At 36.2% G+C, this 72,089-nt stretch overlaps 3 protein-coding genes across 4 annotated transcripts; all 3 read right to left on the bottom strand.

Moving 5' to 3' along the window:
- Positions 1 to 31,491: 31,491 nt before the first annotated feature.
- Positions 31,492 to 32,692, bottom strand: LOC148265783 (uncharacterized). Its single transcript, XM_088220528.1, has one exon. The coding sequence runs from the start codon at positions 32,675 to 32,677 to the stop codon at positions 32,279 to 32,281; it is 399 nt and encodes a 132-aa protein (XP_088076654.1). The 5' UTR covers positions 32,678 to 32,692; the 3' UTR covers positions 31,492 to 32,278.
- A 2,871-nt stretch (positions 32,693 to 35,563) lies between these two features.
- SPL8 (squamosa promoter binding protein-like 8) lies at positions 35,564 to 38,065 on the bottom strand. 2 transcript variants are annotated; one of them, XM_022033639.2, is made up of 4 exons: positions 37,840 to 38,064; positions 36,976 to 37,662; positions 36,094 to 36,257; positions 35,564 to 35,996 (listed from the first exon to the last, which is right to left on the bottom strand). In XM_022033639.2, the coding sequence occupies exons 2-4, from the start codon at positions 37,614 to 37,616 to the stop codon at positions 35,839 to 35,841; spliced, it is 963 nt and encodes a 320-aa protein (XP_021889331.1). In that variant the 5' UTR covers positions 37,617 to 37,662; positions 37,840 to 38,064; the 3' UTR covers positions 35,564 to 35,838. The 2 variants fall into 2 exon arrangements, with proteins under 2 accessions (XP_021889331.1, XP_021889332.1); XM_022033640.2 differs by having other exon boundaries at positions 36,976 to 38,065.
- Positions 38,066 to 41,451: 3,386 nt separating this feature from the next.
- Positions 41,452 to 42,391, bottom strand: LOC148265784 (uncharacterized). The gene is made up of 3 exons (XM_088220529.1): positions 42,246 to 42,391; positions 42,006 to 42,095; positions 41,452 to 41,713 (listed from the first exon to the last, which is right to left on the bottom strand). Exons 1-3 carry the CDS (start codon positions 42,389 to 42,391, stop codon positions 41,452 to 41,454), a joined length of 498 nt encoding a protein of 165 aa, XP_088076655.1.
- Between the last annotated feature and the right edge of the window lie 29,698 nt (positions 42,392 to 72,089).

The raw sequence follows: 72,089 nt of genomic DNA on the forward strand, positions 1-72,089 counted from the left end.
AATCGTCAGTTGGTTCTAACCAAGGATTGCCTCTATTTTGGAGCGATCAATAAAAATACCCACACCAGCGATAATGTACCCTAAAACCACCTTATCTAGCCAAAACTCGCACTTACTGAATTTAGTGAATAGTTTGTTCTGCCATAGAGTGTCTAAGACATGTGTTAGATGTATAGCATGATCAGTCAAGCTCTTGGAATATACTAGTATGTCATTAATAAACACGATTACATACTTGTCAATAACAAGTTTAAGCACCCTGCTCATCAGATTCATAAAGATAGCAGGGGCATTCACCAGTCCAAATGACATGACCAGAAATTCATAGTGTCCATATCGGGATCGAACAGCCATTTTGGAGATGTCCTCAGCTTTGACCTGTACTTGATGATATCTCGATTGCAGGTCAATTTTTAAAAATATTGAGTCACCCTATAGTTGATCGAACTGATCATCAATCCTGAGTAACAAATAGTTGTTCTTAATGGTTACTTAATTCAAATCTTATTAGTTAATGCACATACAGAAAATTTCTTCTTTTTTTCATAAAAAGAATTAGAGCACCCCAAGCTTAAGTACTCAGTCAAATGTATCCTTTATTTTATAGTTATTGTAATTGACTACCTAACTCTTGGAGTTCAATATGACCCATCCAGAGTCTTGAAAATAGGAGCAGTACCTGGCAATAGGTCGATGAAGAATTCAACTTCCTTTTATGGAGGCATGCTTGACAATTCATTAGGAAACATGTACAGGAAAGCCTTCATAATAGGGATGTCGTGAAGCTTTGGGTCAAAATTCATTTTGTCTAAATCCAAAAAGAAAATTCAATTAGGAATTTTAGATTTTATTATGCAAATTTCATTAGTTAATTTGTAAAATTAATTATGATTTAATAAAATACAAAATACACCAAAATATATTATTACTTTCATTAATTACAAAAGGTTCTTTACAAGGAGTAAGCTTCACTATTAGGAGGATGGAAAATAACTATCTTACGTAAGCAATCTAGAGTGGCATGATGGTGGCTAACCAATCCATGGCCAAGATCATGCCGAACCCTTAAAAGCCTAATAGTAGCGGATCTACAGCTAATTCCCTACTTGATACTATAACCTTAAAAAAACTTATATATTAAGTTTGATACTAATTTTTCTTTCCTTGGTGTTTCCACTATTAAAGTCTTACCTAATGTTATAGGTTTAACAACTAAACATTTAGCAAACTGAAGTGAGACAAATTAATAGGTAGCACCAGAATCAATTAAAGGATATGCAAAAAAATTAGAAATAAAAAGTGTACCCTCAATGAAGACTTGTGTAGCCTCAATATCTGAGTCATTCAGCTGATACAAACATCATTTGGTAGCTTGCTTGGGAACACCATGAGGACAATACTCCACATAGTGGCCTTTCTGTCCATAGTTGATGCAACCATTGGTTGCTTTGTAGCATGGTTAATTACCATGTCTATTACCACAAAACTAACATGTAGAACCAGAAAGAGCAACAGTATCGAGTGATGGTGGAACAATAGCAGTAGGAGCAACTCTAGGTCGCTTGTTAATTGGAGCCTAAACAACTAGTAGTTTCTTCTTTTTGTTATCAGGAAAGTGAGAACTACCAACTTGTCTCGACCTGGCAGAAATCAACTCCTCTATAAATTGAGCATTCTCAAGACATGAGGCATAAATGGTCAACTTAAACATGGCCACATGATCATAGATCTCTGGCCTCAATCCCTTGAGAAATCTTTTAGCCCTCTTGGCCTCTCTCGAAATCAACTCTAATAAAAGTCAGGACAACTGTACAAATTTAGCAACATAGTAATTGACAGATAGATTACCCTAATGAAGCTCTTGAAACTCCACCTCTTTCTTTTTCCAGACCTAGACTCAAAAGAAAGTCTGATAAAAAGCCTCTAGAAAGTGATCTCAAGTGGTGGAAATAGGTTGCAAGTCTTTCTTTAGTCTCCACCAATATTTAGCCTCGCCAATAAAACTGAAAGCAATAAGTGGAACCTTTTGCTCCTCAATCACCTCTAACATAGAAAAAATCTTCTCGATATATATAATGTAACTCTCGGCAATCATGGGATCAAGACCGCCCTCAAAGTTGGGAGGATTCAGCTTTTTAAACTTAAAAATGTTACCAGCAACAGTTTTGTTTGATCTTCTATAGGATATGGGTGATCATTATTCTGTAGCATGTGAGCCTGTTGGCCCGCAACCTGAGTAAGGCCTTGAATAGCCCTGAATAACTTAGTAATCCCTACTCGAATAGCAGCATCATTAAGTTTCTTAACAAGTGGCTTCCATGTGGCATATTGCCTGCACAAAGAAAATTAATGTTTAGAGACAATGAGATTAATTCTAAGAGTACTTTAGGCTTCAAGTTAACTAAGAAATGATGTCCTAATCTAATTGAACTTAAATCCTAAGCCTCAATTGCATGGGATATCCTTAGGATCTTATGCTCTGGTACCACATATGACATCCTGATGCTAATTATAGCACCAATTACCCAATCCAGCAGATAAAAGAGAGCTAAATGACAAAATAGCAGAAGAAATATCCCATACATATATACATATATTGTACACTGGGGCAAGTAAGGTTATCACATTTACCTGTATAGTAAAGATAATCTATGCAAAAATACATAAACTAGCCTCATAAAATAAAACACCAAAAGGATCTCCTCTCCTCTCCTACTCGTCTTGGAAATGATCCAGACAAGGCTCTTTAAGGAGGCCTTCCAAGTCATTATCTAAGGGATTTGGATTCGGAGTGAGTTCAAAAAACTCAATAAAAAAAATAATATTAAAGCCTTACAAATAAGTTTAAAAACGGTTAATTAATGCAATTAATTAAAAAAATGATATTGTTTATTTATGTTAACTATAAAAATTTAATCATGATGCCCATGTTCGACTCAATAATTCTAAAGACGCTTAATATCATATTCAATCATAACCTGCATAATTTAATAATGCCAACGGCACTCAATACCATATTCAATCACCTAATGCACGCACACAACTACGTAACAGATGTCCACTGGAGTAAACTCTTCTTTTGAGTTTTATTATAATTTATTAATCTTTAATTTAATTACACTATTTACAATCCCACGCGTGCGACCGTTTATACCTATTTTCCAAGGAGGCAATACGAACATCGACCTAACTCATGAGTAGGGACGATAATCCATCAATAAATACATCAATAGGTGTCAAATAAATACAATCACTCAAGCACTCCGGTCACTATCACACTATTTCACTCGGTCGCTATAACATGAATCCAATAGTTTAGTTTTCCATCACATAAATACTGAACATTGATTTCAAACCTAGAACCCAATGACTAGCACTCTCACAGTAATCGAGTCCTAAAACAATATAATCAGACCCTCCATAGAAAATTGGGCGAAACGAATTTTATCAGACACTGTGTAAACTAAATCTTGAACTCTTAATTTTATTTTTCTTTTGATTTTTTAATTTTGAGCCTAATTTGTAACTTTTAAATTTTAAATCCCTTTTTCTTTCCTAAGTTTTATTTCAAGCGTCAATTTTAATAATTTTATTAATTAATTAATTAAATGTTAGGATTTTATATATTTATTTAATTTTAATATTATTATTATTATTACTATTGTTATTAATTATTTATTTAATTTCCTCTCAATCTCAATAATTCTATAATTTCTCCATTTTATCCAAAATCCCATTTTACATTCCAATTTTATCCAATTTCCCATTTTCCCAACTTTCCCATTTTCTTGCATTCAAGACACTAGTAGAAATTTTTCTTGCATTTTTACCTTTGTGATGCATTAAATTCAAGTAAGCACGTTAATAAACATTGTAATTCATTCCTTAAACATACAAGCACAATTTTAAACACATAAGACATGCATGCGCACACCCACTCTTCTACTTTAATTAAAACAGCAAGCATAACCTCTTTTCATGCACTTTTTACCGTCTACATACATCTATAAAATGAAAAATTTGTATAAACCAGATTTTCGTCTTTCTTAACTTATTGACACACAAACGAAAGATGTCTGCAATAAGAAAAATAGTCAGCAACTCGCCTGTGCAGTAGTGCATAGTCAGTGATGAATTTGGGTCAAAAATGCAGATTCTAAAGTGTTTCTGTAACATCCCGAGCTCGGGAATAATTAATTCCAAAAATAATAATATTAATTCTTTTTTTTCTTTTCTTTTTTCTTATTACTATTAGGTCAAGAATAATAATAATAATAATACTAACTAATAAGAAAGATAGATTGAAATAAAATAAAGTTAAATAATTAATAAAAAAATTTCTAGGGACCTTTTTGAAAAAGCAAAATTTCTGATAGAGTCAATATGTAAAAAAGAAAAGGGCCCTATTTGAATTAAATCCGAGTGACGAAGGGTCATTATCTAAATTTAGGAAAATTAGTCATACGGACGCCCAATTAGCAACGCAACAAATCGCCACATGCCACATGGCAGCCACATCAACAAGGGCTCTATGCGAAAAGCCCACACTGGCAATTCACGTACTAGGAAAATTGGACAGCACAGGGCCACTCCTGCGTGCACGAACAGTCTAGATTGATTTCCTAAATAGGCTCGATCAGACGGTCCTCTTTCGTCCACATCCACCAATTTTGACGACCTAGATCAGATGAAGAGAGATATTTAAATCTTTTTTCAGTCGGTACCCAAAACCCTAGTCGACATCTCTGACCAGAGAATAAGAAAAAGGGATCAACAGAGGAAGCTCAACTGCTAGAGGGACGATGGCGCCGCCGTGCCGGAAACTGAAAAAAGCCAGTAAGCACGATTTTTCTTCTCATTCATCCTATTGTTTCGTCTTAGGTCATTTAGACTAACCCTAATATAAAATAAGCCAAAGAAAGCCACAACCCGAGAGAGTGAGATGGCAGAGCACGACTGTGCCGCCACGCCAGAAGTCGAAACTAGACCAATAAGCCAAAATTTCATTATTTTCTCTGTAAAACACTCCCCTCTCTATGGTTTAAGCTGATTTCCATCATGAAACTGCCAGGTTTGTCTTGGTTGAGAGAAAAGAGTGCCAGAGAAGGAGAACCAGACGATGGAGCTCGATGGCGTTGCTATGCCGGAATGCCAACCTGACCCCGGTGAGTTCCTCTGCTCTTTTTCACCACTCTTTAAGTAATTCCATGCCATTTTGATGTGTGTTTCCTAATTTTACCAGAAAACCCAAGAAATCTGATAGCTGAGAGCTGTCACGAATCTTAGTTGAAAGAGGCGATGTTCTGGTCCCTAACTTAGTGTAAGAATCCCTCAACATTTTTCCTATCACGGTTAAATCAAAGTTTAATTGATAATAAACGAAAAATTCTAAATAGTTTTGTGATTCCTTGATGATTAAATGTAGGTTGCTGATGGAGCTAGTAATCGATTTATTTTTGCTCGTCACTAGTTTATTTGTGTTGCTTATTTATTATTTTTATCTCTATTTTTATTTTATTTTATTTTATTTGTTATTTTTATTTCATTTTATTTTGATTTACTTTATTTTATTCTAGTCTATCGCTTTTCAGTTAGCCTAATTTGTTCCCATTTTTCTTTCATTATGTTAATTTTGAACCAATGTACTAATCACACACCTTGAATCATGGAAATGTACTTCATTACGCTTCATTTTCACATTCTACTTTATTTAGTTCCACCTTGACTATCATTTCATTTTATTATTCATGTTATCGCAACGTGTGATGTTTTTATTCTATTATGGTATTTTATTTCACTTTTATTTATGATTTTATCAGAAATTTAGAAGCATGAATTTTGTTTTCTTGTATTTTTTAAGTATGGATCTTACGTGTTATTGGAGGCCATATAATAATAGAAAATATGCTTGCGTAAACCAATGTTGTTGAATAAAAGGGCTTATCGGGTATTATAAAAAAGAGTGTATAGACTTGGTATATAGAGTAAACCCTACCGTGGACGTTACCATCAGCCGTACTGGGTTAGGAAGTCCCACACTGGACAGGGTTAGAAGTTTATTAATTTTGCTCATAGTGAAAGGAGTATTGAGACGATCTTTAGTTGTGGTGCTCATTACTGGATAGGATATAGGGTCGACCGATTGATTTACAAAGAAGGTATATGTATCCACGCGTAGCGGGGATCCCTATGGGGCCCCAACGATACTGGTAGAGAAAAATAAAATGATAAGGTAGGGATGGATATGGTAAGTAACCCAATGTTCCATGTCTATTGGAATTTATGCTATTTGTTATTAAATCATTGTTCTGATTTTATCTTAACGTATGCCATTTAAGAGATTACTAGTTAGGAAAGAAAATACTAACATTTTCAGTAAAATAGATAAGGAATGCATTAGCATTTGGGTTTTATTAAAAACATACTCTATTGGTTGTTTTATAATTTTTCTACAATCCTTTGATTTTCGTATCAGTGGTAAGGTATTGATATTCTTATCGAGATAGTGTAATCTTTTTTTTATTAATTATTTCATATTAAAACGACCAAGAATCGGATCCCGAACAGTGAAAGACCAACTAGGGCATTGTTTCTCCTCGCTTTGCCAAATTCGGATTGAGGTTTATAATTGTTTAGTATTAGTTTCTCATTTTAAGTCCTAACATTCCTTTAGCCCCTATTTGGGTTTATATGTAAATGTACAAGGAATGTAACTTTTAAATTTTTATTTTTCCTGCGCTAGATTAATTCCAGTACTACTATGTTATCATAATAGAGCTAAATGCCTAAAATCTCTAATAGGGGTTTTGGCTTTTACAATTTCTACCATGGGAAATTAGTTTCTAATCATCCTAAGACATCATATAACTAATATAGAACTTGAAAATAGATAGGAATCGAAGCTACAAGCTGCAATTAAGAAAAACAGACACTCATCCAAGCTACAACTTGTGCAAGTGCAGCAGAGTAAGAATGCTTCTGTTTTGTTGTTGTTGTGTGATTATGGGTATTTAAAATGGTTATAAAAGATGATAAGAAGCTGGAGAAGACAGATACGAATCATTAGAAGGGAAAGAAACTTCTTAGACGCCGAAAGAAGATGGATTATCTCTGCAGAGGTGTACACAACGCATCCTCTATTTTTCTGGTTTTCAGTTTCTCTCTCTAGATTTTTTCCCTTCTGTTTTCTCTCCTAATTCAGCTCTCTTTTCTCTCTCTTGCTGACTAGGATGAAGAAGTGAAAAGGGATTAAAAAACCTTTTAAACTGGAATACCCATTTAGATTTATTTTTCTCCTTGCCCACACGCACACACTGCGTGTCCTTACTGTAACTTGGAGTAGCTGGCTGGAGGAGGAATGGTTGATCGTAACAGCTGGTTGACAAGCTAGTTGCAGCAACACTCTCACCTAGACTCCCCAAGTGGTGGGATCAGCTTCCACCTATTCACTCTTAGGAATGTCTTAATTAATTTTTTTCAATTGCTTTCCTTTCTTTTAATTAATTTAAATATGATTAGTTAAATTAAAATACAATTTAAATTAGAATAAAACAAAATATACAGAATGCCTCATTTTATTAATTTATACAAAATTCATTTACGTAAGCAAATATTACAAACAAGCCACATTAAAAATATAAATAAGTGAAATCTTATTCACATCTATTAAATTAAATCATATATACATGTCTTACATTATATACCATAATGCTTTATGTATTATATTGTATGTGTATGTATGTATACATAAAAAAAACAACTACCAAGTGGATTACTAGAGGCCAGAGGGAGGCTTGCATGCTGCATGGTTAGCAACTTGCTGGATGTGTAGCTGACAACTACCTCGTTATGTGGGGACTTCGTATGTTGTGTTGTATGAATGCATGAGAGTTGAGAGGTGAGAGAAATGTTATGACTTGCATGCATGGTGCTGGAGTGAAGAAGTGAGGAGCGACCACCACTAGAGGTGTAGGAAAGAAAAGAAGTGGGATTAGGAAGAATTACCACTAATGGAGCTCAAGGAAAGAGGTTGTTCATTATTAAGTCCTAAAGTGAAAAACGAAAAAGAAAGAAAAAAAAGTGAGGACTTTTAGGTTCACCTGTCTTGTTTAGTATTTTATTTTTACTATACTTTTTATTTTTTACTCCTCTAATCCAGACTGAGACCAGATTGCATCTAGAACAATATGGATTGGAAATTTGGTTCTAGATTGAGGATCGAAGTAGTGTTAGTCTAGTTCGATCATGTCCAAACCAAAGTACCAATTTTAGTTTTGTCTTATGATCCAGACTGACTGTTACCCCTAACAACAAGTGGATAAAATTGAAAACCCTCATAAAGTTTTACAATATTAAGTCAAAGAACTTCTACCTAAGAATGATTTTAAAGATGAAGCACAAATAGAATCAAGTTGGTGCTCAAGAAAAGATGAAAAGCTTTCGCTTTTTATTTTTAATTTTTCCCCCTAGAATTTATTTAAATGAAGGAAAAGGAATGCTTTTAAAGCCAAAAGAAGAAAAAAGTCGCTAAGCTCTAGTAGATTTAGAATACCTCCTTTTTTGGTTAAGAAAACATGTCTTTAAAGTTCCAGCCCTTTTCTTTTGATGTGATGGATCACATTGCATGGCACATCTATTTAAAATGTTATGCCAATGGTCCATATTGTTATAATCACGTTTATTGGGACATCCATTTTTTTAGGTACTTCTTTATGCGCATAAGAGCATGATGTATAGGTTTACATCTTATAACACATCCACTCCTTTAAGTATCTCTTTATCTGCTAAACAATGTAATATGCATGACCATATCTTATGACACATTACTATAGGAAAAATAACTATTTTACAAAGAAAAAAAAACTTCATTGACGTGGGAAGGTATGGGGAGCATCGAATTAACTCCTACAACCCACTCAACATTATGCAACACTGAAACTTTAACCAGCTGGATAAATTCCTTCCTCTAATTGAATTTATAATCCTAAAAGGAATACAAAATTAAAGACTAGAAAAAATAAATAAGGAAATGAAAAATGTCATAAACTTACTGATAAGTTGATCCCCGCTCCTTGGCTCAACAAGACTTCTGAAAACTCCTGCTCCTCAAATAACTTGAAAAACCTAAATTAGCAAAAATACTAATAGAAGAAAAGTCTAAAATTTTAAGAATTCTCTCAAATTGATTGTAATTAGTGTGTTTATAACCTATGGGAAAAGACCTATTTATAGCTTTTTCTCTATATGAGTAACAACTCTTGAAATAAAATAATAAAATAAAATAAAATCTTAGATAAAATTCTATTTAATTCTAAAATAATTACATAATAAAATATTTATTCTATCCCATCTAAATACAAAAAAATTAATTAAATAATTCTAAAGGACAGACTTATAATAAAATAATATTAAGACTTATCCCATGTGATTTCCATATAAAAACACATAGGAAAATTAATTTAGGCATGTGGGATTTAATTTTAAAAATATGAAAAATTAAAAAGTGGGTCCCAAAGCCTTTTTAAAAAATAAAATATTAAAAAATAAAAAATAATAAAATAACTTAATTAATTAAAAGGTGGAGAACGATACGCAGACAACAGACCTGTAGGTTGGGCTACGGGTCATGCACTGGGCAAGCTAGGGTCGGTTCTAGGCCTGTCTGCATGAGGCGCGCGCGCAACTATTTCTACGTGCGGGCCTAATGGGCTGCGAGCATTAACATTGTCATGCGCTTGTACACGCGATCCATGCGGGCACATGTGGGCATGTGCGTGCATGGGGCGTGCAAGTTATTTTACACGCTCAGTGCATGTACGTGTCACCTCGTTCGTGTGTGGACCTCTAAGTCCATACGCCAAAGAAAGTGTTTGCCTCCGGTTTTCCTACGGGGTATAAGGTCGCTTTGATTGATTTCTCACAGGATCTTGGAACACGAGTGGACATGGGGGCCAAGTGTCCTAGATGTGCATTGCGACACATGTGCACCCTACGAGTACCCATACCCGGACTACATTCGAGCTTTTTTCTTAGGTCAGAATTTTTGAGCTAAGCTGTTCCTTATCAGTAAGGTCCATTACCCTTCATATTCCTGGCACCTTCTAGTGTCATTTCTTCCTAGTTCGGGATTTTTATTTGGTAGATTCAACCTCGTTGTTTGAGCTTGGAGTATTATTAGCTCACAATTGTTTTCTCTCGTTTCCTGTAAGCTCATTAATACTAGCCCACTTTTTGCCTTCCACTGGTTTAGGCTTATCTTCAGTGGGTATTGCATTATCCCTCCCCCCTTCTTTGAGAGGATTCATCCTCGAATCTACAGAGATTATAAACTTTTCATTTGGCCTGGACTATTGCCTTTCTCTGCCTATTTTTTAACGAGCTCGTCATATGACCTTTTAATTTTTAGTTAGTCTTCGTAAGTGTCTCTCCTTGATAAAGGTGTTAAAACATGAGTAAAGTTTACCCATTCGGATAGAGTACTAATTCCTTTCACTGACACGGCGAACATCTCGATCACATTGCCATGGCTTGCCTAGCAGCAGGTGTCTTGCTTACATGGGAACTACATCGCACAATATCTTATCTTTAAAGTCACCAAAAGAGAATGGAACACATACCTGCTAGGTAATATTGATCTCTTCCCTGTCATCCAACTAGTGTGATTTATAGGGGTTAGGATGTTATTTGCAAGTCAACCCTACCTGGTTGACTAGGAAGATGCTAGCAACGTTAACACAGTTGCCTCCACAATTATCACACTACAGAACTTTTTGTTGACCAGACATCTAGAGTGGAAAATAATTTCTCTCTGACAGTTGCCTTCAGGCTTAACTTGTATGTTTAGTGCTCGTTGAACCACAAACACATCTCCCTGTACTGGTTGAGCTACACTTTCTTGTCCTGCGTCGACTAACAATAGATCTTCTTGCTCATTACTACTTTCTGGTCACTGATGATATCCCCAATATCTTGGATGATCATGGCTTGTTGATTGAGACATTGGGATACAATATGCCCCACTTTTAAGTACTTGAAATAGTCAACAATGCTTTGGCGAATGGCCAACGCCTTATGATTAACTGTTGAATTGCCAGCATATTGTTTTTCTTTACTTTCATCCACGTTCTTACCTTCAACCCTTTGAGCCATCTTTGATTTCTTTGGGGAGCGTTTCTGACATACCCAGTTAGTTCCTCTACTCTTCAATTGCCTTTCAATCTTAGTTGCCTTATGCACCATCTCGTCAAGGTCGACATAGTTTTGGATTTCAAAGATGTTGGTGATATCTTTGTTTAGGACCTTGAAGAACCGAGTCGCTTTTGACCGTTCGTCAACTCGAGCCCTACTCTAGTTATCTCCATTTCCTTATAATACTTTTCCATGAACTTAAAACCCTGGGTCGGGTACTATAATTCAAGTTCATATCCCTGTCAAAATGAGCCAGCACAAGCCACTTTCTCATTATGGGTCTTAATTATCTTCATGGTGGTAATTAGCAGGTCCCAATCTCATTCTTGGAGAAGGGTTAATTGATCCCACCATATTAAGGCATGATCGGTAAACTCAAGGGTAGCCAACTTGAGCTTTTTCTCTTCACTATAGTCGCGGTAGGTAAAAATGCGATCGACCTTTCGCTCTCACTCAAGTCACTCAAGATAGGCTTTAAGGTCATTCTTCCCTTAAAAGGCTGGTATCTGGAACTTGAAATCATAGAGGTCCTCATCCGCCTCTTCACAATGGCCTCCCTATTTGTCACCAACATCATCGCCACAAGATCCTATTTCGTCTTACAATATTTGGTGTCAGGCACAACTACAGTGTTCGTCGCGTTCTTGATGGTCCATGCAGGCAGCCATATTTCCTAATTGGACATTTAACTAGGTGAACATGTCCAGGACCCTTTTTTCCATGGTGGCTGGTCGGTTGTTGGTGCTTTAATGAGATATTTTAAAGTTCCTATAAAGACAAAAGTTAGTGAAAACAATATCTCTCCCTTACCTTCACTCGTGCTTACCTTACCATTTCTTAATTGACAATTTTGTCTATCGAGTTAAGCATCCGATATTAGAATTACTTGAATCAGATCTGCATGTTAGTCCTTACAACACAACAAGGTACCCTAAAAGGATCTAATTTTTGTAGAAACTCAGAAACAAGCACACAAAAAGAGGAATAATGTGCCTCTTGTGTGTTAAGCAACTAGTATTGATTAGTCACTTAATTTTGTAAAGGAACAACTATAAAATAAAAGAAAGAAACATAGATCACAAAGATTGACAAGACAAACTGATGCATAGGGATCTGATCAATCTTAATGGATATAATCAGAAGGTGTATTTACCTACTACCCCTAATTTATCGACTACACTCTATGATCGGTCAAGTTTCTTTATCCAACATTAATGTAAGATTATAGAAATGCAATTCGAAAATTAAACGTGGATAATATGCGAAATGAAAACAAAAATTTTCGCTCGCACCCATTAGGTGAGGTGTTTTGCCTTCGATTGCTCAAATTTCTAGTCACCAATCAAAAGGGTATTCTGTTTTTGTTAAGCAAATGCAAACAATGTGTCAATTACCTTATCGGGTGCAATTGGGGTATTTTTATATTTTTGATATATAAAATTTTTTTAAATAATAAACACGAACCACTTGAATTGAACGAATAGATATGAATTTAAGCGGGATGCAATACAAATTAACAAATCAAAAATTAATTTTAATTGTTAATTAAAGAACAAAAATGCTAAAAGCAATAAAGATAGATTTGGGTTCTATGAGTTTAAGCTCTGATACTAGATAATGCAGGAAGGTATGGGGAGGATCGAATCATCTCCTATAACTCACTCAATATTATGCAATACCAAAACTTTAACTACCTAGATAAACCACTTCATCTAATTGAATTTACAATCCTAAAAGAAATGCAAAAATAAAGACTAGAAAAATAAACAAGGAACGGAAAAACGCCACAAGGACTTACCAATAAGTTGATCCCTACTCCTTAGCTCAATAAGACTTCTAAATACTCCGGCTCTTCAAAGAACTTGAAGAAGCTAAATTACCAAAAATTCTAATAGAAGAAAAGCATAAGATTTCACGTGCGGACAGGCGCCGCACACTATGGGCGAGCAACATGCAATGCTTGCATGGGCGGGTCCCTTCCCATGGGCATTTTCTCGAGGGATTTCTGCCTTTCCTCCATCTTTTTCTTTTGAATTGTTTCAAATAAAAAATGAAAAAAATAAAATTTTTCTACGATGAAATAATAAAAATATAAATTTTAAGAATTATTTTAAATAAATTAAAAATAAAATATTTAACTAAAATTAAAACTATGAAATAATTAAAGAGTTTAAGTGGTCTTAGGTCCCGAATAAATAGGGGTTCATAATTACAAATTAAGTGTGAAAGTTTGTGGGGTGTTACAATAAAGTGGTCGTCAATTCAACAACTAGAATTTTATGGTTAAGATCATTGTCAATGAACTTTGGGCTCTCCATTTCATTATCCCTAATAATTTGGTATGACAATGTTGGAGTTGTATGCCTCACTTCTAATCATGTGTTTCCTACACACACAAAAAGCATTCAAACTTATTAGCACATTATCTGGAATTAAGTCGTTCATAATTAACTTTAAGTTCGTATCATCTCCTCTAAGGATCAAATTAACAATATAATGTGAACTTAGACATAAGAGACATAATGAAGGATGCTTACCTGGAAGACCACGAAGACAGTTAGGGAGAAGCGGGAAGAAAGATTCAAGTCCCAGAGGGACCTATTATCTAAGCCCGTGCCATAAGCTTCCAAAAAGCTTTCAATCTTCTTGTTCAAGGCTGGATCACCCAAGAAATCAACTTTGAAGCCCAAGAAGCTACAAGAGAAGGTCCAAGAAAATAAGAAAAACACAAGCCATATTTGGTACTAACTTGGGAAGAGAATGGAGGTGCAAACCTCGCTCGTCTGAGATGAAAAAACAAAGGGAAAACAGATTTCTACTATAGGAATACATCAACCCCAAGAAATATTCTTATTGTCACAAGTCACCCTCAAATTTTCTAGGTCTATTCTAGGTCTACATTAAAGAAAGAAAGGTTTTGCATGGCTGTAGAGTAAGAAGAAGAATAAGAAGAATGTTAGAGTAGTGTAGAAGAAGAAAATTAAAAAGAGAGAAAATGAGGGAGGCCACATAGCATAGGAGAGTGTGTATTAGTCAAGAGGAATTCTACAAGGAACATATGTCTAGTTGCCACCTACAAAATAAAAAGAAAAAAATTAGAGTTCAAGACCAAAAAGGGATCCAACGGAAGAGTCCAAGTGAGAGTCATAGCCACCCAAAGAGAAAACAATTATTTAATTAAGAGTTTTTGTATTATTTTTAATTAAATTCTATTTTTTAATTATAATTAGGATTAAGAATTCTATTAAGATTCTTGTTTTCTTATTTAAGTCAAATAAGGATAGCCAACTATATAAATAGAGGCACCACCCCTTCTTGTATTCACAATTCAGATTATTAATAAAATTCAAGTATTCTCGCTTTAAGCTTCCAAACTTTTAAAAGTGAGTGAGTGGATATTCGACCAGCTTGCTGCGTTAGGAATTGGAATCACTTATCAAGAAAAGTCTCATGGCATCTTTTCAATTCTAGTTTTTTGTTGCTTTCCTTATAGCATTGGTTTTGTATTAGGGTTTTTAGTTCGTACTTGATGATGTATATGCATGGTTTTAGATTGTGGTGTTGATCTCGAGTTCCGCATCAGCTAGTATCAGAGCTTAGGTTGACCATTTCATGCAAGTCATATCTTACTTGGATGACCAAGATAGTATGATAGATAAGTATATCACGACAGGTTCAAAAATCAATAATTTTTATATCTAGATGGCTTAAAGCATATTTTGACACCTTTATCCCGATAAGAGGTATATTCTGATCAAATCAAAATCAAGACATTTTTTGAAGAATATTCAAAAAAAAAAGAAAAAGAAAGAAAAGAGGCCAAAAAGAAAAAAAAATGGCCCACTAAGAGAAAAAGAGGGTAAAAAAAAAGAAAGCCCAATAAGTGTAAAATAGGCCCCAAAAGAAAATTAAAAAAGGTCTAATGTGAGAAAGTGACAGAGAGAAAAGAAAAGAGTGTTTATATGTGAGGGAGAGAGAAGTGAGTAGAACAATCTGTGAGAAGAAAAACTTAATTGTACTTTGGTACAATTTTTCTGATCTTGACACTTCTTTGCCTAGTTCTATTTTATCTTTTTTATAGGAATATAAAGATGTGTTCCTGGAAGAGATTCCAGATGGTCTATTACCACTATGAGGGATCGAACATTAGATTGGCTTTATTCTTGGAGCTTCAATTCTTAATCGTCCAACCAATCAAAGTAATCCTAAGGAGACAAAGGAACGTTAGCAGTAAGTGAAGGAGTTGTTAGGTAAGGGACATGTGAGAAAGACTTTGAGCCTTTGTGTTGTCACAATGTTACTTGTGCCAAAGAATGATGCTTCTTGGAGGATGTATGTAGATTGTCGAGCCGTTAACAAGATTACAATAAAGTATAGACACCCTATCCCTGGGTTAAATGATATGTTGGATGAGTTAAATGGATCTACTATTTTCACTAAGATAGATCTAAAGAGTGGATACCACTAGATTAGGATGAAACTTGGAGATGAGTGGAAAACTGCCTTTAAAACTAAGTATGAGTTGTGTGAGTAATTAATAATGTCTTTTGGGTTATTAAACGCCCCTAGCACTTTCATGAGATTTATGAACCATGTCTTAGGACCTTTTCTAGGTAAATTTAAGGTAGTTTACTTTATTGACATCCTAATTTATAGAAGTCTTTAGAGAATCACCTTCAACATATTGGTCTGTCCTTGAGGTCTTTAGGAAAGAGTAGTTGTATGCCAATGTTAAAAAATTGACCTTTTGCAATGAAAGATTTATATTTTTAGGGTTTGTAGTTAGTGCATAGGGGATTGAGGTAGATGAGGATAAGGTAAAAGCAATCAGAGATTGGCCTACCTTGACATCAACTAGTGAGATAAGGAGTTTCTATAATTTGGCAAGCTTCTACCGCAAGTTTGTTAGGGATTTTAGTTCCATTGCAGCACCACTAAATGAAATCGTAAAGAAAAATGTAAAATTTGTATGGAATAAAAAAACAAAGCATATTTTTACTTTATTGAAAGATAAATTATGTTCTGCACTTATTTTGGATTTACTTGACTTTAAAAAAACTTTTGAGCTTGAATGTAACGCTTCAAGTATAGGTATAGGAGCAGTTCTAATGCAGGAAGGGCGCCCCGTGGCTTATTTTAGTGAGAAACTTAGTGGTGTACTGTTAAATTAGTCAACCTACGACAAGGAGTTATATGTCTTGGTGAGAGAATTAGAGATATGACAACATTACTTACTGACAAAAGAGTTCATAACCCACACTGACAATGAATTCCTGAAACATTTAAGGGGTTAAGGTAAACTCAACCATCGTCATGGTAAGTGGGTCGAGTTCATTGAGTCTTTTTCCTATGTAATCAGGTATAAACAAAGTAAGGATAATATTGTTGCTAATGCATTATCTCACAAGTATGTTTTAATTTCTACACTTAATTTTAAGTTATTAGGATTTAAACATATTAAGGAGATGTATGCCAATGATAGTGATTTTTTCACCATTTATCATGCATGTGAGCATTGTGTATTCCAGAAACTCTATAGTCATGATGGTTTTCTCTTTAGGGATGGTATGTTATGTGTGCCTAACTATCTGCTTAGGGAATTATTGTTGCATAAGGCTCATAGTGGGGGATTGATTGGGCACTTTGGGGTAGCTAAAACTCTAGACATATTATATGAACAATTTTACTAGCCCAACATGAGGAAAGATGTTGAGCACATTTTTTGTAGGTGCTTTGCATATAAGCATGCCAAATCTAGAGTTCTAACTCATAAATTATACACATTTTTGCCTGTACCTACAGCACCCTAGATAGATATATCTATAGATTTTGTATTAGGATTGCCTAGCACCAAGAGAAGCATATATGTCGTCATGGATAAATTTAGTAAGATTAATCTCTTCATTGCATGTCATAAAACTAATGATGTGACAAATATTGCAAACTTATTTTTCAAGGATGTTGTGAGACTTCATGGCATTCTTAAGACTATTATGCGTGATAGGGATGTAAAATTCCTTAGTCACTTTTAGAGAGTCCTATGGGTTAAATTAGGAATTAAGTTGTTATTCTCTACTGCATATCACTCCCAAATTGATGGTCATACAAAAGTCAATAATAAGACCTTAGGATCCTTTTTTAGGGCTGTAGTTGGCTGAAATTTGAAAACATGGGAGGATAATTTACCTATGGTAGAATTTGCATATAATAAGAGCATTCATACCTCTATAGGGATTTCATCTTTTGAGATTGTTTATGGTTCCAATCCTTTAACTCTGTTAGATCTCATGCATTTACCTTTGTAGGAAATTCTGGACACCTGATGGGTGTCGAATCCACTAAAGATAAAAATCCTATTTTCTAATAACACTAGATTGTAATAGTGGTAAATATGGTCATATCCATAAGGAACTGAAGATTTTCTACTCTCTTTATGACCAGTTTGAATAGAATTAAACATGGGATTTTATTTTTTTAATGGAAAAGATGATAAAAGTATTTAAATTAAATAATTTTAGAATTAAAAAAATAAAATCGTCGGAAGAACTTGTAGATTAATCAATTATGTAAGCATTCCTAGTCAATGAATTAGCTACACTCCAATCGTGTAATTGATCACTGATGTAAAAAATAATATTAATAAAGTGTAGAAAATAAGTTCTAGCTGTCGAAAACATTGTAACAACCAATACTTCCTTAATTTTAAACCAGTTAGAAAGCATTCACTAGCTGATTCTCATCGATCAAACAACTCCTGGAACGTCCCTAGAATTTAATACATCAACGGCTTTGGAAACTAGAAGGACCTGACCCTGATTGCCAGATTCATCTGTGTGAACCGGTCATCCAAATTATTTGTTCCCTTAGTCTGAGACTAATCGCCATTGATACCTCCTTAGCTCAAACAATTACATATTTGAGCTGCCTTGGATGGTTGTATGCTGATGCGTCACGCATTCAAAAGACCCTATTTAAATGGTTAGCAACAACAAATATGTATATGCGTAGAGAATTAAATAAATACTTGCATTTAAACAAAATTAAAATTAATTCAATTCGATCTCACAATACACATTAGAGTTTCACTAAAAATATTAAATGGGAAAACAAAAAATGTCTAACCACTCATGATGAATTACAGCCCAAGATTTCTTTTCTTGATTAAGTGGAAATAAGAAGAAGAAAAGTGCAGAAAAGTTACAAATCCTGCAGTGTGCAGTGCGAGGGAGAAGAAGATCACCGTTTGATGTTGGTCGCTTCCTTTTATAGCGAAAGGATTAAGGCTTCCTTTTGAGTTTCTTCCCAATGATTTCAGCACTTAGCTTGTTTTCTAAAATCATATTCCCCTTGATTTTTTGTTGGCAATCTCGGTTGCGATGAGATTGTATCTTTTGAATCTCAAGAACGTGCCTTTTTCAAATCAGTAATTATACATGTTCTAAGCCTTGGTCAAGGCTTAGTCGAGTGTGATTGAGTTTGCCTCCTACTACCTTGGTGTTAGTTGTGCCCAAGGGTAACTTATGCTTCCTCCTTTTATGGAAACACAAGCCTTGGCCGGGACTTATTTGAAGGGGTCCACAATTTGTAATTTTGCGTATGTCTTAGCTTTACCTAAGGGACAAGTGAAAGGGAACTCAGGTTTGCTGCTTCTTACTGGTCCTGAGCCTTGGGCAAGACTTATTCTTGCTATGATAGTTTTCCATTAATGATACCCCTCTTCATGTTGTTTTTCCTGATTTTGCTCCCATCTTGTATCTTGCATCAAAATGAATGGAATAACTCAAATCAAACAGTAATTATTTCAATTAAGCACCTAAAAATGGACAATGAAAGTGATGTTTTTACGCACTATCAGCGTCGATGGTTAGTAGAGAGCTGAACTTGTTAAAGCCATACATGAAAAGGCCGAGAATGATATAAAAAAAATGAATTATATGAAAACACCAATAAAGGAAGGAAATAAGTGATTTTCCAACCCGATAATTAGGTATGGGTTCATTTACGAAAGGAAAGATTTTCCAATCAACAAAAATATAAGTTGGACCCTCGAGGAGATGGACCTTTTCAAGTCCTTGAGTGTATCAATGACAACACCTACAAAATTGATCTCTCAGGTGAGTACAGAGTGTCTTCTACATTTAATGTTTATGATCTTTCTTTTTTTTATTGTAGGTGACAATTTGAAAACAAATCCTATCGAAGAAGAGGGGATAATGTGAACTTAGACACAAGAGACATAATGAAGTGCACTTACCCAAAAGACCAAGAAGAGAATTGGGGAGAAGCAATACGAAAGATTTAAGTCCCTGAGGGACCTATTACCCGAGCCTGTGCCAAAAGCTTTCAAAACGCTTTTGATCTTCTTGTCCAAGGTTGGATCACCTAAAAAATCCATTTTGAAGCCTGAAAAGATGTAAGAACAAGTCCAAGAAAATAAGAAGAACACATGCCATATCTAGTACTGACTTGGGAAAAGCATGGAGGTGCAGACTTGCTCATCTACTCAAGAACTACACCAAATTAAGAAACCCGAGCTGTGTTTTCTCTTGAGGAAGGCTTAAGTGCTCTCGATTAGATTCTGGATACCTGTAAAATAGAGGCAAAACAAATAAGAAAAATCAGTCCTAGTAATTGACAAGGAAATTGAGATGAAAAAGCAAAGGGAAAAAAGATTTCTACTATAGGAATACATCAACCCCAAGAAGGATTCTTCTTACTGCAAGTCACCCTCAAATTTTCTAGGTCTATTCTAGGTTTACATTAAAGAAAGAAGGGTTCTACATGGCTACAAAATAAGAAGAAGAATAAGAAAAGAAGAATGTCAAAGTAGAGTAGAAGAAAGAAACTAAAAAAAGAGAAGAGGAAGGAGGCCGCAAAGCATGGGAGAGTTTGTGTCAGTCAATGGGAATTCTACATGGAACATTTTTCCAGCTGCCACCTGCAAAATAAAAAGAAAAGGAATTAGAGTTTAAGACCAAAAAGGGATCTAAAGGAAGAGTGTAAGTGAGAGTCTTAGCCACCTAAGGAGAAAACAATTATTTAATTGAGAGTTTGTGTTTTGTTTTTAATAAAATTCTATTTTTTTAATTCAAATTAGGATTAAGAGTTTTATTAGGATTCTTGTTTTCTTATTTAACTCAAATAAGAATGGTTAACTCTATAAATAGAGGCCACCACCCCTTCTTTTATTCACAATTCAAATTATTAATATAATTCAGGTATGCTTGCTTATAGTGCCTAAAAATGACATCATTATCACCCACTTTTGAGTTGTTAAACTTGGTGATATACAATCTAATCCGAGGTATTTTCTATATTTTGTTACAGGGCAAGAGATAAGAACGAAACAAGGAAAAACAACATGAAAAGGGGAACAGTTTGTGAAAAAAATCATTAGTCCAAAATTAAGCCTTGAGCAAGGCTTGGGTTTAGCAGTGAGCAGCAGGTCCTGCCCTAGACAACTTAGCCTTGCACAAGACTAAGGGTCGCACATAGCAGCCAACTTAAATGAAAATGCACACTTTTTAAATCTAGAAAAGATCTCCTTCCAACTAAGATTTGGGCCTGAAAATCAATGAGAGATCATTTTGGAAAGTTAGGGATAAGCCAAAAATTAAAGAAAAATATCCTAATTAACAAAAGAAGAAACCTTAGCCCTTTTTTGCTATATAAATCGCGGCTGCCAAGCAAAACCATCATCCTTGACCTCCCTTCTACCCAACACTGCGCAAAGCAGACCTCTTGGCTGCTGCAATTTTTTCTTCTTCATACCTCTTCTCTTTTTTTAATTGTTAAGCACTTTCTTTTCCTATTTGATAGATCTAATAAACTTTACCAATGTGTTTGTGAGATTTAATCGAATTAGTTTGAGTTTTATTTCGAAGCTGGTATTTATTTACTTCCTACACCAATATATATTTGTTGTTTTGAATCTGTTTGAATAGGGCCCATTATACAAGAAGAGAAACCGCAAGCAACTAGTCGAACTCCTCAAATCTGTAATTATTTAAATGCTTTCGGCACCAAGTAGCAATTAGTGCTACACTGAGGTAAGTAATCTAGTTGACCGGTTCACGTAGATGAATTCGACAACTTAAATCAGGTCCTTCTAGCTCTCAAGGTCGTTGACAAGTTAAATCTTGTGAATGTTCATAGGACTACTTGGCAGCAAAGAACCAACTAATAAATGTTTCTTGGTTGGTTTAGAAATAAGGAAGGATTGGTTGTCGGAATATTTCTGACAACTATAACTGATTTGTCATATTTTGGATAAAACGAATCCTTGCATCTATGATCAACCACACTATTGGAGCTATCTATTTTATCAACTAAGAATTCTTCTTATAATTTATTTTATTTATAACTTGCAATCAAGAATTCGATTTATATTACTTTGGTTATTTTCTATTTCATATTTTGCATTGATGTTGAATCTACAAAAACTTCTTTTTGTTTATTTTTTATTCATTGGTTAATGAAAACAATTAGTTTCTAATTCTCTTCAGATTCGACCATTCTTACACTACTACAGTATTGTTTTATTGGTTAATTAGGAATTTATTTTTTATGGATTCGACTCCCATCAAATTTTGGCACAGTTGCCAGGGAATTGAGATTTATTGATTATTTTTCTTTTTATGACTAGGTCTAATCGTGAAGAACTTATTCTTTATGATCCAAAAATTGAAAAAACTACCAAGAGAATAAGGAAACAAACTAAACTAAGAGAAAAACATGTCAACAGAACACAATTTTTGCATAAAAGAATACAGTCGCCAAAATATAAGCATAAACAGAGCAGATGGCTGAGGAATGCATTTTAAGAGAGCTGGCAGCACCGCTTATCAACCAGTAGCCCCTTTGCATCACTTGTCTAGTCCTGGAAGTTGTATTTAAGCTAAAATCTTGACTGATTCATTTATTGCTCAAGTTTTAAAGATTGGAGAATGAAGACCCCGCACAAGTGTCTTAAGGAATTCCATATTGTGTGCTCAAGCATGAAGTCGCAAGAAATCTTTGAAGAACAAATAAATTGAGAGTATTTCCCTTTTCTTTGGATGATGCAGTTAAAGACTAGTTGTTTTATTTAACTCCTGGTTCGATTACTACTTGAACTGATATAGTAAAAATGTTTCTAGACAAATTTTTTTCGCCTCCAGAGCTAATGGAATAAGGAAGAAAATATGTAGGATTAAGCAAAGAGATTTAGAAAGTCTCCATCATTATTGGAAAAGATTCAAGTGGTTGTGCACAAGTTGCGCACAACATGATATCTTAGAACAATCTCTCATTTACTATCTTTATAAAGGACTACTGCCCATAGAAAGAAGAATGTTAGATGCAACAAGTAGTGGTGTCATAGTGAACAAAACACCTCAGGAAGCTAAAGAATTGATAACAATCATGACCGACACTTAATAGTAGTTTAGGAACACGTGAGACACCCCAAGAAGGGTGAATGAGGTAAGTATTTCTTCTCTTGAATCTCAAATTTCATAACTAACTACTTTCATGCGAAATATAGTTGCAAGTAATACACAATAGGTTAGAGTTTATGAAATTTGTGCTCAATCTGGACATCCTATGAATATGTGTCCTATACTTCAAGAAGATGACCAATAGCATGTCTATGTCATAGGAAAATTCCCGGTCAAACAGAAAAAAGGTATGACAAATTTTCCAACACTTATAACTCGAGATAGAGGGATCATCCTAACTTTGGCTATGGAGCAAGACAACAAAATTTCCAATAGTATCAACCAAGACTACCTCCACAACAATAACCAGTACCTCTACAACAAAATATGTCTCTTAAAGAAATTATTAAATCATTTGCTACTAATGCCCAACAATTTTAACCAAAAACAAGAGCAAGCATTCAAAATTTGGAGACCCAAGTGAGGCAATTTGGAGACCCAAGTGAGGCAATCTATGAGTAGGCTAAAATCCCAATACAAATTATCATCTCAAATCGAGGTTAATCTAAGGCAAAATATAAGTGATATCAATTGAGAAGTGGTAAGGAATTGCTAAAAAATTCTAGCCTTGGTCAATCACATAAAAGCACATAACCAAAAGTTGTAGTTTATACCAAGACACGCAAAACAAACCCAGATCCTAACCAGCTAGCGCCATTTAAAATCCCTCCATAATTTCCACAAATATTTGTACAATTAAGGAAATAAAAAGAAGAGAAAGAGTCTTATAAACTTTTCGCAATGTTAAGGTGAACATTCCTTTACTCAATACAATTAAATAGGTACCTCGACATGTCAAATTCTTAAAGGAGCTCTGCACCAATAAGAAAAGGTTAAACTGCAATGAAAGGGTAAGTGTGGCTGAAAATATTTCAATTATAATTCAAAGAAAACTATCCCCCAAATGTAAGGACCAAGGTATGTTTGTTATTTATTGTAAAATAGGTACTTTAGGCATAAAAAAAGCCATGTGTGATTTAGGAGCATCAATAAACATTACGTCATTATCTATTTACTCAAAATTATTAAAAGAAACAAGTGTTATAATTCAGCTAGCCAATAGATCAGTTGTTTATCTTGAAGGAGTGTCAGAATGTACTTGTCAAAGTTGATCATTTCATTTTTCCTCTTGATTTTTATGTGTTAGATATGGAAGATGATAAATCATCTAACCCCTATGATATTTTACTCATAAGACCTTCCCTTAGTACTGCCAGGACGAAGTTAGATGTGTAGGATGGTACACTCACTATAGAATTTGATGGAGAAATAACAAAATTTAATGTTTATGATGATATGAAGTATCATAATGATGGATCTTGTGTGTATGGAGCGAATAATGTAGGTTTTCTAAGTCAAAATATTTTGATTCAAGCCATGATGATAAGCCGAACATTATGTTTTCTAATTATTTTGATGTTGACAGCCTAAAAATTTTAAAAGAGGATCTTGTTGCTAAAAAGAATCCACAAGATATGATGTTCGAATTGGAGGCACCTAAACCTAAAAGGAGCAATAGATCATGTGTTGACCTTTCTATTTCTAGCACATAATATTTACCTTCTGTTTTGAAGGTACCAAAATTGGAGCTCAAACTGCCGCCTGAACATTTAAAATATGTGTTTTGAAAGGATAGGAGACCATTCTGGTGATAAGTCCTAATGAGTTAAGCAAGTTATAAGAAGAAAAACTAATTTGAGTGCTTAAAAATTGACAATGTCTAGCCTAGAATGTTAAACAATGGTGCTAAATGGGAGGCAACCCATTTGATTTTCTTTTCCTTTATTTCTAAGATTTTCTAATTTTTATTTCATTTTTTTTTTATTTTTCATTCTTTTCTATCGTCTTCTTTATTTTTCTTAACTAAAAACTTTTCTAATCACTTGCAGCTTTTTAATGGAGGCACACATAGAATTTATGGGTTATAATCTGGGATGTTTGGATAAGCCATGCCCAAGGCTTATGTCGCGGTCACTTAACAACTATTCTATTTATTTTACCCTAACACCTCAAATGATCAAGTTGCCCACATTAACCTATTCGCTTAACGCTAACACCCACTTCCCTCTCCTACAAAACCGATTTCACACTTCCCTCTCCCTGCTTAAAACCTCCATAAAACTAAATCTCCTCCACTTCAAGCATGGTCGATCTAAAAACAAATGGTCACGACCTACTAGCGAGGCAGAAGAACAAACACAATTGCCTCCAGCAGTAGCCGAACCTTAAGTTGCACAAAAGGAATTAACCCGAGTTAGTAGTTCAAGCTGTGAAGGTTGCCCCTCGCCCCAAGATCAGATGATGCTTCCCAGCGAGTCCCACCTCTAAGTCAATTAACTAGGGGAATTAATCTATCCCTTCATTATTTCTTTTATTTCATTACTCATTCTTTGCATCACATTAGGGACAATGTGTAGTTTAAGTGTGGGAGAGAGACATTATGCATCTTAGGTAGCTAGTTTTTCTTTTTGTCATATCATTCTAGGTATTTAGATCTTGCATAATTTTTTTTCACACCACACATAAACCTCCAACAATTTTTTTGCTCCAATCTTTACAACTATCTTTATCGAATTTCTAAACAATTTAAATAGGATATTTCAAAAATCTAATTGCACTTATAACCATCTCGTAGGAACTGCATCTTGTTTTTCATCTTTTCACACCTTGAATACTTTTATTTGATTGTATATTTTTAAGCATGACTTGTTTGGGATTGCCTATTCAAAAAAACAATTTTTTTTTCTTATTTTTGAGTGAATGTCAATACTTAGAAAGAACCCTACTGCAACTTATCAAGATTTGTGTGCCTAAAATTCTATGGTTCATGTCTAGGACTAAAAAAAGTTTGGATGAATATAACAAATTGGTTAGCATGTGATACATGAGATGGAGCATAAAATGCATTCATTGCCAAAAACATGTTTGGGATAAAAATGTGAGATAAAGCATAAAACGCACTCATAATACTTGAAATTGGTATTAACTGAGTAACCGAGTGCATTCATCACAAATATTTGTTCTCGCATCAAAAGATTAGTGACATTTCAAATAAAAAGATTGGCCACTAATCGATTTTTTATTTTTAACATGAACCAATTGTATGAAATCCTTAATTCTAGACAGGTTTGGTGGATATTCTACTGGGAATTGGTTGTTCCTCTCAATGAAAATTTTTGTGAGATAAAATTTACAATTTTTCCTCATGTCATATTTAGATATTAGTTAAAGTGATTATTCATTGGTGTGGTTCCCTGAAACTCATCTTGCAGACTACTAGTACTGGTTATTTTTGTAATTCGAAGGTTAAGATATAACATGTGAGTTGTGACAAAATTATTGTGTTGGTTAAAGGTGAAGAGATGAGAATTGGTGGTGTGTGTTATGTGGTGGTTGAGGATAAGTACAAGATAAGTGTAGAGGAGATTGATAGTGCCTAAAAATGACATCATTATCACCCACTTTTGAGTTATTAAACTTGGTGATATATTATTTAATCTGAGGTATTTTCTATATTTTGTTGCAGGATAGGAGATAAGGAAAAAATAATGAAAAGGAGAAGAGTTTTTAAAAAGAATCATCAACCCATAATCAAGCCTTAAGCAAGGTTTAGGTTCAACAGTCAGCAGCAGATCCTGCCCCAAACAACTTAGCCTTGGGCAAAGCTAAGTGTCACGTACAACAGCTGATTTAAATAAAAATGCACGCTTTTTAAATCTGGAAAAGATCTCCTTCTAACTAAGATCTGTGGCCAAAAATCAATGAGAGATTATTTTAGAAAGTTGGGGATAAGCCAAAAATCAAGGAAAATGACCCTAATCAACAAAAGAAGAAACTTTAACTCCCTTTTGCTATATAAATCGTGGCTACTAAGTAGAACCATCATCCTTGACCTCCCTCTTACCCAACGCCGCGCAAAGCAAATCTACCGGCTGCTACACTTTTTCTTCTTCATACCTCTTTTATTTTTTAATTCCCAAGAACTTTTTATATTAAAAACGCCAATATGAGTGGCTAACTCACTTTCTTTTCCTAGTTGATAGATCTAACAAACTCCAATAATGTATTTGTAAAATTTAATGAAATTAATTTGAGTTTTATTTCAAAGCTGGTATTTATTTACTTCTTGCACCTATATATATTTGTTGTTCTGAATCCCTTTGAATAGAGTCTGTCATACAAAAAGAGAAACCACAAGTAGTTAGCCAAACTCCTCAAATCCTAATTGTTTGAGTGCTTCCAGCACCAAGTAGCGATTAGTGCTACACTAAGGAAGTAAGTAATCTAATTGACCGGTTCATGCAGATGAATCTAGTAACTTAAATCAACTCTTATAACTCTCAAGGCCGTTAATAAGTTAAATCTTGTGGACATTCCCATGATTGATTAGTAGTGAAAAACCAACTAATAAACATTTTTTAGTTGGTTTAGGAATAAAAAATGATTAGTTGTCGAAATGTTTCTGACAACTATAACTGATTTTTCATATTTTGGATAAAACGAATCTTTATATCTATGATCAACTACGTTACTGGAGCTAGCTATTTCGTCGACTAAGAATCCTTCTTATGATTGATTTTGTTTAGTTCGATTTATAGTACTTTACTTATTTTCTATTCCATATTTTGCATTGATGTTGAATTTATAAAAATCTCTTTTTATTTGTTTTTTATTCGTTGGTCAACGAAGAAAATTGATTTTCAATTCCCTGTAGATTCGACCCTTCTTACCACTATTACAGTATTGTTTTATTGGTTAATAGGGATTTATTTTTGGTGAATTTAACGGCCATCACTTGTTTTAAGCTTTCAAGAGTGAGTGTGTGAGTGGGTCTTCAACCAGGTTGTTGCGTTAGGAATTGGAATCACTTATCAAGATAAGTCTCATGACATCTTTTCAATTCTAGTTTTTTTTTGTTTCTTTCTCTATAACCTTGATTTTCACTCCCTATTGAGTGTAGATCAAGTAGGGAGCGTTTACTTAGGATTTTGAGCTTTTAGTTGCTGATGTATATGCAAAGTTTTGGATTGCATTGTTGATTTTGGATTCTGCATCACAATATATTCACAAAACCTCTCTTGAAATAATAGTTTTTCCACTTTTTCAACAAGTTGGGTCTTTGTCACACATTATGATTCGCTTATAGGAAGCGTCAAGGATATAATTACCATATTACTTGCTTTAATTTAGAGATTATGCAGTTGTTATATCTTTTCAAGTTCATTATATTTAATCATATTTATTTATTTCTTTGGTTCATTTTGTTATGCTCATGCCTATAAATAAAGATATATTAGTAATATAAAATAAGTAATTTGAGCCTCTTAATTTCTAAATTTTAAAATGTGTACAACGCCTACAAGATAATGATTGTCACCTCAAATCTAAAACTAATGTGACTACCATTATAATAAATCTGTTAAGCGTAAGAAGTAAATTTTTGTTATATGATGCGGGTTAGTTCAATCAAGTCATTTCCCATGATCATGATCTATATTGCTATTATATGAATGATGAGATAAATTACATTACCCTAAACTAACATAGTGTATAACAATCTAAAATAGATTAACAGTTTTGCAAGTTTACGGTCCTACAATTGGGAATCTTTTAAGGAACTAAAAATTTAATTCGCCATTCTTGTGATCTCTATCATGATCCAAATTTATGCCCCCAAAATCCTAAGATCCTTTATTATTTAAAAATATTTTTAAATTAATTAAATTAAAGTTTAAGAATTAAAACAAAACTATCACATAATTATCTCCTAATACACCCCTATGTTATTATATAAGAATAAAATAAAGATGAGATGTAAAATACACAAATATTGTTGGCAAATAGAACTTGGAATTGTTGAGATAGATGGTACTCATGATCAATAACTGTTAGGAACAGAGAAGAAGAAGAAAATTTTCTGATATTGATTTTCTGATTCTTTCATATTTTGGCAACACCAACCTTATACTGCTTGTACAATAGCATGAAGAAAAGGATAAAAATAGTTATGATTAATAAACTAATTAATTAGCCTAATATCAACTAATCAATGATTAATCTTAATACTCCCCCTCAAGATGGAGAATACAAATGCATTGTACCCATCTTGTTCAGCAAATTATCGAACTGCGTATGATAAAGTACTTTTGTCATTAAATCCGCAAGTTGATTGCGAGTGGATATATGCATTGTCTTTAAGGTACCATCTTGAATTTTTTCTCGGACAAAATGACAGTCAAGTTCAATATGTTTTGTTCTCTTATGATACACTGGATTTGAAGTAATGTGTAGAGCTTCCTGATTATCACAGTAAAGCAATGCAGGACCTTGATGTTGCACCTTTAAAGCACGTAACAAATTTAGAATCCACACTATTTCACATGTAGTATTGGCCATGGAACGATACTCGGCTTCTGCAGATGACCGAGACACAACTTGCTGTTTCTTTGATTTCTATGAGACTAATGAAGATCCAAGAAAAACATAATAACCAATCAGAGATCTTCTAGTATCAGGACATGTGCCCCAATCAGCATCAGAAAAGGCCTTAATTTGGATGGTAGATGATGAAGGAAAGAAGAGACCTTGTCCAGGTGTTCTCTTGATGTACTGAAGAATCCACAAGGCAGCCTGAAGATGATTGGTCCTGGGAGCAGTTAAGAACTGACTCAGTTTATTGACGGAATAACATATATCAAGACGAGTGATGGTCAAGTACAATAATTTTCCAATCAGTCGCCGATAACTAGTGATATCATGCAGAGGTTCTCCATCATCTTTGGATATCTTTTGATTTGGTTCTATGGGAGTAGATGAGGACTTACAACCAAGGTACCCAATTTCAGTTAATAGATCCAAAGCATATTTTCTCTGACATAAGGTGATTCATGTGTCATTTCTTACAATTTTAAGTCCAAGAAAATATCGGAGAGTTCCCAAATCTTTCATCTTAAATTTTTGTTTGAATGCAACTTTGAGTTCATTGACGGCATGATTATCATTACAAGCAATAACAATATCATCAACATATGCCAACAATGCTAGAAAAATGTTACCCTGATGCTTGACAAACAAAGAGTGGTCACATTGTGACTGATGGAAACCTTCTTGAAGTAATATTTGTGAGGACTTATGAAACCACTGTCGGGAAGCCTGTCTCAACCCATAGATTGACTTGTGTAGCCGGCAAACAGGTTTATGTGGAAAAATCTCCCCCTCTCGAGGAGAATATCCTGGAGGAATATTCATAACAAACTTCTTCTTGAAGGTCACATGAAGGAAAGCATTGGTGACATCTAACTGAGTCAGACTCCAACCATGAATAGCAGCTAGTGAAAGCAAAATTTTTACATTAACTAATTTTGCAACTGGCGAGAAAGTGTCAATGAAATCAATGTCAAATTGTTGTGTGTAGCCCTTAGCAAGCAGACGGACTTTGTGTCTCTCTATGGTCCCATCAGCTTGATATTTAACTTTATAAACCCACTTACAATCAACAGATTTCTTCCCAAGTAGAAGAGATACAACAGACCAAGTATTATTGTTTTCCAAATCACGTAGATCCACATTCATAGTGGTCCTCCAAACGTCAGACTGGACAGCCTACGAGAAGGTGGTAGGCTCAGTGTGGGAGGAAAGAGTAAAAATAAAGTTGTGATATTGAGGGGTAAGCTTTGTATAAGTAAGGAAGGAGGAAATGGGGTAAAGTGCATGTGTATCTATATGGTAGCAGTGATAGCCAGACAAATAAGAAAGTGGTCGTGTGAGATGCAGAGGTCAAAGTGGTGGGATTTGGGAAGTGTCATACGGTGAGTGGGAAGGTGAATCAGAAGAAACTGGTGAATGTGTAGGTGTGTGGAGAGAAAGAGATAAGACACGGTCATGAAAAAAGTCATTGTGAATGGGACTAGGTGAGTGAGATGAAAGAAATGGAAAGACATGTTCATGAAAAATGACGTTTCGAGAGATGATGATTTGATTGCTCTCGATGTCAAGAATTTTATATCCTTTATAACCCGAGGGGTAACCAAGGAAGACACAAGCTCTAGAACGAGGTGAAAACTTATGGCAATGACTATCGAAAGTGGAGAAATAGCATAGACAACCAAATGTACGCAAATGATCATAAGATGGTTTTTTATTAGTTAATAGTTCAAAAAGAGTTTTGTTAGATAACAAGGGGGAAGGTGTATGGTTTATCAGGTAAACAGTGGTCAAGACGCAATCGCCCCAATAGACAATAGGGACATGGGATTGAAATAGTAAGGCACGTGCCACATTTAAAATGTGTTGATGTTTGCGCTCGACAACTGAGTTTTGTTGAGGAGTCTCAACATAGGAATGATAAGAAATAATGCCTTTGGACTTGAAAAATGCATGAAAACTCAATTCATGCGCATTGTCAGATCTCACAGATTTAATGAAAATTTGATATTGGGTAAGGATGAGAGTGTAAAAAGTCAGGAAAAATAGTAAGAACATCCGACTTTTGACGAAGAAGATACACCCAGGTAGTGCAGTGCAATCATCAACAATGGTAAGAAAGTATTTGTATCCCCCAATAGTAGATGTAGAAAAAGGGCCCCAAATATCAATGTGGATTAAATCAAATGGACGAGCAGATAATTTATTGTGAGAAACAAAAGATAATTTACGTTGTTTAGCCAAATGACAAATTTTGCAATGAGAAATATTCGAAATCTGTAAACCTTTATTAATGTACTGAAGTTTGACATATGAATAATGACCCATTCTAAGTGCCATAGGCTACTTTTAAAATTAGCAGAAATAGCTTTAACAGTGGGAAAATGAAAATGCCTAGCAATTAAGTAGTAGAGGTTGCCAATGCGTCTACCCTTCCCAATCAACAAGTCCCGAGTGTGGTCCTGGATGACACAAGAATGAAGAAAAAAATTAACCGTACAGTTGTGGGTGGTGGTCAACATGCTGACACTGACAAGATTAAAAGAAAAGTGAGGGACAAATAAGACATCATGTAGGGTTAGGGTGTCGGTGAGGAACACATTTTCAAGTTGAGTGACTAGCACTGAACTACCATTTGGTAAAGTAAGTGGGATGGGTTCAACATGCTTAAGGGTGGTGAAGAGGGTGGGTGTGCAACATATGTGATGTGTGGCTGCAGAGTCAATAATCCAGCATTTAGAGGTAAGTGTGTGTGTGAAACTGGAAAGGTAGAAGGTGATTGGTGAAATACCTGCCGCGTGAATGTCAGAAGTAGTGTTGTTAGTGGGAGGAGAGAAGCTGTCCAGTGAGGTGGCGAAGTACGGTTGGTGGAGTCGTGTGCTTAGGCGAGCAATAATATCCTGAATTGGCGACGTGCTCAGAGAATCGACCGAGGTAGTTGAATCAGGCACCGGCAAACAGGCAGTGGCAAAGGCGAAACTCTGCGCCTGTCGCACAAGAGGGTGCGTGCCCAAGGAAGAAGGAGAAGATATGTGTCCTAGAGGATCCAGTTCGTGGGCCGAGACCCAGTTGACAGAAGAAAAAATAGACCTGGACCCAGACCCAAATGAATTAAATGATTTAGTGCCAGGAACGGGCCTGGATTGAGTTGAAACATTGCGGGCTTGGGCTTGTCCTTCATTAAAAATAGTCTAGTTGGGCTTGGGTTTAAAACCTGGTGGATATCCATGTAACCGGTAACACCCATCCACAGTGTGGCCCATGAGCCCACAGTGTGAACAGGTGGGTCGTCTTCGACCTTGAGCTAGGGCAACAGAAGAAGCAGACCCTGTAGCCGCCTCTGTGCACGCGTCGAAGTCGATCGCACGGTGTCGTTCTTCTTGCACCACCAGCGAGAAAACCTTCAAAATGGATGACGAAGATTCCATCATCAAGATTTGAGCCCTAACAGTAGCATAGGAAGGATTAAAACCCATCAAAAATATCATCACAAACTCTTGCTCTTGATAATCATTCCAAGCCTTCATGTTTCCACAATGACAGGTTGGAGCTGGTTGGTAAGTTTTGAGCTCGTCCCAAATGGTTTTCATCTGCGTATAATAGGCGTTGATGCTGAGTGATCCTTGAATAAGGTTGTTCATGCTCTGCTTTAGCTGGTAGATGCGCGGAGCATTGCTTTATTGATAACAGAGCCTCAAATCTGTCCAGATGGATTGTGCATTCTCATGGTATAATAAACTGTCAGCTATTTTCTTTGTTACAGCATTCAACAACCAAGAAGTTACCATGCTATTACATCATGACCAAGCTCCGGCAATGGAATCGATACTGTTCGGTTGGTCGTAAGTTCTATCTATGAAACCCAATTTGTTTTTGGCGTTCAAGGCTATTCTGATCGCTCTCTCCCATGTGTTATAGTTGTTGCCATTTAGAAGGTTGGACACCAAGACCAATCCAGGGTGGTCGGCACTATGAAGGAAGAAGGGGTTTTGTGAATCATCTGATGGCTCTCTAGCCATTGAGGATTAAAATTTGAAGCTCAATTACTGAGCTAAAAATTGTTTGATTAAAAAACAGGCTCTGATACCATGTTAGGAACATAGAAGAAGAAGAAAATTTTCTGATTCTCTCATATTTTGGCAACACCAACCTTATACTGCTTGTATAATAGCATGAAGAAAAAGACAAAAACAATTATGATTAATAAACTAATTAATCAGCCTAATATCAACTAATTAATGATTAATCTTAATAATAACCAAAGGCAACATACATGCTTTAGAGAGACTAGAAAACAGCTTTCATGTGAGTGGCTCAAGGGTTTAAGATTTCTTGATACATTTGCATCGAATCCTTGTGTCCTGATATGTTAAAACCTTTTGGGATGGAGAGATTATAAAGAAATTCTTCCAAATTCTATGTGGGGTATATTAAATGAACCCAAACAAATTTCTTAGATATATATGCTTATCATAGTTGAGGGAATACAAAAAAAGTATTAGTGATCAAATTGTAATAAGTATGAAATTTTAATAACTTATTTGATAATTTATTCTTAGTTTTTTTTAAAAAATTGTTTTAAAGTTTTAAATGCACACTCACAGAGAAATCTATTTAAAAAAGAAAGATAATTATGTTAGAGATTAGTAAAATAATAAGAAAAGAGGCCCACGAAAGCATTGGTGTTGCAGCTTTTTTGTTCAAAATAAAAACATTTATTTTTTGCAAGTTTAGAACGTATAAATTGTTCCTATTTATTATAAAATTTTATTTAATATTATAACTTTTGAACTAATTGCTATTTGCTCAAAATCCAAAAACAGTTTAGCATTTTGAATAAATTCTAGGGTTTGGCTGAAACTTCAAGATTCTAATGTTAAATGTAATTTGGAATATTAAAAGAGTTCTCTCAGATGCCAATAGTCTTACTACGCGACCCCTGGGAAGATTTGATTTTTTCCAAATACAAATTAAATAAAGAATATAACTCATTGTTCATCCCCTTAAATAAAAAAATAATCCAATATTATGTTTTTCCTAATACAATAATACAGAGATTTGTCTTATGAACTTATTAATTACTTGATTTTATAGTTATCAATTTATTAATTCGAACTACATATAGCTAAAACTACAACACTTTTTTAAATTAAAATATATTATATTTCTATTGTCATTAAGGAAAATTGAAATTGAAAAGCAACAAAGATTAGTAATTATTCAGATTAACTATTAGGCAAGTAGATAATATTTTTAAAATTTTAATTCATCAATGAGTTAATCATGAATATATATTTTGTATTTTTCATGTACCATTTCAATATTTTCTTTAGATATAAAAGATCGTGTACCTTTTAAGTCATATGTTATCTTGTTTTTTTTCCATTTGGAAAAGGATTTACATGTTATTATCTCTAAAAGTGAAATCTATAATTTTTTAATCTCTCAAATGTAATTAATTTGTAAAAATTATTAGTTGTTTAACTGTAATTGGTTTGGGAAAATTATTAGTTGTATTGATTATAGTTTATGTTAATTTGTTTTTTACAACTTAATTTATAAACTTAAAAAATTAATTTAAAATGTTATTTTTTACAGAAACAATAAAAAATAACTTAAATAAATGCTTTTATTTAGGGTTGAAAAAGTTTTAAAAAATTAAGAAATAGATATTTCAAATCTATTTTTCTTTCTTAGTGTCTATCATTGTCATCTATATTACTTAAGTAAAAAAATTATTATTATTATTTTTCATGGCTCATTTTTAGGTGATATAATTTTTAAATTTTATTAAGAAAATATTAAAATAAAAATTAATTTCATTATTTTCTATGAAATGTTTTACAATATAAATTTAAGAATAAAATTAGAAGGAGAAAATTTTTTAACATCTATAACAAATAATTTAAAATTAAAATAATAATTTACTAAGGTTAAATTTAACCTAAAAAAAAATTGATTGGTGATTCTGATAATATTTAGGTAGACCCCAGAATTGACCCTTTTGGCATCTTTAATTTACCAATCTTTTTTTGTAACCACACAAAAGTGATGATGAAGAGAGAGAGAGAGAGAGAGATATTGAGATTGAGATTTTGGCAATCTCATTCATTTTTCCTATTATAACTTTAGCTTAGTACAACCAGCCAGCTTCCATATAGGAGACAGCTCTCCCTCTTTCCTTTTATTTTCCTAGAAAATTCCTACCACGTGCTCATTCACCCTATTTTCCTAGAAAATTCCACCAAACCCATCTTTTCCTCCCACGTGGATTATACCTTTTCTCTCCACACACATTATTCAATCATCATCATCTTCTTCTTCCTCGGTCACTTGAGAAAACAATCTCCACAAACAATTATTAGAAATTTTCCTTAATTTTCAATAGCATCAAACTCAAATGATATAATATCTTCATAAAAGAGTAATATCTCCATGCTTGTCTTAAAAAGAATTATAATTAAAATAAAAGTTGATTAATTCTTAAGTGATAAAACTACTTTCTCATATATATTAGGGTTGATTAGAACAATCAAACCAAACTCTCACTCCTTACTAACATGGAGAACATATACATAATTAATATTGAATAGAGATGCCCAATTAATCCCATTTGCTGATTAGAACACTGAAATCTTAGCTAAACTGAACAATTAAAATTAATACAGACGTTCCTTCCCTATGTTACACTTAAACCTACACCTCTAATTCATTCATTTATGATTTAGATTTCCTAGTCATCCGCAGCATCCTACCCAGTTGAGAAAAAAAGAGACGAACCCCCGGTTGCCGATGAAGATTCCGTTGCCGGATACGATCTTTGTCTGAAACAGTCCAGCAAAATCCTCGGAGGGGACACCGCCACCGTCACGGAGGAAGAAGATTGCGCTCCTGAATCTTGCGGAGATCCTATATATATTCCAACCAAACATGTATATATATATATATAATTCAAGTATATTACATGATGATGGAGGTTTAGTGGTTTAAGCATGTATGGACTTACTTGAGAGTTGATGATCAGAAGTGCAATTTCTAGGATTTTCGGGGACAGATTTGTGGTTATGATCTTGAGTTGGCTGATGAGATTTTCTCCGGCGACGATTGTGATCAGCCAGTCTTTTTCTACAACTCCGTTTCCCGTTATCGAATTCCGATAAGAGATGGAACCTGTACGAGTAATTTGCAGATGGATGATGATTGTGAAGCTATTTTGAGTACTTGCCGTAACAGGCAAGGCAAACAGTACGCAATATCCAAACAGACCCAAAGTCAGTTCAACAGACGATAATGCCCTCGGGATTTCCGCATGTACGGATCTACCCAATCATTGTCTCCAGTTTATTATCCTAGGGGTGTTTTTGTCATTTCAGGATTTCTCATCTCCTTCGACCAACAACAACAATTCAACATATTTGGCTACAGAAAATGCATTATTTAGTTTCCATTTTCCTTTTTTTTTTTTTCTTGATCACTTTGCAGTCGATTATGAAAATATGGAAAGAGATTTTGAACGGTGTTTGGTCATATCTCACCTAATCAAAATAAGTAAATTATCCGGTCTACCAGAAGTCCATATATATACATATATAAATAATCAGCGAAATAAAAATGAGCAAACCAAACGGTACGTAAAAACGGGATTATTCCAGTACGGGAAACCAATAATTAGCTCCTCCATCACCACAGAACACAGGGGCAATTTCGTCTCTCCACTACATTTTATTATCAGTTTCATCGCTCCTTCCCCCAGGTTAGTTCAAGCTTGACATGACTAGCAACTACTGATTCTATCTTCCTGAAAATTTTCGAATGCATGGGGAAGACATATAGATATATATATGTATATATCAAGGTTAAAAATTCAAGAGGGGAGAAAAAATAAAACCTGCTGCACTGCTGGCAGAATCGCTGAGTCAACCCGGCTGCTATCACCGTTGACGCTTTGGAATGGAACTCGCAGACCTTATGCCGGCGGTGATAGTGTTTGGCGTGGCTCAGATCCGCATTGCAGCCCTCGGCTTGGCATCTAGGAGAGTTAGCGGAACCGGTCTCTCCCGGTCTAGACCGGCGATAGAGCCGGTTCACAAAATCATCGTCAGCCGAGGAGAAGTATGTACGGCCACCCAAATTAAGCCCTATCCTTGAGGTGAAATCAAGGGGCCTAGAGACTTCCTCACTCTTGGGCACCAAGAAGTAGCCTCCTCCGCCTCCTGGAACGGAGTGGTCAAGTGAGAGTAGAGCGGGGTGGGTGGACGCGTATGGAGACGCGCCGCCGTAAGCGCGTGGGTCGTAGAGAGAATGAAGCTGCTGATGAGTCTGAGTTTGGGTTTGGTTGCTAAAATGTTGGTGGTTAGAGAAAGCAGAAGCTTGGTGTGAAAGAAGGTTTTCGTTGAAGGTTTGGTGAGTGTGGGTGGAATTTGTATTAGTGAAGTGATCAAAAATGGGTCGATTCGGGTCGGATTCTGGGTTTGCTTCATCAGCCGATAGCATGATGGTTGAAGGGTTACCCCATTCGTAATCTAACATTTTGCTGGTGATAGAGTGGATTTCTTCCAGCGACAAGTGGTTTGATCTGTAAGAGCAAATAATAATACATGTAAAGAATGAGTTTGTATGAATGAATGAAAGAGAAAGAAAGAAGAGAATGTGGAAGGTGTCAGAGAGTTCTTGAGGTGGGATGAAAAAGAAAATAGCTTTTTGGAGACATGTCGGTGTTTAAGGGGTTAAGGGTTTTAATGTTTAAACTCACCTTAAAACCAGTATGGAACTGAGTGAAGGAGTTGATGGGATGCGAATTTCGAAACCCTAACTTGCCATTTGCAGAGTTGTTGAACTGAGTAGTTTTCTGGTCTGAGGGTTTGAGAGAAGAGAGTTGGGCTTTAATATAATATTATTATATGTATATGCTGTGTCTTTCTCGCTCTAGGTGAGACTTGTTTGCGAGCCAGGAAACTGGTTAACGAAGCGGCTTCTGCAGATCCCATTGGTGCTGCTGCTGCTGTGTACTATAATGTGGGGATTGAAATTACTTTTAAACCCTTCTGAAAGCAACTTAATCACTCTGAAAACCACTGCAATGAAATTCTGTGTTGTTTTCTTTAAGTCTTTTCCCTTGGTTAATTTAATTTCCAAGTAGCGAGGAAGTAAGAAAAAAAAAGTGTGTAGAGTAAAGGCAATTACTGTTTTCCATATGACAACTGTAATTTTTTTTGTTTTTGGTTTACTGGATGAAAACGCGGTCGTTTCTTTCTATCTCATTAAAAGACATGGGACCCACTGACTGCTTTCTTTGCCTTGTCTAATTGATCAATTCTGCAGAAGACGTCATGATTGCTGTATTATCTCTCTCTCTCTCTCACATTTTTTCCTTTTAATCTCGCTCGTTAAAAATAATTTACTTTTCCTTTCCCATAAGCTATGCCCATGTTGTTGAAAGGGACCAAACATTGTTTAGATTTACTAATTAAAACCATATACACTCTTTAATTCTTAGAAACACAATTTCATCTATACATATACATTTATTTAATTTTTTATGTTATTTAATGATTAAATTTTATCACTATATTTAAAAATCAATATTTTAAATTTTATAAATAACATAAAATTTTATTATTTTATGTATGTATTATAAATCACTCACATAATGATTAATATAATTAAGAGACTTTAAAAATTATTTTATTATTATTTTAATTAATATAATTTTGTAAAATTCCAAAAATAAAGAAAATAAAAATATTAAATTATAGCAACTATAAACAGAAATAATTTAAAATTTAAAATTTATATTTTTTACACAGTAAATTAGGATACCTAATAAGATTACAGAAATGTCATTTTTTTTACAATTCATAATAAGAAAATAAATGGTTAAAACAAACAAAATAAAAATCTTATGAGGCTAACCTCCATTAAACAACTCAGATGGAGTCCAAGAGATAACCTTTTATTCGCAACCCTCTTATTGTTCAGAATCTAAATTTTGATTTCTTGATATGAAATTATTAAATAGTGAAATGAGTTACATTAATACAGTAAAAATACCATACTTATCACAGATACAGAGAACTGAATGTTGATAAAAAAATAATAAAACAACCAATAGAGTCATTTGCTTTCATAAATAAATTCATTTAACATAAAAACTGCTATTTCATACTTACCCTTATGAGTTTTTAAAACCAATATATGAAGACAAGAACTCGAATAACATTGTGATTTCATATTCAAATGAATAATAATAACAACTTACCTTCTTACCTACTTACTTGTACCTCTGGGAGCCCACAGGGATCCCCCCTACGCGTGGACCCAATATCCAAGTTATTGATTAACTAGTCGTTTCTATACCCCATCCGGTAATAGGCGTCAAACATGTCACTGCCTCAGTAGCACATCCGGTATGAGGGTGAACTATACCTCTCAATCCCTTCTGATATGGGACTTCTCAATTCCATACAACTAAGGTAATGTCCACGGTAGGGTTTTCTTATGTACCGGGTCTGTCCACCATTTTCTAAGGTACTAGTAAGACTTTCATATATAGATTCACATCATCAACCCATCACCAATCACATACCAACGTCTCATTTCATATTTATAGATCAACATAACGATATTTAAGCAGATAATATAAATTTATATATTAACAATTAAGAAACGTAATTAGGGTATTTATTTTAAATCAATCAATAGATGAAAATAAACGGTTAAGCAATCAATAAACGAGAAAGTAATTAAACCAATAAATCAAAGTGCATGTGGTAAACAAACCGAACAACCTAACAATAAATGAGTAGTGCAGATAAAATAAGCAATTACATACTGACCAATTCTAGCTCTACTAGTGACCTATAATTAATTTTATAATTTTTTTAATTTTTAAAGCACGATATTATTGATTATTAAGTTTCAATTTACCATAATAGAAAAAAAAATGTGAGGAATTCTTACCTTAAATCGGTGCCCGAAATACTGTATTTTTTACTGCACCTCCTGGCGGTCCCCAAGTTTTTTGAATTTTTTTTACATAAATTAAAAATACTCGTCACATATCCAAAATATCCCAAAAGGCCAAAATAGATGTTTTAAAAAATATTTTCGACCAATTTAGGGTTCCAGCACGGCAGTGCCGCCGTGTTCCAACACCAACTCCACCGTCTAGGATGGTGGTTCCTCTCGACCTGGTTGTTTTCGGTCGGTTTAGGTTGATTTTAGCCGATTTTACAATAAAACCTGCGAAAAACAAAGTTAGGAGCCCTCTGTTGGTCGAAAAATGCAAAATCTGAAACCCTACTAGCGGGGGGTCTCCGGGTGCGGCAGCTTCACCGTTCCTCCTTCGCGACCAAGGTTCTCCTTCAACTAACCTGCATCAAAAAAGGATGAGGAACACAATAGTAAAAAAAAAATTGTGGGAAATGGGAAACGGGAAGGGGGTCATCGGAGGGAGTTTTGGATTTCGACTGCGGTGGCTCGATTGAACTTCGCTCGTATTTTTTGGCTCACCCGTTGGCCTTCTGGCTCTAATATGGGCATATGGAGATTTGCGATTAAATTCTGAACGGAGGGGAGGAAAATCTTACCTTTTCGGTGTCGACGGTGGCTCCAATGCTCGACAATAGCCGGTCTCCTTCTCCGATGTTTGGTTCACTTCGGCCACCCTTCTTCTTCTTCTCCAGTCACTCCTTTGTCGGCTAGGATTTTGGTTCCCTGTGAAGAGGAGTTTAAATACTCCTCTCTATTTGATTTGTGCCGTCCGTTCGAGTCGACATTGAGCGAGAAAAACCATTTGATCGTTGCCTATTTAGGCCGCAAGTGGGCGAATTAGGATCATCCATCACGATCAATCTCATCTGTTCGATTGCGTATGAAGAAGAAACAAATCTGGGTTGTTCGTGCGTTCGAGATGCGATCTGGACTATTGGATCGTCCAAGCATATAAATCGCCTGTGTGGACTCGGTGTTAATGTGTTCACCACACGGCGCGTTCTTAGTTGGTGTTGTCGTTAACTTGATCATCCCTTGTGGTCGTATTTTTTTTGTGATTTTACCCCCTGTTTTTTAATTTTTTTAAAAAACATCCCCTCTTACTCATGGTTTCACCTTTTTTTCCCATAATTATTTTTAGTCTCATCCCTAATCTATTTTTTCTCAATAATTTCACAAAAATAAAATAAAATAAATATTAATTTATTTTAATACACTTATTTTATTAATGTAGAACTTATCTCAGATCTAATTTTTAGACCCAGGTATTACAACTCTCCCCCTTGAAGAAAAAAATTAGTCCCTTAAATTTGTTGCCCTCTCACTAGTCAAACAGTTGGGGGTACTGGGTCCTGAAGTCTGATTCTAGTTCTTAGGTGGCCTCGTCTTTCGCGTGATTCTGCCGTAAGACTTTGACGAAGAAAATTTCTCTATTGTGAAGTACTCTGCTCTTCCGGTCTAAAATACGTACCTGTACTTCCTCATAGGATAGATCTTCTTGGAGTGAAAGTAGCTCATGAGACAAGATATGTGAGGGGTCTAGGTTGTACTTCCGTAGCATAGATACATGAAATATGTTATGGACTCTAGATAGCTTTGGAGGTAGTGTTAATTTGTAGGCGGACATACCAAACCTGTCCAAGATATCAAACGTTCCAATAAACCAGAGGTTTAATGTTCTCTTATTTTCAAACCTACTGATACCCTTAAAGGGGTTGACCTTAATAAACACTTGATCGTCTTTTTTCAAATTCCAAATCTCTCATTTGGGTGTCTGTATAACTCTTCTACCTACTTTGAGCTGTCTGGATGTTCTTCCTAATTTTAACTATCTTGGTTGTGGTCTCCTCTATAAGATCTCAGCTAAACAATTTTCTATCACCCACATTTTCCTAATAGATCGGCAACCTACAAGGTCAGTCATACAATGCTTCAAACGAGACTATGTCGATACTTGCTTTGTAACTGTTGTTGTAGGCGAACTCTATCATGGGCAGGTAATCATCCCAATATCCTCTGAAGTCCAAAATACAAGCTCTGAACATATCTTTCAGTGTTCAAATTATGTATTCTGACTGTCCATCGGTCTGAGGGTGGAATGTTGTGCTAAGGGACAGCTTTATTTCCATTACTTGCTGAAAACTAGACCAAAATCGAGAGGTGAACCTAAGGTCTCTGTCATATACCACTATCACCGAAAGGTCGATCATTTTGATAGCCAAAAAATGAAAAGACTTAGTGAGCCAGTCAACAATTACCCAGATAGCATCATGTTCTGAGCATGCCTTAAGCAACTCTGTCACAAAATTCATGGTGATATGTTCTCATTTTTACTTCGAGATCGTAATGGCTAAAGTAGTCCAACTGGACGTTGATGCTCTATCTTAACCTTTTGACATACAAGACATTTGGAGATAAAATCGGTAATTTCTCTTTTTATCCCACTCTACCAAAATTAGGGTCGCATACTTTGACACATCTTATTACTTTCGGGATGCATAGTGAACTTTGAGCTATGGGCCTCTGTTATAATATCTTTTTTTAGTTCATTGTTATCTGGGACACACACACTGCCCTGAAATCTGAGCAACTCATCGGCAGAGACTTAGAATTCTAGATTTATCTCATGTTCTGTATCCTTTCTAAGAGCTGTTAGGGTAGAATCAGTCAATTGAGCCTCTCTTATTCTCTGAATCAGTTTAGGTTAGACAGTCAGATTGGTTAGGCGTGTAACCCTCTTCAAGTTTTGAAGTCATATATGTTGTGCAACCTTTATTACTTTGTATTCAAAAACCATTAAGCGAGCCAACATACCTATACTTTTTCTATTTAGCGCATCGGCTACCACATTGTCCTTGCCTAAGTGATACAAAATCTTATAATAATAGTCCTTGAGGAGCTCTATATAATGCTTCTGACGCATGTTGAGATCTTTCTAAGTGAATATATGTTTCAAGCTCTTATGGACTTTATAAATATCAAAAGTCTTCCTACACAAGTAGTAGTGCCAAGTCTTCAAGGGGTGGGTAATGGTGGCAAGTTCTAAATCGTAGATTGGATAATTCTTTTCATAACTTTTTAACTGCCTGAATTCATAGGCTATAACCTTTCCATACTGCATCAGAATATAGCTCAACCCCAAGTAGGAGACATCACTATACACTGTGTATCCACCTGTCCCACTCAGTAGAGCAAAAATTGGTACGGTAGTCAACCGTTTCTTGAGTTCAGTAAAGTTCCTTTTGCAATTCTCATTCTACTCAAACTTGACATTCTTCTTTACAAGGTGGGTCAAAGGAACGGCTAGGTAGAAAACTCTTCCACAAACCTGCGTTAATAACTTGTCATTTCCAAAAAGCTACGAATCTCCTTAACTAAAGTCAATTTTTCCCAACTAAGTACCACCTCAACCTTCTCAGGATTCACTAACACCCTATCCTTTGATATTATATACCCTAAGAAGATAGTCTGTTCTAGTTAGAATTCACATTTACTCAATTTTTCATACAACTTCTTTTCCCTAAGAATCTGTAAAACATGAGTTTGGTGTTGAGTGTGTTCCTCTCTACTCTTTGAATAGAGTAAGATATCATCAATAAACACAATGACGAACTGATCTAGGAATTGCCTAAAAACCCTGTTTATCAAGTCCATAAAAATGACTGACAAATTGATTAGCCCAAATGGTATGACTAGAAACTCATAGTGTCTGTACCTAGTTCTGAAGGCTGTCTTAGGAATGTCCTCTACCTTAATCTTTACCTGATGATAACGCGAGCGCAAGTTTATCTTGGAGAAATCCTGAGCTCCCTATAACTGATCAAAAAGATCATCGATCTTGGGGAGGGAATACTTGTTCTTTATTATGACTCTGTTCAATCCCCTATAGTCAAGACACAACCTTAGGGACCATCCCTTTTCCTTACAAACGTGATTCCAGCGCTCTAAAAAAATACATTGTGTCAAATGAACTCACTATTCTGCAATTTTTTTATCTGTTTTCTCAGCTCTTCCATCTCTAACGACTCATGCGGTAAAAGGCAACTGAGATGGACTGGGTGCCAAGCTGAAGATCTATGCTAAATTCAACTTCCTTATCTACTGGCAATCTGGGTAATTCATAAGAAAATATATCCAGGAATTCTCAGATCACATGGATCTCTTGGATGCAAATTTCTATCTTAAATTTGTCCTGTATCATGTTCAGGTTGGCTTTAGCATCCTGTTGAGTGAAGGTGTAAGCTCTACCCTGGATGGGAGGTTTGACCTGATTCTGATTTCGCGGGCACTCTCTCACGTAGTGTTGGGCACTTCATATGCGGCAGGTATTGTTAAGGTGATAGCAAGGTTGGTCTCCATGATCTTTGTCATAGTACTGAAAAGTCCTACCGCGTCCTGTTGCTAGAGCCTGAGAAGGAGATTAAGTCACAGACATATATCTCTTATTCTGCTAAATCGGTGCAGTAGGTGCTAGTCTACAGTGTGGAATCGGAGGTTTGGAATTGTCCACTGTTGGAGGGAAGATATGAAGGTTCATCTCCATTAACTGTGTCTTCGCCAGAACTACTAAGTAAGTGTTAAGCTCGAATACATATAGTTGTTGCCCGATCTCAAGATGGAGGCCCCACTAAAAATTTTTTGCCTTTCCGCCTTCATCTATCATATTCTCAAGAGAATATCGGTCAAACTCTAAAAATTTTTGGGCATACTTTGGTACTATTATATCATCTTGGAGCAGGTGTACAAACTCTATTTCCTTCAAATGCTGAAGATGTTCCAAGAGGTGTTATGCATTGAAGGCTATCAGAAACTGTTCCTAAGTGATTGGAATGGGCAGGGTGGCCTACTTTAACCACCATCATCGACCTGCCTCACCCACGAGCATGTAGGTGGCAAGTACAACCTTCTATTCGGGAATCACTCCAAGAGTTGTAAATTCCTTCTTTGTCTCTACTAACCAGTACTCGGTCTCTTCAAATGAGTATACCCCTATAAAGGTAGATGGATTTAATCTCTTATACCTCTCAATATAGCCTGAGTCCATCATGGGTGGAACGAGATCCCGTTAAAGAGGGATTGGAGTTTGTTGGGGAGGGACTAGGTGGCCCTATGGTGGCACCTGTTTGTATGGTAGGGGCACAAAATTATACTGTGGTGGTGCCAGATGATATGGTGGAGGAGCAGGGCTGTATTAGTGTGACACCGGATCTTTTCGTTGTAGGGGTGGCTCAAACTGTGACAGTGGTGGAGGGTCAAACAGATCCCTCATTTCTTCCTGGATCTACTGGGCGCATCTCGAAGAGTTTATCGACATCTTCTCGAAGCGACCCATTCCGGGCTACTCAGTTTAGTGGGGGTCTTCCTCTTCTCATCTCCTTGTACCTACATTTCACAAGAAAAAGTTGAGTGTCATATTGTATTTTAGTATTTTAAATCTCTATGTAAGGAATGGCTCCAAGGAATCTGACTCTAATACCAACTATAAAAGCCCAAAGCTAAAAGAAATAGAAATATTGAATTATAGCAACTATATCCGGAAACAATTTAGAATATAGGATTTACATTCCTTACACAGTAAATGTAACGGCCCCGGAAATATTAAAATGAAATGAGTATTTAAATATATCAAATGCGGAAGCGAGATCAAAATTTCAGTTAACATCCCTTACACGAAAAACCAAAAACGTACTTAAAATATAAAAGATTAAACTAACTAAGAGAGAAACTCGAAAATAAAACTATGAGTATGACTACAGAGTCTCTAGGCATCCCCTTCGTCGTCCTCATGCGGAACGGGCTCGGGAACCATGTCTTCCTGATCTGAAATGGTTAAATAAGGAGTGAGCTACACTAGCCCAGTAAGAACATCACGATATCTCACCGTCACGGAGGTAAAGGTGGGTAGAAAAACACAAAAGACCAATGGAGCATGATTTACAACAAATCCTTTTATTTATGATAAAACCTTTACCATCCACTTACCTCGGTGGAATTCATGAAACAATATAAGAAAACAATAACATTATCACAATCATGGAATAATATAAGCTGTAAAACATAGCACTTATCACGCCTTTTGTAATTCAATCATTATACAACATATCCTTTTCTCATTTACCAGCCTCCTAGTATCCATGGGGGTCCATAGGGGTCCCGCTACCCGTTAACCTTTAACATTCATGATCAGTTTCCAGGGCCGTCCCCATACCCCGTCCGGTATGGGCGCCAAAACCATAAACCTCAATACCCCGTCCGGTATGAGGGTGAAACGGGCCGTCCCCATACCCCGTCCGGTATGGGCGCCAAAACCATAAACCTCAATACCCCGTCCGGTATGAGGGTGAAACGGGCCGTCCCCATACCCCGTCCGGTATGGGCGCCAAAACCATAAGATCTCCATACCCCGTCCGGCATGTGAGACCACAATCCCGGTAGGGTTCCCTACGGACCCGGTCCGTCCACCATCTCCCAGGATATCTAGTCAGGTTGACCCCCATAATACAATTATCAATCTACACAATCTTTCATTTTCCTTTTCCTCAGTCAGCATCATCAATTCACATTTAAACAAGCAAATCGTAATTCATGCCAAACAGACAACATACAGTATCAGTTTTTTCAGTCATTCAACCCATGATTAATAAAAACGTAGTATATGCACACAAATCTGTAAAATGAACACATCAAACCTCATTTTGCATTTAAAGCTGTAAACAGGCCAAATAACAGTAAATCACCAATCACACTAGACTCCGGCTCCATTAGCCACCTTAAGCAATTTCACACATTCGTTAATTCAAGAAATACCGTTTTATCATTTTGAACTTTAATACCGTGATAGGAAATAGGGTGATGGGTCCTTACTTGTTTTCGGGATCCGAATACGATTCACAGTGCGCCTGCAGGCCGTCCCTAATTTTCCCTGAATTTTTCCCAGGGAACTGAAACACACTAACAGTACCTGCACGTGTTCCAAAAAAAACCCAAATTAGGCCCAGGGCCTCTTTCGGCCCAAATCGCAACTCCGGCACGGCGGCGAGTCGCCTCGGGTTGGCTGTTTTCGGCCAAATTCGGCCACACTCGCATCGGTCCTTGTGAGAAAACAACCCTAGGGCCCTCGGGGGGCCAAAAAATCACGGAAAAAACGGAGCTTACCGGCGGCGGCGCTCTCGGGTGCGGCGGCTCTCCGGCGAGGTTCGTGTTTTGGTGATTCGGCTCCGGTCAACCTGTAGAGAAAAGAATGGTGATCACGGTGATATAAAAATTGCATCGAACGGAGGCCGGGAAGGGCCTCGTCAGAGGCAAAAACCGAGAGGGGGCGCGGCGGCGCCGCTGGTCTTCGGCCGCGTATTCCGGCCGTTTGGCCGGGATTTTGGCTTCGATTTGGCCATAGGAGGAATCAGCGTGGAAAAACGAGTCGGGGGTATGAAATTTACCTCGATCGGCGGTCGGAAATTTCCCCGGTGCGGCGGCGGGTGGCGGCGGTCGGCCTCTGGTTCGTCTTCTCTGGCGAGCGACAGGCGGCTAGGGTTTGTGGTCTGGTGTGGGGGTTCTATTTATAACCCCTTGCCTTTTGATCTCAGCCGTCCATTTTGTTTTAATCTGGGCCGTTCGTTTTTGATTGAATCTGTGCCGTCCGATCGCGCGATTGATCTGGGCCGTCGGATTTCACCCACGCGGATCGCCAACGTGGCTACTTTTCGGAGTGACGTGGTCTTGCCACGTGGCAGGCCTCGGTTGGCCGGGACTGCTGACCGGGCCTGCTGACGTGGCTGCTGACGTGGCTTTTTTTTTTTTTTTTCCTCCTCCTTTCCTGGTGCTACAGTAAATAAGGATGCCTAACAGGGTTAGGGAATGTCCCTTTTTTTATAGTTCATAGTAAGGGAATAAATGGTTAAAACAAACAAAATAAAAATCCTATAAGGTTAACCTCCACTGGGCAACTTTGATGGGGTCTAAGAGGTAACTTTTATTCGCAACCCTTCTGTTGTTTAGGATATAAATCTTGGTTTTCTTGATCTGAAATGATTTAATAGTGGAATGAGCTACACTACCTCAGTAAGACTATCACACTTATCACAGATACAGAAAAACAAAGGTTGGTAAAAAATTATAAAACAACCAATGGAGCCATTTACTTTCTTTAAATAAAATTACTTAACATAAAAATCGTTATTTCATACTTAATCTTATGAGTTTTCAAAACTGACATATGAAAATAATAACTCAAATAACATTGTGATTTTATATTCAAATGAGCAATAATAACAACTTACCTTTTTACCTACTTACCCATACCTCTAGGGGCCCATAAGCATCCCCCCTGTGTATGGACACAATGTCCAAGTTATCAATTAACCAATCGTTCCCATACGTTGTCCAGTAATGGGCGCCAAACATGCAACCGCCTCAATATCCTGTCCGCTATGAGGGTAAACTATACCTTTTAACCCCTTTCGATGTGGAACTTCTCAATCCTGTATGACTGAGATAATGTCCACGGTGAGGTTCCTTTATGTACCGAGTCCGTCCATTCTTTCCCATGGTACCCAGTAAGCCTTTAATATATAAATTCACATCATCAAACCATCACCAATCGCATACTAATGTCTCATTTTATATTTATAGATCAATAGAATGACATTTAAGCAGACAATATAAATTTATATCTTAACAATTAAGAAACGTAATAGGGTATTTATTTCAAATCAGTCAACAGATGAAAATAAACAGTTAGGCAATCAATAAATGAGAAAGTAATTAAACCAATAAATCAAAATGCATGTGGTAAGCAAACTGAACAATCTAGCAATAAATGAGCAGTGCAGATAAAATAAGCAATTACATACTAACCAGTTCTGGCTCCATTGATAACCTGTAATTAATTTTAGAGTTTTTCTAATTTTTAAAGTACCATATTATTAATTATTAAGCTTCAATTTACCATAACGTAAAAAAGGGTGAGGGATTCTTACTCCGAATTGGTGCCCAAAACACCGTACTTTTTACTGTGCCTCATGGCAATCCCTGGGTTTCGTAAATTTTTTCTGCAAAAATTACAAATACCCGTCATATATCCAAAATACCCCAAAAGGCCAAAATAGGCAATTTAAAAAACTTTTTTAGTTAATTTAGGGTTTCGGCACGACACCGTCGCCGTGTTCCAGCACCGGCTCCGTCTTCCACGGCTACAATTCCTCTCGCCCTGGCTGTTTTCGGCTGGTTTTAGCCAGTTTTGCATAGAAACATGTAAAAATCCAAGTTAAGGGACCTCTGTTGGCTGGAAAAGGTAAAAACCGAAACCCTACCAGCTGGGGGTCTCCGGGTGCGGCAACTCCACTATTCCTCCTTCGCGACCGGGGTTCTCTTTCGGCTAACCTGCACCAGAAAAGAACGAGAAACACAGAAACGGAAAGCAAGAAGGGGGTCATCGGAGGGAGTTTTAGATTTCAGCCACGGTGGCTAAGTCGAGCTTTGCTCGTATTTTTCGGCTCACCCATCGGCCTTTCAACTCCGATTTGGGATTAAATTCCGAGCGGAGGGGAGGAAAATATTACATTTTCGGCATTAACGGTGGCTCTAGTATGGCAGCGACGATGGTTGGTCTCCTTCTTCGGTGTCTGGTTCACTTTCCGGTCACCCTTCTTCTTCTTCTTCGATCACTCTTTTGTCGGCTTGGATTTTTTGTTCCCTACGAAGAGGAGTTTAAATACTCCTCTCTATTCGATCCACATTGTCTGTTTGAGTCGATGTGGAGTGAGGGGAACCATCCGATCAATGGCTTTTTAGGCAGATTACGTGGGCAAATTAGGATCGTCCATCACGATCAATTTTATCCGTTCGATCGTGTCTGAAGAGGAAGCAGATTCGGGCCGTTCGTGCGTGCAGTATGTGATCTAGACCGTTAGATTGCCCAGACACGCAGATTGCTTGCATAGCCTCTTGCATGGACTCGATGTCAGCGTGTCCGCCACGCAGCATGTTCTGAGTCGCCGCTGTTGCTGACGTGGCCGTCCCACGTGGTTGTACTTTTTTTGTGATTTTATTCCCTATTTTTAAATATTCTTTCAAAAATACCCCCTTTTATTCACAGTTTCATCATTTTTTTTTAGAATTGTTTTCAATCTCATCTCTAATATTTTTTTCTCAATAATTTCATAAAAATAAAATAAAATAAATATTAATTTATTTTAATACACTTATTTTATTACTGTAGAACTTATAATGGACCTAATTTCTGGGACCGGGTGTTACAAATTTCAACAAATCAATGTTTAATATGATATTTTATAAGTTAAAAAAAATATACCAAGCTTTTGAGTCTTCACACTAGAAGAATTAGAAAAGAGTTATATCTACATATATATATATATATATGCTACGAAAAAATGATGGATTTTTTGTTGTTGTAAGTTTACCCAAAAGAAGTGGGCACAATGTGTAAGGCACTAGATTTTTAGTAGGAACACTGATGTACAACGGGGTGCAGAAATAATTTTTTTACTATTTTACAACAATTTAGTAATGTCACAAAATAATTGTGTGATATTACATATTACTTCCATAATATTAATAACAAAAGGTTCCAATTTTAATCATTAGTTTATAATAAAAACTTTATGTCATCTAAATTTTTATCCTTAATATAGTAGAATCCATATTACATGAAAGTAATAAATTATATTATAAGATATTAAAAAAAAATATTACGAAAACATTTTTGGGTTTTCAAAACTGGCCATGGGAAAGTGTTACTTTTTAGTTGAATATATTTGTATAACTTTTTCTCTCTTAGATGCTTCACTGTAAGGCAAACAATTAAACTACTTGTGTCAGTTTGACAAATCTACAGCATCCATCTATTTTATCATAAATTCTTTCTATCACACTCTAATTCATGTCCACAAAAACGACAGCAAATCTATGTATATGTGTATGTGTGTGTATATATACATATGTATATATCTATATATTATATAACCTTGCAGTTTTTTTGTGAAATTAAATTACCTGTAGGGAGAACTGAAACCTTTTGTATATCTAAATATCCCAACCAACAATAAATGGCCTCTGGACCAAACTAGTTGCCTCTAAAAGGTATGATAAATGTCCCCTCTTTTTACGTTAAAATATTTTTCTGCCATTTACTTTCAAAGAATTAAATAGATATCCACAAATAAATTAATGAAATTTCATACAATTTTTTTTAGTTATATATAAAAAGGTGGTCATAACAGTAGTTGACCCCTCAACTTAAGAATGAGCCAAAAAAAAAAAAAAACTAATTAGCTCTAATATATTAAATAATTAATTGAATTAATTATTTAAAAATTTACATTAGTAAAAAAGGGTTTCTTACAAATAAGTTCATCCAACTGAAAGTATAAATCAGTCCACTAAAATTCATTGGAAGATAATTTTTAAGTAAAAATAGGAAAATCATATTAGAACATGAAACTGCAAGACGTGATATTATATTAAGTAGTTAATTGAACCAATTATTTTAAAATTTTAAAATAATAAAAAAATAATTATCTTTTTATATTCTACTATAGTAGAATTAATCTATTGGATTATAAAAGTTTAATAGATGGTCTTTGCCAAAGGATATTAAAATTTGGAGAGACACTAACAATACGGTGGTTTAATGATTAAAACTCTTATATTTTACTTTAATGTCACGAGTTTGAACTTTATTTGTAATATTAAGAGTTTTTTTTTCTTAAAAAAAGAAAATTATTTAAATTCATCGTGTAATAAAAGATAAACTGCAACTTATTTATTTTCTAAATTTTAAAATTTGTGAATGTGTTAAATTAAGATCGAAATCTATCAAAAATGCGAAAAATAATTGGATAATTAATTTAGGGACCTTTTTAAAATGAAATATCAAAGATAGGGCCATTTTGAAATAAAAATAGATTCAACTAAAAGAATGTTCGGAGACCGGGGGCCAATATATAATTTTTGAAAAAGAGCTACGCAGGATTGCTAACTCACCTGTGCGGTAAGTAGGATCGCATCGCGTGGATGCCATGCCAGCAAATGATGCAATGCAGATGACACGTTCGTGATTCACGTGCTCACGAATAGACAGCTCTCCTTTCGCCACGTGGACGGTGCAGATCTGTTAAGGGGGAGTATTAAGCCTCACCCTTATCGACTCCAAAAACCCTAGCTGACAGGGTAGACCAAAGAAGAAAGAAATAGATGTCGGAGGAGGTTGCTGACGACAGAGCACACCGTGCTGAAACCCCAAACTAACCCTCGGTAAGTGAGTTTTTTTTCCCTTTTTCCTCCGTCTTTCCTTTTTTGTTGCCATTTTTAGCATCCACTAATGATTTTCAGCTAGAAGCCTGAGCCCGAGAGTGGAGCAACCACGTTGGTAGCTAGGAACCCAACGCAACTCTGGTAAACTGCCTCTTCTCCTCTTTTCACCCCTTTTTCTTTCGATTTGCATTTTAAAAATCCTTGTTGTGCATAATCAAAAAAAGGAAAGACAAAAAAAACATAAAGCTCAAGGACAGGAAGCTGAGCCGCGATGACACGAGTCTCTAATTTTGGTAAAGATCTGAATCCATTCCTGTAACCATTTATCGAAGTTTAAGTTAGATATGTTGGTTGTAAAAAAAAATAACAATAATAAAGGAAAAATAATAATAACAAATAATAAATTAGTGCTAACAGAGCAATTCCATCATGTTCTGTAATTGGTTCATGCATAATTTCCATACATGATGTGTTTATGTATGTGATAGTGTATAAAAGGGTATAATGACTTATATATATATATTCGATTTGGATGCATATAATGATAAGTTGATGTATAATAATTTTTATATTTTCGTACATGGTATGTTGATGTATGTGACGATACATATGATGTATATAGTGATATATATATTTAATTCTGATACAAATGATGATAGGTTGATGTATAAGAATCTCTATGTATACTATCGTTATGCACGTAAGTGTGTCCTTATATCGTATATTGTTGGATATTAATATTAGTGCATATGATGAGTAATTAGAGTCGCTAGTGATTGAATGACAAGGTGTTAATGTGCGTATATGTGTTAAATGGGAAATGTGTGATGAAAAGTTAGGAAAAATATACAATAGGTAATTGTGTTTTGGATGATTTTACCTTGATTTTCTGGTGACTATGTTTTGGTTGTAGAGCGAACCCCACTATAAATATAAATTAACATCAGCGCCTATTAGGGTTGGGGTATGGTGGCGACCAGTTAGTTATAGGCCTCATATGGGTTGGAGTATGAGAATAGTTAGTGTTTGTGGTGCCTACATGGGTTGGGGTATGAGTACAATCAATGATTTATCATTAATTTCGAAAAAGCTTTGAGTATCCACAAGTAGTGGAGACCTTTTAATGTGTTAAATGAAAACTGAGTATATGAGTGACCCTAAATATCAAATGAAAGATAAAGGTGAAATTAATTTGATTTATAAATTGTATTTAATGGTATATTTTGATATGATAAAACGATGTTTGTGCATGAGAATGCAAGTTGTTTGTGCGGGTACGTAATGTGTCTTGATGGCATTGTGAATGAGAAACTCATGAGAGGTTTTCAAATAATTATATGAATTTTATAAAAAATATATTTCTTCAGTGTTTTACTGTTTGTACATGAGAATGCAAGTTGTTGTTTGATTTTTGAATGCTTACGGAGCTAGTGTAGCTCATCCAATTCATTATCCATACTTTTCAGATCAGGACGTTCAAGACCCTGCTCCTATATAGTGAGAGGATTGCTAGGAGACCCTCCCTTTTTTTATTTTTCTCTAATTTAAACTATATTTAAGATTGTTTACTTTATTTGCAATAAGTTTTTATTTTTAGGACTTATACACGCCTCACGAATATTGAAAATTATTTTGAGACTAAGTCATGTAAGGAATGCACTTTTAACTTTAAATATTAGCTGTGCAAGATGTTTTCTTAAAATTACTTGTAATCACTTATTTGTGTGCGACTAGATCTTTGAATGGAGGTTCAAGTCATTTCAGTCGGTATCAGAGCTGCGTTCCTTGGAACCATTCATTACATGTGAGGTTTAGGATAATTAAAAAATGAGATAAGTCTTAAAGAATTAAACCTTAACTTTTGTCTTATGATGTAGGGAAAAGAAACATGAGGAGAGGAATACCTCCATTGAATAGAGCAGTCCAAGAGGGGTCGTTACGGGAGGGCATTGATCGACTCTATGATATAGTGGAGAGGTTGGTCTCTACCCAGCAGGCTAGGGAGGAGATGAGAGAGTTACCTGATCTCCCTCCACCGCTACCACAGTATGATCCACCTCCACTATAGCAAAATCTAGTACCACCCCAGAGCAATCCGATTTTGCCCTGGTATTAAACCAGTCCCTCTGAAGTACGACTTAGTTCCTCTTCCTTGTAATCCTGTTCCTTTTCAGCAAGACCCAGCTCCACCCATGATGGACTCAGACTACATCAAAAGGTATAAGAGACTCAACCCATCCATTATTGTAGGAGCATCTAGTTTTAAAGAAGTTGAATACTGGTTAATAGAGACCGAGAAGGCCTTCATGACACTTGGGGTGACCCCAGAATAAAAGGTCATCCTTGCGACATACATGTTCGTGGGCGAAGTAGGACATTGGTGGCAACTCAAGCAGGCTACATTGCCCACCCTTATTTCTTAAGAGTAGTTTTTAACAGTCTTCAATGTCGAGTACCTTCTGGAGCACATTCACCACTTGAAAGAGATAAAGTTTGGACAACTCAGCCAGGGGAATTTGTCAGTCACTTACTATACCCATAAGTTCTTCGAGTTGGGTCGTTACTCTCCTGATAGTATGACAAATGAAGGTAGGAAGGCTAGAAGGTTTGAGTGGGGTCTTTGCGTTGAGATCAGGTAACAATTATATGTGTTCGAGGTTCGTACATATTCAGAGGTATTGGCCAAGGCACAACTGGTCGAAAGAAATATCCAGAGTTTTTCCTCGACAGTGGGCAGTTCCAGACCCCTCATCCCACACCGGAGGCCAGCACTAGTAATACCAGACCAATAGACTAAAAGACCCATAACAACTCCACAAATCCCTCCCCAGAACCCAGTTGCAGGACACAACCAGATTTGCCATCACTATGGCAGAAATTATGGGAACCAACCTTACCATCGCCCTTAACAATGCATGCTGCAAATTTAAGAGAACCCAACATTTTGCTAGAGATTCCCTAGTGATCCAAAGATAGGTTAGACCAGCAGTTCAGGGCAGAATGTACGTTTTCACCTAGCAAGATGCTGAAGCCGACCCCGATGTGATACATGGTACGTATATTATTTATAAAAATTTTGCACATATTTTAATTAACACTGGTGTTTCACATTCTTTTATTTCAAATGCTTTCACTCAGTGTTTGAATATGTTTCTTATATGCCTTGATTTTATTTTATTCATTTCTACACCTGCAAATGAGACATTGATAGCAAATGTATATAAATAATGCATTATAAAAATAGTAGGCAGGGAATTAAACGTAGATTTAATAGCAGTGGACACGATATATTTTGATGTAATTCTGGAAATGAGTTGGTTAGCGGCTTATCATGCTACTATTGAATGTTATTGTAAGAAACTTGTATTTAACATCCCTAATGAAGAACCTTTTTCTAATTAATAATATCTCAATTATTTTTTGTGCATGAGAGTGGTCAATTTAATCTAATTGTAAGGTGTTAACATAACAGTTTCCTTTTCGCGAATTGGTAAACAAAAAGAAGAAATTTGTATTCAAGATATCCCTGTTGTTCGGGACTTTTTCAACATGTTTTCTGATGAACTACCAAGACTGCCAGTAGATCGGGAAGTAGAATTTACCATGGATCTTCAACCGGGTACCCAACTTATTTCAGTTGTCCCATACTGGATAAGCCGAGTCAAAATGGAGGAATTAAGGAAACAAATCAAAGAGTTGCAAGATAATAGATTCATCTGACACAACATATCCTCTTGGGGTGCTGGAGTCACATTCGCAAAGAAAGGTGATGAGACATTAAGGTTGTGTATAGATTACAGGGAGCTAAACAGAGTCACAATAAAAAATAAATACCCCTTCCATAGAATTGATGACCTTTTTGATTAGTTATAGGGTGCTCAAATCTGCTTTAAGATTGACCTACACTCAGGGTATCATTAGGTAAACATCAAATCTGAAGACATTTCAAAGACAGTCTTTCGAACTAGGTATAAGCATTATGAATTTCTTGTCATGCCATTTGGATTAACTAATGCACCAGCAATCTTCATGGATTTAGTGAATAGAATCTTCAGGCCATTTTTGGATCAATTTATTATAGTTTTTATCGATGATGTTTTGGTTTACTCTAAGAATAGGGAAGAACATGCCCAACATCTAATCCAAGGCTTACAGATTCTTAAAGAAAAGAGATTATATGCAAAGCTAAGTAAATATGGGTTTTGGCTCAAATAAAATTCATTCTTGGGGCATGTAATATCGAGAGAGGGGGTGTTAGTGAACCCTCGTAAGATTGAGGTTGTGATGGGTTGAAAGCAGTTGACTACAGTCAATGAAGTCATGAGTTTTTTAGGTATGGTTGGATATTACCATAGGTTTGTGGAAGGATTCAGCAGCTCTTCTGACATGACTCACGAAGAAAGATGTTAAGTTTGAGTGGAATGAGACATGTGAGAGAAGCTTTATAGAACTCAAGGAATGACTAACCACTGCACCTATCGTGACATTCCAAGTGCTAATTAAGAAAAATGGGTGTCAGATACAGATTTAGAATAATGAGTGAGTGATAAAATTTATGCAGCATAACAAAATCATTATAAATCCCTTACAAATATATATAAGTTCTAATACATACATATATTGAGGCCAGAAGTAGCAGCAAAATACAAAAATAAAATATGAGGGCCACTTCTTTAACTATGCTATTGGACTCATCAGAGTGCGAGAACAGTCATACACTCAGACTTGTGGATCTAAGGGATCCTCAAAGACTTCAAAGGGTAGGTCAGCATGCGGTTCCTCACTTTTTCTTCTCATATGGGGGATAGGGGCATGGAAAAAGTGAATTCCATATGATCAGTAAGAAAAACAGTATTAAATTAACATCGTAAGATTTCAAAAGTTAATTATTTTATCTTACTGTTTAACTTCCTCGTTTACCTATCTCGCATTATGAAAGACCATTTATTTGTTAAGGAAACGATACGTTAATATAGAAAATTAAACATACATCATGCCAGATAATAGAGAAAATTAAATAAATCATGAAATACTCAGATTTTTGTATCATGCTTCACGAAGTCGTTACAACTTCCATATCTGTGGGTAGATACAAATTTTTGACTATTCAAGTGGAATGACCAGATCAAATACATATATGACAATTTACTCATGCCCGTTTTTGGTTGGCCAAACTATGGTATGATCTATGACCATGGCCGCACCAGCCATAGTAGCCCTAACAGATATCTACAGTTACAACATTACTTAGTCATGGGTGACCCTTACAGATAGTGTGATACCACTATTGTCAAAGGGTACACCGTCATCTATTGAGAGTGTTTTCTTATGTCTTTTCAGACTAGATAGGGGAGGAAAAAATAGATACCTCGAAGGGCAAGTGGACCAGATACCTCTCAGAGATAAAAAGCATAACAAGACACTTGATGCAATATACATGTCAATACAGATACACTTTGGACCATACAGACTTCATTATACTTATATATTTTTATATACTTTTTACTTTCACTTATTACATATTATATTTATTACAAGTAAATTCATCAAGTGTCTACAATTCATATAGTATGCTTGAAAACAAAAACAATTCGCCTCATTTGAATACAAAGGCATACAAAACATACAACATAACAATCATATTAAATTAGTTTATCTAAAAATATTCCTTAAGATGTTAAAAGAAATACTAGATTCTTTATCGAAACCTCAATATTTTTTCCTTCACTGTTCTCCTTTCTTTCTCTTCTTCTCTCACTATACTACTATCTCTCTTTCATAACCTTTGAAAAATGGAAGAATTGAAGTGTGGAGAGGAAGGGAATAGGGAGGACAATTTATAAAATTTTGGAATTGTCAGATTCGCACCAAGTGGCAAAATTTGGTGAAGAGAGAGGAGAAAAAGATGCTCAATACAAAAAATAATAGATGAGGGCCTCCTCCACTGGCAATAGTGGCGCGTCGCCCAAGGCAGCGACAGCGCACTACAAGCTAGGCTGCAGGGCCATAGGACTTCTACTACGCGCGCAAGGTATCGCACGCACAGGCCTATTGTGTGCAGGCCCTAGGCGCACAGGACCTATCCGTTCAGGCCTACTTTACAGACGATACGTGCACAGTGTGCGGCGCCTATCTGCGCGTGACAGGACATGCGTAGGTCCTGACCACATGTCGTGTGTGCAGACGGGACATACGTACGTGCAGAGGGGACTTACGCGCTGTATGCATGTCCCACGGTCACTATGTGCGCATACGCGCGTGCATTGTGCCCAGCACCTGCACGGGCAACCAAACTCCTCACGGGATTTTTTCCATGGGATTTTCTTCTCGATTCGTCATTTTTGGATTTTTTTCCTCAATTTTCATGTTTAATTTAAAAGAGTTAGAATAAAATTATTTAAAATAAAATAAAATAAAATAAAAATAAAATAAATAAAAGTCCACCAAAATTACGAATTACGATAAATATTAAGTAGTATAAATTAATTAAGTTTAACGCGGCCAAAGGCTGAATCGTCTAACTCCCATATTGCTTCTTCGAGGGTATGATACTGCCATCGTACCTTCACCATGGGAATCGTCTTGTTACACAAGATCTTATCGATCTACCCAAGAATCTCCACAAGAACCTCATCATAGGTCATATCAGCCTGTACCTGGACCTTATCGCGAGGAATAACATGAAAAGGATCATGGTGGTACCTCTTGAGCATTGAGACGTAAAAGACATCATGCAGACCCGTGAACTATCGAGATAGAGTGATGCAGTATACCACGGGTCCAATACGCTCGATGATCGAAAAAGGTCCCATATAACGAGGGCTCAACTCTCATCTCTTCCCAAACTGTATCTTGCCTTTGTAGGGATAGACTTTTAGAAAAACTTGATCTCCCACGATAAACTCCAACGGTCGCCTATGATTATCGACATAACTCTTTGGTGGCTCTGGACAGTTGCCAAATTCTTGTGGATGATTGCGACCTTCTCTATGGTCTCCTTAATGAAGTTTGGTCCTAAGTGGCCCTTGTTTCTGACTTCACTCCAGCAAGTAGGGGAACGACATGATCTTCCATACAAAACTTAGTACAACCTAAACCCCAGAGCTTCTTAAAAGCTGTCCCAAAAATAAGAAGTGAACTGGGGGTCGCAATTGGACACAATGGATGAGGGGACTCCATGAAGTCGAACAATCTTATCAATATATAGGGGGACTAACTTACTGGTGGAGTTCGTGATTCGAATGGGCAGGAATTGGGCAGTCTTGGTTAGCCTATCCACGATGACCTAAATGGCATTTTGACCAGAATAGGTCCTGGGCAATCCGGTGATAAAGTCCATAGTTCCATTTAGGAATTGAAAGACCCTGTAGTAAGCCACCAGGTCTCTGATGTTCTACCTTTATCCATTGATAAGTGAGGCATTGGGAGACGTAGTCAACTATATTCTTTTTCATTATTGGCTATTAATATTTTTGCTTCAAATCTCGGTATATTTTAGTACTCCTAGAAAGAATGGATAACTTGGAAGCATGAGCGGTATTGAGTACATTCGTATGTACAGAAATGGGGACCCAAATTCGGTTCCAGAATCTAAATAGTCCATCATCTGAAATCCAAAAATCAGGAGATTCGTCAGAAGTGAACTTACCTTAATTTTTAGTGAGTTCTGGGTCCATGGCCTGTGCTTTCTAGATCTTTATAAAGAGATCTGGTATGGCTCATATCTGGGCGAGATAGGTGCCCTTACCGTAGTAGATAAGGCGGAGCGATTGAATAGTGTCCAACATCTTTCAATTGGAGGCCATGGTTTAAGCTAGCACAGCAGGCTCCTTTCGGCTTAAGGCATCGGTGACTACATTCCCTCTCTTAGGGTGATAAATGATCTAGCAATCATAATCCTTTAGAAGATCCATCTAGTGCCTTTGCCTCATATTTAACTCCCGTTGAGAAAATATGTAATTGAGACTCTTATGGTTAATGTAGATTTTAAAGGTTTGACCATACGAATAATGCTATTATATCTTCAGGGCAAAAATAATGGTAGTCAACTCCAGGTCATGGGTAGGGTAGTTCTGCTCATGAACTTTGAGCTATCAGGATCCAAAGGCGACTACTCTGCCATGCTGCATCGAGACACACCCCAAATCAATATGTGATGCATCACAGTAAGCTTGGAATCTCCCAACATTGTTAGGGAGGCTTAACACAGGAGCAAAGGTGAGACAACGCTTCAGTTCCCTGAAGCTTTCACTGCACTAATAATTCTAGATAAAGAGTACTCCCTTTCGGGTGAGTCAAATCATATGCGCAGCAATCTTGGCAAATCCATTAATGAATCGTCGGTAGTAGCCTACTAAGCCAAGAAAACTACGTACCTCAGCCACATTGGTGGGCGAACTCTAGTTGACCATCGATTCCACCTTGGATGGGTCTATAGAAACTCCTTCACTTGAGATTACATGAATGAGAAAAGAAACTCGATCCGATCAAAAGGAGCACTTGCTTAGTTTCGCATACAGTTAGTTTTGGCAAAAAGTCTCCAACACTTTAGCCAAATGTATAGTGTGTTGCTCACAGCTTTTGAGATACACTAGAATATCATCAATAAAAATGATAATGTACTAATCTAGTGCGTGCTGAGAAACTTGGTTCATTAGGTCCATGAAGGCTGCTGGGGCATTGGTCAATCCGAACGACATCACCCTGAATTCGTACAAATTGTACTTGCACTAGAAGACAGTTTTTGGAATATCTTCTTCTTTAACTCTCAATTGGTGATACCCGATCCTGAGATCAATCTTAGAGAAGACCGTGACTCATTGTAGTTGATCAAAGAGATCGTCGATCCGGGGTAAGGGGTACTTACTTTTAACGGTCACTTAGTTGAGTTCCGGGTAGTCCATGCAGAGTCGGAGGGTACCGACCTTTTTTTTTTTTACGAAAAGCACCAGAGTGTCCCAAGAGGAATGGCTAGGGTGAATGAATTTTCAGGTGATAAGGTTAGAAAGTTGATGTTCTACTTCTATTAGCTCAGTGTGACTCATGCGATATGTGGGCTTCGAGATCGGTTAGGTTCCAAAAAATAATTCAATAAAGAACTCTACCTCACGTGGGGGAGGTAGACCAGGAAGTTCGATGGAAAAGACATCCAAAAAATTGCAAACAGTTGGTATAGAACACATAGCAGGATCAACGTCCATATTTCTGTTCATTCAATTATTAGGAAAATGATAACAATAACTTTTATTTCTTTTTCGGGGATCGTAAGGTTACAGTTTTACTTTCATAGTCTATTATAACTGTATACTTTTTCAACCAATCCATTCTTAATATTACATCAAATCCTACAAAATCTAATAGTATCAGGTTTACACATATCTCTATCTATGAAGTTTTTATCCTACAGTCCTTATATACACAATGAGCTTCTAGTAGTCTTTTAGAGGGAGTTTCCACCACTAGTGTTTTTCCTAAAGCTTCTGGTTTAAACTCTAGATTACAAGCAAATGCATAGCATATAAAAGAGTGAGTTTCACTAGTATTAATCAAAGCCTTGGCAGAAGTATTATGAATAGAAAACATACCCTAGATGAGGATAGGAGTAGGAAGGGCATCAGATTTATCTAAGTGGTACACTCAACCTTATGCTACGGGTCGGGCTACATCCTTTGGTCGTTAAGGGTAATCCTTTATAAGGTGTTGGGTGCTTCCGCACCGATAATAAGCATTATTGATACGCCGACAGGGCAGGTCACCATACGAGTGACCACAATACTGACAGGGTTGGTTAGCTCGGGCAGGTGGAGCTGTAGGTGGGGACAAGGTAGGAGGAAGGGCAACTCTGGTTCGTTTATTTGGAGGGTTACTTACTAAGTCAGACAATCTTCTTCTAAGCTATTGGGGTTATTGCTGGGTACAGACTCGGGCAATAGGTTGGTGCTTGGCCGAGATAAGATCTTCGACCAACTGGGCATGTTTGAGCACCTCCACATACAAGCTGGGTCTCAACATCGTGACTTGGTCATAAATGTCAGCATGAAGGTCCTTGAGAAACTTCTTAGCTTTTCGGCTTTCGAGGGTGACCATTAAATAGGCAAGCCTAGGCAGTTGAACAAAATGGGCTGCATATTGGGCTACTGACAGGCTTTCTTGGCAGAGGTCCTAGAATTCCTCCTCTTTCTTTTCCTGAACATAGGTAGAGAAGAAGTTATCAAAGAAAGCATCCACGAAAACTTCCCAAGAAGTAGGGGTAGGCAAGACTTCTTTCTTAAGTCACCATTAGTGTTCGACTTCACCGTTTAACATAAAAGCTGCAAGAGGGACCTTTTATTCTTCGGTCAGGTCTAGGACAGAGAAGAGCTTCTCTATTTGTAGGATCCAGGCTTCAACTACAAAAGAATCAAGGCCACCTTCAAAGTGTGGGGGGTTAAGTTTCCTAAACTCTACTATATTGTGGGAGATAGACTATTTTGTGTTTTGGAATTTAGAGGCAGGGGGTGGATAAGGGTTGGCCTGGTTCTTTCCTACGACTACGGTTAATCCTTAGATGGCTCAGAAATGTTCTACAAATTCAACCCTGGTCGGATGATCTAGGGCTTTAGGTCGCTCAGTATACTATACGGTTAGTCTTCCTCACATTATTTCTACAAAGGAAAGGAAGATACGAGTTGGAGGTTTAATCTTTGAAAGGATGACTTATTTCTTTCTTAGGTGTTCTAAAAGGTTCATCTACTTAAGGCCTCAGTGCAAGGGATTTGATCCAAAAAATTCTTCTTTGATACCATCTATGACATCCCAAGTGTTAATTAAGGCAAATGAGTGTTAAATACAGATTCAAAATAACGAGTACATGATAAAATTTATGTAGCGGAATAAAATCATTATAAATCCCTTATAAATATATATAAGTTCCAATACATACATATATTGAGACCAGAAGTGGCTACAAAAATACAAAAACAAAATATAGAGCTCACTTCTTTTTCTATACTATTGGACTCATTAGAGTGCGAGAACAGTCATGCACTCAGACTTGTGGATCCACGAGATCCTCAGAGACTTCCAAGGGTAGGTCAGCCTACAGTTCCTCACTTTCTTCCTTATTTGGGGGGAGACATGGAAAGAGTGAGTTCCATATTCTCAGTAAGAAAAATAGTATTAAATTAACATCGTAAGATTTCAAAAGTTAATTATTTTATCTTACCGTTTAACTTCCTCGTTTACCTATCTCGCATTATGGAAAACAATATATTTATTAAGGAAATGATACATTAATATAGAAAATCAAACATACATCATGTCAGATAATAGAGAAAATTAAATAAATCATGAAATGCTCAGATTTTCGTGTCATACTTTGCGAAGCCGTTATAACTTCCATCTCTAAGGGCAGATACAGATTTTCAACTATCCAAGTGGAATGATCAGATCAGATACAGATACGACAATTTGTTTAGGCCCAATTCTGGCTAGACAAATGATGTTATAATTTATGACCACGACCATACCAGCTATAGTGGCCCTAACAGATATCTACAATCACGACATTACTTAACCACGGGTGACTCATACAGATAGTATGATACCGCTCTCGCTAGAGGATACACCGTCATCCACTAGGAGTGGTCCTCTTAGGTCTTTCCAGACAAGATAGGGGAAGGGAAAACAGATACCCTAAAGGGAAAGGAGAACAGATACCTCTCAGAGATAAAAATCCTAACAAGACACTTGATGCAATATGCATGTCAATACAGATAGATACATTTCGAACCACGTAGGTTTCATTCCATTTTTCTCTTTTTTTTATACTTTTTACTTTCACCAATTACATATTATATTTATTACATACAAATTCATCAAGTGTCTGCAATTCACATAGCATGCTTTAAAAAAAAATAATTCAACTCATTTGAACACAGAGACATACAAAACAGGCAATATAATAATCATATTAAATTAGTTTATCTAAAAATACTCCTTAAGATGTTGAAAGAAATACTAGATTCCTTATCCAAACCTTGATATTTTCTCCTTCACTTTTCTCCTTTCTTTCTCTTCTTCTTTTGCTCGACTACTATATATATATCTCTCTCTCTTTCTCTTTCTTTAAACCTTTGAAAAATAGAAGAATGGAAGTGTAGAGAGGAAGGGAAATGGGAGAAAAATTTATATAATTTTAGAATCACCAGATTCGTGTCAAGTGGCAAAATCTTATGAAGAGAGATGAGAAAAAGATGTTCAACACAAAAAACGAAGGAGAAGGGCCTCCTCCACCAGTGATGGTGGCACACCGCCCAAGGCAACGGCGGTGCATTTCCAAAGGTGGTAGTGCTCCGGCTGGCACGTGCAGACTATCCATTGTGCGCTGGGTGCCACACGCGCAGGCCTACTGCGAGTAGGCCCCAAATGCATAGGGCCTATTTGCGCAGGCTTGCTTTGTGGACGACGCGCGCATAGTGTGCGACGCCTCTCCGCGAGCGAGGTGGCGCGCAAACAGCCATCCTGCACGCGACAGGACGCACCCAAGTCCTGACCCTATGCTGTGCGTGCGGACGGGACGTGCACACTATGCGTGCGTGCAGAGGGGACGTGCGTTGTGCTCATGTCTCGCAGCCACTGTGTGCGCATGCATGCGTACAGAGTGCCCAGCACCCACGTGGGCAACCAAACTCCTCGCAGGATTTTTTTCGCAGGATTTTCTTCCCTATTAGTTGTTTTTCAATTTTTTCTCAATTTTCATGTTCAATTTAAATGAGTTAGAATAAAATTATTTAAAATAAAATAAAATTTTAAAAAATAAATAAATAAAAATAAACCAAAATTACGAATTATGATAAATATTAAGCAGCGTAATTTAATTAAGTTTAACGTAGCCAAAGACCTGAATAAATAGAGTTTGCAAATCATTTTAGTACAGTGATGGGTGGAGTGTTACATTTATGTTAGCCTTATCGGACGGAACATGTGGATATATAGTATACAGTGATGCTTCTTACCAAGGTTTGGGTTGTGTTTTCATACAGCCTATGGCTCTAGGCAAATGAAAACCCACCAATGGAATTACCCTATATGGAGTTGGCTACAATTTTCTACACCCTAAAAACCTGGCGCCATTATCTATATGGGGAGACATTCGAGATCTACACTAACCATAAGAGCCTGAAATATATATTTACCCAGAGAGATCTCAATATGCACCGAAGATGTTGGATGGAAGTCCTGAAGGACTATGATTGTAAGATCTTGTATCATTTAGATAAGGCTAATATAGTGGCAGATTCTCTTAGTAGAAAGAATGTAGGTATGTTAGCCTACATGATGATCTCCGAGTGGCAATTGGTAAAAGCCATATAGAGGATACAACTCTAAGATTTGAAATGTGCTACATGCATAACTCATTTAATAATCTAACCCAGGTTGATCTAGAGTGTCAAGGAGGCTCAGGTGAACAATCCCACCCTACCAGTCATTAGACAGGACACGGAATAGGGTTTAAAGGTAGGATTCTGAATTTCTGATGATGGGTCACTCATGTTCTAAGATAGGTTGTGCGTTCGTGATGATGATGAGTTAATACAAGATATCATGTTAGAAGCTCATAATTCAAAGTTCGTCATACACCCAGGTAGTACCAAGATGTACTAAAATATGTGACCCTGATTTTGGTGGAACAGTGTGAAAAAAGATATCGCCGAGTTTGTGTCTAAGTGCCTCACTTGTCAACAAGTTAAAGCAAAACATCAGCAACTAGGGGGCTTACTCCAACTGCTACTGATTCCTGATTGGAATAGGAGTATATTATGATGTACTTGTGGTGGGATTACCCAAAGGCCATTCAGGCCATGATGCTATTTGGGTAATTGTTGATAGATTCACCAAATCTTCCCATTTTATAACTATAAAAATGACGGATCCCTTAGACAAGTTAGCTAGAACATACATTAGGGATATAATTAGATTATATGGAGTTCTAGTGTCAATAGTATCAGACAGGGATCCCAGATTCACCTTCAGATTTTGGAAAAGTTTTCAACAAGCCATGAGAACTAAGTTATCTTTTAGTAAAACATTTCATCCCCAAACAGATGGCCAGTCAGAAAGAACTATTCGTATAGTAGAGGATATGCTCAAGGTTTGTGTCTTAGATTTCAAAGGTCATTGGAGTGACCATCTACCATTAATAGAGCTTACCTATAACAACAGTTATCAAACAGGCATCGACATAACCTCTTATGAAGTGCTATATGGCAGACCATGTAGATCACTAATTTATTGGGAAGAGGTAGGTGATAGAAAACTAATTGGTCTACATCTTATAAATGAGACCATAAAACAAATAGCTAAGATTAGAAAAAATATTTAGGTAGCCCAAAACAGACAAAAGAGTTACACAGATACTTAAAGAAGGGACTTGAAATTTGAAGTGGGCGATTGTGTTTTTCTAAAAATCCTGCCTTTTAAGCGCATCAGTAGATTTAGAAGGAAAGAAAAATTAAACCCCCACTTCATTAGTCCATTTGAGATCATCTGCATTGCCACGAGAATTGATCAGAGTCCACAACATCTTCTATGTGTCAATGTTATGGAAATAAAACCCTGACCCTTCACAAATTTTATCTTATGAGTCTATCCCACTATAGGAGGATTTATCTTATGAAGAGATACCTATTCATGTCTTGGAAAAAAAAAAGGTATTTCACAATAGAACCATTACCTTTGTCAAGGTGTTATGGCAGAATCACTCTCATGACGAAGTCACATGGGAATTAGAATCAAACTTTCTAGCTAAATACTCTCACTTATCCAATGGGGCATAATAATTTAGAGGTCCAAATTTTCTTCAGAGGGGTGGATTGTAATATCCGGGGTTTAAAAAAAAGAAAACTATTTAAATTCATCGCATAATAAAGGATAAACCACAACTTATTTATTTTATAAATTTAAAAATGTGTGAATATGTTAAATTAAGATCAAGATCTATAAAAAATGTGAAAAATAATTGAAATAGTTGATTTAGGACCTTTTTAAAATGAAATATCAAAGTTAAGGCAATTTTGAAATAAAAATGGACTCACCTGAAAGAATGTTAGGAGACTAGGGGCCAATTTGTAATTTTTGAAAAAAGGGCCACGTAAGATTGTTAACTCACCTGCCCAGTGAGTAGGATCGTGCTGTGTGGATACCACACCAGCAAGTGACGCAATGCGGACGACACATTGGTGATTTGTGTGATGGTGAACGGACGACTCTCCTTTCACCATATTGACGGTGCAGATTTGTTAAGGGAGAGTATTTAAGCCTCACCCCTATCAGCTCCAAAAATCCTAGCAGACAAGGTAGACCGAAGAAGAAAGAAGCAGACACCATAGGAGGTTGCAGGCGGCACCACCACACTCGAACCCTAAATCGACCTCGAGTAAGCAATTTTTCCCCTTCTTCCTCCGTCTTTCCTTTTTTGTTGTTGTTTTTTGCATTCATAAATGATTTTCAACTAGGAGCCTGAGCCTGAGAGTGGAGCAACCACGCTGGCTGCTAGGAATCCAATGCAACTCCAGTAAGCCGCCTCTTCTCCTCTTTTCACCCCTTTTTTTTCGATTAGCATTTTGAAAAGCCTTGTTGTGTAGAATAAAAAAAGAGGAAAGAAAACAAAAAAACATAAAGCTCGGGGATTGGAAGTTAAGCCATAACACTTCGACTCTCCAATTCTGGTAAGGATCCCAAGCCCATTCCCATAATCGTTTATCAAAGTTTAAATTAGATATTTTGTTCATAAAAAAATAATAATAATAAAGAAAAAATAATAATAACAAATAATGAATCACTGTCAACGAAGCAATTCCATCATGTTCTGTAATCGGTTCATGCATATTTTCTGTACATGATATGTTTATGTATGTGAGATGTATAAAAAGGTATAATGATATATATATATTTGATTTGGATGCATAATATGATAAGTTGATGTATAATAATTTTTATATTTTTGTACATGGTATGTTGATATATGTGACGATACATATGACGTATATAACGATATATATTTAATTATGGTGTATATGATGATGGGTTGATGTATAAGAATCTCTATGTATGCTGCAATTATGTGTGTATGTAACACTCGAAATTTATTTTTTTTGTAATTTAGAATTTTATTCTAAATGTAATAAAATAATTTTTTAATTTTTTCTTTTATTTTTATCTTAATTTAGAGTAAAAAATAAAATAAAATTGATGGAGGATGAAATTGAAAGCAATTTTTGGGAAAAAAAAGTAAAAATTTGGGTTCTGGGGTTATTTTTGAAAGAAAAATTAAAAACCAGGGGTTAAAACGCAACTTAAAAAAAAATTACCACGTATGATGCCTGGTCAGTAGCCCCGACGAACCAGGACGCGCCACGTGGCAATGGGCACTGACGTGGTGCCACGCGAAGAGCCATACGGGCGATCTGTGTGCCTGTGATCGAACGGCTCAGGTCCGTTCCCGTGCGCACGGACGGCCTTGATGCACTCCCTCCCAAACGCAATCGAACGACCAGATTCAAACGCGATCGGACGGTCCAGATTAGATCACGATGAACGGCCCAAATTCACTCCTTATTTAATCACAATTGGACGGTTTAGATCAAACGCGATGGACGGTCTAGATCAAAAGCATACGGATATAAATAACTCTTATTTGCACCAAACCCTAACCTTAGCTGCCAGAACCTCTCGCCGGAGAAGAAAATCGGGCTGTCAGGAAGTAGACCGCCACCACCCGCCGCCGCACCAAAACCCTTTTTGATCGCCAAAAAGGATAAAAACTTTTTTTTTTGCTCAAAATTCAATTTTAAGCACACCCATGGCTAAATTGGAGCAAAAAGACTGGTCAATTGGACGAAAAATGCCCACGAAGGTCGGCGGCGCCGTTGCGGGGAATTTCACAAAATGCCTCCGATAAGGTCCTTTTCGATTCCAGTTATGTGTAATTTTTCTACCGTTGTGACCATGTCCTTCTCTACAGGTTGACCAAAGGAAAACACCCAACTGTGACGTGAGTCGGAGGAGCTGCCGCACTAGAGAGCCCTACCGCCAGTGAGTTTTAATTTTTTGTGTTTTTTTCGACCAACTGAGACCCTTTAACGTGTTTTCTTGCAAAGATCGATGCAAAATCAGCTGAGAACGGCCGACCCGAGGTGGACCGTCGTCGATGTCATTAGAGCACGCGGAGCCGCCGTGCTGGAATTTTAAAATTTGCCAAGTTTGTCCTGGGACTAATTTTGGATTTGTTTGGGATATTTGTAGGTATTATTAGCGCATTTTAATTTCTGAAGAAAAATTCAGGGAACCTAGGAATCGCCTGTAGGTGCAGTCGAATAGCTTAGCTTTTTGGACATCAAATCGAGTAAGGATCCCTCATCATATTCCCTATCATAGAATTGAAGTCTAAATAAATAATAATACGAGGTTTTGTGTGAATTTAGGAAATGTGCATAATTAATTACGGATTGCTAATGGAGCCAGAACCAGGAATTATCTACTGTTGTTTGTTGATTGTTTTTATAGTTTATATGCATGATGTATCTTATTAATTGATTTTATGGCTTTAAATACGTGTATGATTTATTGTATGTGTTTGCTGCTGAATCGAGAAAAACGAAGGTTAAACGGTAAAAATTGTGTAATAAAATGAGTAGATGAAACGACATCCTTATTGGATATTTTGGGAGATGGTGGACGGACCGGGTACATAGGGAACCTTACCGTGAACGTTGTCTCATATCGGACAGAGTAGGGAGACTTGATAATTTGGCGCTCATACCGGACTGGGTATGGGGACGGCCCGCTTCACCCTCATACCAGACGAGGTATTGAGGTTTGGTAAATTGACGCTTATACTGGACGGGGTATGGGGACGACCTGTAATTGTGAATGTTAAATGAAAGGGTTGACGTATAGCGGGGACATCCCTATGAACTCCCATGGATACCAGCAGGCTGGTAAAAAAGAGTGATAGCTATTTTTTGATTGATTGATAATGGATATATATTTATAATATGTGCTATGATTGCTGATTATACATGAAATCATGATCTGTATAATATTATTGTCTGCATAGATTGTTTTTATGAATCCCACTATGGTAAGTGAACGGTAAATGATTTTATTTATGATAAATAAATTTTATTTAAATTTAGTGCCCCATTAGTGTTTTTGATTTTCTACCAATCTTTATTTCTGTGTCAATGATATAGTATGATGTCCTTACTAGGCTAGTGTAGCTCATCCCTTATTTAACCATTTTAGATCAAGAGGATCAGGTTCCAGAGCTCGATCTGCAAGAGGATTGCGAGTAGATGCTAGATTTCTTTATTTCTCGTTTATTTCCTTATCCTTGTGTTTCTTTCAAAAGGATGAATTTCGTAACACTGTTTGGTACTTTAAGTTATTTGTGTAAGCAATGTAAACTCTGAACATTTATTACGCTTCCACACTTTAATTATCTAATTATCTTTTATTTCATTTGGATATTTCTGGGGTCGTTATAGCGTAAGTGTGTCCTTATATCGTATATTGTTGGGTGTTAATATTAGTGCTATATGACAAGTAATTGGAGTCACCAGTGATTGAATGACAAGGTGTGAATATGCGTATATGTGTTAAATGGGAAATGTGTGATGAAAAGTTAGGGAAAGTATACAATACATAATTATGTGTTTTAGATTATTTTACCTTGATTTTGTGGTGACTATGTTTTGGTGTTGGACTGAACCCTACTGTAAATATAAAATAATAGTGTCGCTCATATGGGTTACGGTATGGTGATGACCGGTTAGTTATGGCCTTCATACGGATTTGGGTATGAGAATAATTGGTGTTTATGGCGCCTACATGGGTTGAGGTGTGAGGCGACTGATAATCGTTGTGCTCATATGGGTTAGGGTATGAGTACGTTTAACGATTTACCATTGATTTCGGAAAAGTTTTGAGTATCCACAAGTAGTGGAGACCCTTTAATGTGTTAAATGAAAACTAAATATATGAGTGACCCTAAATATCAAACGAAGGATAAAGGTGAAATTAATTTGATTCATAAATTGAATTTAATGGTATATTTGATATGATATAATGGTGTTTGTGTATGAGAATCCAAGTTGTTTGTACAGGTACGTATTGTCCCTTAATGGCATTGTGAATGAGAAAGGCAGGAGAGGTTTTCAAATAATTAAATGAATTTTATAAAAATATAATCTGTTAGTGTTTTATTGTTTTCTATAATACTTTGGTAAATTATTACATTGTTTGGTTTTTGAATCCTTACACAGTTAGTGTAGCTCACCCAATTCATTATTTATATTTTTTCGACCAGAACGTTCAAGACCTTGCTCTCGAATAGTGAGAGGATTGCTAGGAGACCATCCTTTTTTTATTTTCCTCTTATTTGAACTATATTTAAGGTTGTTTACTTTCTTTGCAGTAAGTTTTTATTTTTAGGACTTATATCCCGTCACGAATATTGGGAATTTTTTAAAGACTAAATCATGTAAGGAATGCACTTTTAACTTTTAAATATTAGTTGCCCAAGATGTTTTCTTAAAATTATTTGTCATCACTTATTTTCATGCGACTAAACCTCTAAATAGAGGTTTGGGATGTTTCATCATTAAATACTTAGAACATATCACTTTATAAATGTATTATGACATCTATCATTGATAGCTTATAATATTTGATTCAGTAAAATCAAGAACTTAGCTTTTT

Source organism: Carica papaya, chromosome 5 (assembly GCF_054855325.1).
Source record: "Carica papaya isolate Zhongbai chromosome 5, ASM5485532v1, whole genome shotgun sequence".
Lineage (NCBI taxonomy): Eukaryota > Viridiplantae > Streptophyta > Magnoliopsida > Brassicales > Caricaceae > Carica > Carica papaya.

Excerpts from the sequence above, each read along its gene's own strand:
- SPL8 (XM_022033640.2), bottom strand. The coding sequence starts at position 37,616 with ATGTTAGATTACGAATGGGGTAACCCTTCAACCATCATGCTATCGGCT. Across the intron at positions 36,258-36,975 it reads TTCTGCCAGCAGTGCAGCAG|GTTCCATCTCTTATCGGAAT; the intron begins GTTTTATTTTTT and ends TTACTCGTACAG. Across the intron at positions 35,997-36,093 it reads TTCTGATCATCAACTCTCAA|GATCTCCGCAAGATTCAGGA; the intron begins GTAAGTCCATAC and ends GAATATATATAG.
- LOC148265784 (XM_088220529.1), bottom strand. The coding sequence starts at position 42,391 with ATGAATTTTGTGACAGAGTTGCTTAAGGCATGCTCAGAACATGATGCT. Across the intron at positions 42,096-42,245 it reads GTATATGACAGAGACCTTAG|AGGATATTGGGATGATTACC; the intron begins GTTCACCTCTCG and ends TTTGGACTTCAG. Across the intron at positions 41,714-42,005 it reads ATAGTCTCGTTTGAAGCATT|GTTTGGTATGTCCGCCTACA; the intron begins GTATGACTGACC and ends TATCTTGGACAG.
- LOC148265783 (XM_088220528.1), bottom strand. The coding sequence starts at position 32,677 with ATGAAAACCATTTGGGACGAGCTCAAAACTTACCAACCAGCTCCAACC.